Source organism: Pristis pectinata, chromosome 3 (assembly GCF_009764475.1).
Source record: "Pristis pectinata isolate sPriPec2 chromosome 3, sPriPec2.1.pri, whole genome shotgun sequence".
In the NCBI taxonomy this organism is placed as follows: Eukaryota; Metazoa; Chordata; class Chondrichthyes; order Rhinopristiformes; family Pristidae; genus Pristis; species Pristis pectinata.
In genome coordinates, this window is record NC_067407.1 from 53,857,025 (window position 1) to 53,929,113 (window position 72,089).

At 43.5% G+C, this 72,089-nt stretch overlaps 1 protein-coding gene across 3 annotated transcripts; it reads left to right on the plus strand.

Moving 5' to 3' along the window:
• Nucleotides 1-10,545: 10,545 nt before the first annotated feature.
• Nucleotides 10,546-51,548, plus strand: LOC127567897 (regulator of G-protein signaling 8-like). Of its 3 annotated transcripts, none has more exons than XM_052011076.1 (6): nucleotides 10,546-10,921; nucleotides 26,985-27,073; nucleotides 38,733-38,843; nucleotides 42,514-42,575; nucleotides 48,706-48,872; nucleotides 50,768-51,548. In XM_052011076.1, the coding sequence occupies exons 1-6, from the start codon at nucleotides 10,805-10,807 to the stop codon at nucleotides 50,966-50,968; spliced, it is 747 nt and encodes a 248-aa protein (XP_051867036.1). In that variant the 5' UTR covers nucleotides 10,546-10,804; the 3' UTR covers nucleotides 50,969-51,548. The 3 variants fall into 3 exon arrangements, with proteins under 3 accessions (XP_051867036.1, XP_051867037.1, XP_051867038.1); XM_052011077.1 differs by lacking the exon at nucleotides 10,546-10,921 and adding an exon at nucleotides 11,812-11,897 and having other exon boundaries at nucleotides 50,768-51,539; XM_052011078.1 differs by lacking the exon at nucleotides 10,546-10,921 and adding an exon at nucleotides 23,661-23,735 and having other exon boundaries at nucleotides 50,768-51,539.
• The last annotated feature ends 20,541 nt before the right edge of the window (nucleotides 51,549-72,089 follow it).

The following is a 72,089-nucleotide window of genomic DNA, read 5'->3' on the forward strand; positions in this document are numbered from 1 at the left end:
CTTTACAAGGGAGAACACAATTAGAACAAAAAATAGAAGTCTATGGTAGTTCAAAGTGCACTGGCTGCTTTATCTTTATGACAATTAAACAAAACGCTGGGATTCTTTTACTGATATAAGGCCTCTAACAGATTTTTCAGTCTATCATGTGGGATAATAAAATCATTTCTGAATTATCAATCAGACAGGTAGATTATTTTTACTGAAGCAATAAAAGTAAAAGCTTCTGTATCAGTGTCTTCCCTTAAGTCAGTCTTTGAGTAATTACAAGGATGGAAATGTACTCAGCAGCAATAGGTTTCACTACCAAGCCATCCATTCTGGTGGCAGGAGATATTGGACAGTGACCCATGATGCCTCTGCATTACTTTTCTGGCAGTAGATGAAGTATTTGACCTCCACAGAATGCCTCACTATAACAACAAAGCTGGGATGAGGAAAAATCCGTCTTCTGCAATTCATGTTACTTCACACACAGCATCAATTTAAATTTTGCTTCAAGGGACTAGTGTCATCCCATTGAGAATATCAGACATCCTGTCGATATTCCAAAGATCCATCTTTCAAAACACGTACATATTCCACATTGCAAGGCAAGTGCAACTAATATATTATACCACACAGTTCCTACTACAGTGCACAGAACAAGTGCCAGAAGGTGTTTAAAAAACAGAAAATGCTGGAGAAGTTCAGCAAGTCAGGTAGCATCTGTCGAAAGAGAAACAATCAACGTTTCAGGTCTGCAATCCTTTGTCAGATCTCAGAACTGGCAGAATGTGTTTATGCTAGCAGTTAGTGATTCAAAACAGCGGTATATTCAAAGTTGAATGATTATTTAGAGATTCGTTTAAATGCATCGTGATGGATTTTTTGCAGCACTATGCTGGAACCTTACAGATGAATGAACAAAGATTCATCCTCTGACATAATTAATACTTGAAAAGAGAAAAGTACAGAACTATACTACATACAAACATGTAAATTAGAAGCAGGCTAGGCCACTCAGTCCTCGAATCTGCCCAGCCATTCAGCAAGATCATAGCTGATCTGATTGTAACCTTGATTCTGAATTCCAGCCTACTCCCAGTGACCTTTCCCTCCCTTGTTTCTCAAAGATCTATCCAACCTGATCTTCAAAATATGCTAAGAGTCTCTGACCACAATCTGAAAAAGACCAGTTAAAAGCTTACAATCCTCTGAGAGAAATACTTTCACCCCCTCAGTGTCATAAATCCCCTCGTCTCTTAACAATGACCCCTTGTTCTAGATTCTCCAACAAGACATTCTCTCCACATCTGTCACCCTGTCAAGACCCTTCGGAATATCGCCAATGGACTAAGTATCATTTTAAAACATTGCATTGTCAGGATCAGGTACGAGGTGCAGGATTAACATAGAAATGACCGTATCTCTACATTATCTCTTGGGCAGCAGTCTGCCTGGCCCAGTGTTCAGGCTGTACAACTACTGATAGTTGCAACTGCACTTGCTGGCCCTTGCCTCTCCACACACAGGGATTTAACCTTGTTTTCCCAATGGGTGCAACTGTTAACTGTACGAGGTCAGCAGATCATACTGCATCAGCACCAGCTCTTCACTAGAGTGCTCCAAAATTAATTTGTTGACCTGCACTCTCTCCCAACAAAGCTTTGCATATTCTTCCATCCCAAACTTTCATCCTACACTCTCTTAACAGTGTGTCAATGACTCCTCATGGTGCGACATTCCCAACAACTTTGTGGGAACAAAATGTTCCCTAATCTCATGCTCCACACTCACAGCAGCAATTTTAACTTGGTTCCTGGCTTGAATTGGCTTAGCTTGGGGTTTTTAAGAGCATGGGTAAATAAAATGAAAATGAAACACTTTCCCATCTTTTGAACCCAGTGTCAATAACAAGCAGCTCTAAGACAGAACAACATGAATGATATCTATTAGAACATAGAACACTACAGCATAGTACAGGCCCTTCGGCCCACAATGTTGTGCTGACATCTTATCCTGCTCTAAGATCTATCTAATCCTTCCCTCCCACATAGCCCCCTATTTTTCTATCATTCGTGTGTGTATTTAAGAGATTCTACCCTGGATGTATTGGTGCTGGGTTCAAAACTCCCTTTGCTCAGCTAGATCAAGGGTTTGACCAGATCTTGCTACCCTAGCTGCTCAGAGGCTAATGGTGTTTGTTGCCTTTTATGTACAAACATTGTCGTGATGTCAAACAAGCTACTAATGCCTGGTTCACTGCAACTGTCCATGAGTTATTGAGTTGCCCCACCAATTACTTTGAAAAATTTAATGCCATGAGAGTAAAGATCTTTGGGACTATTTCAATAAATAGTTTTTGTTGAAACTGTCAAAGTTTCAACTGAACTGGGTTTTAATCTGCGGGGAAAGAGAGGAGGGGAGCAGAGGAAACAGAAAGAAAGATCTGTGAAAGGGTGGAAGGAGGAGAGATTTTCTGAAACCCTTGCCTTCTACCAACTAAAAGGATATTGGATGCATGGAGGTGCCGTTTCCCGCAGGTTCCCCTCCCAACCACTCTCAGAAATGTATTGTCGGTCCTTCTTCATCACTGGATCTAAATTGCAGGAGGTCTTCACCAGAAGGACTGCAACAATTCAAGAAGGTGTCTCACCTCCAGCTCCTCAGAGACTACTATGAATAGTCAATGAATGCTGGCCTTGTTAGTAATGGCCAGATCCCATTAGAGAATTAAAAAAAAGTTAACTGCAGCTAGACAACCTTTCTGACATTGAACATCAGCAATGACGAGTGGCAGGTCCCAATTTTTCAGGTTTTACTCAACATTCTAGATTTCAAAATGACCAATTTATTTCCTGAACTTGACCTTTCTGTTTATTTCTCTCTCCCTCTTAATCCAATCTTCCTTCTCTGTTTGTGCCTGATATGAGTGGAACTTCACCCCCTCCAGTCTGCGCCTCTGTCTCACTTCAAGCTCTATCATAATTCTTCATTCTGATTGATCAGTGAGATGCAGGATTGCTTACCCAGTTCATGGTAGACTGAACCCCTTTGTTGTAATACTATTGGCTTCACGTTCAAGAACTGAAAAACGTACAAGTCTATATGTGCAGGCCCATGCCTAACTAATGGCAGATTCATTGGCCCTGCTGCAGTGCATTATAGCCCTAGATGCTGAAACCACAACTTATAGTAAGGTTGAGACAAAAGAGACAGCAGATGCTGGAATCTGAAGCAAAAAACAAACTGCTGGAGGGACTCAACAGGTCAGGCAGCACCTTTGGAGGGAAATGGACAGTCGATGTTTGGGATTGAGACACTTCATCTGGACTGAAAGGTAGATGGGAGATAGCCAGTATAAAGAGGAGAGGGGAAGGGGAGAGCAGGAACTGGCAAGCGATAGATGGATCCAGTTGAGGAGGGGTGATGGGCAGATGGAAGGGGAAGAGTGGAAATAACAACAGAGGCTGGGAGGTGATAGGTGGAGGCAACAAAGGGCTGCAGATGATGGAATCACTTCCATTCTTCCCTCCTCCATCTGCCAGAGTCATAGGTGGTGAGAGAAGCTATGGGGTTCAATGCCAGAGTCGGGGTGAACTTGGTGCTGAGGACTGGGGAATCAGGGGTGAAACGTGTGGTGGGAAGTGGTTGAAGGAGACAAGGGAAGTAAGGAAATTAGCCAAGTGAGCTCCAAAAACCCCAGGCTGCAACCTGCTCTGGGAGCCACTTGTAGAAAACGCGGTGTCTAGAGAGCACCCAGTGGTCAAAACACCACAGAACAACATGACCTGAAGTCCTGAGCAATGCTGGGATTTTGCAAGGGGAACAACATAATTCCATATGCTTCTGAAGAGGAAGCTGTGTCATCAACAAGAGCACAATTCCCGATCTGAATGCCCAGTCAAATTTCTATAGGAGCAGGATTCAGTCCACTACTTGTGCTAATTGTAGTCCACTCCAGAAATAAGCCCTGAGTGATTGCAAGGAACTGACTATGCCTAGCTTGCAAGCAAGATGTTAGTCTAGCAGTGGAGGATATAACAATTCTCAGTGCAACAGATGCTGTTGCTCTTTCTCTTGAGGGCTGCAGGGGTATTTTTACGATCAAAAAATCTTGGACCTTGTGAATTGAGTTGGTTGTTAAGGTTCAATACACATGAACATCATTGTACTTAATTGCCAAATAACCTGGCTGCAAACCAGAAGAAAGGCAGAGTGAAATGAAGCTTTAATTTTTCCCAATTAGATTCACTCCTTCATGAATTATGGCCCAAGAGTTCTTATATTGTTAACATTGAGGCTGGTGCCCTGACCAATTGCCCCTCCCTCCCCACCCCCCCCCACCCCCCCCCAGCGAAGCACAAGAAGCAACATATGCAGAGTGACATCAGAGTGACATTATTCATGGATATTCATTTGAAAATAAAGCTTGTATTTCTGAAAGTTTTTTACTCATTTAGCACCAGCTCTGAGTGGTCTTTCCCCTCCCACTCAACGTTTTGGTAGCTTAACTTGACTGTTGGGAAAAAAAATCATGCCAATCTTGGATGTCAAAGATAACTAGGGAGTTTTTAAAATTTATTTATTCATATTTTTTCAAAATAAAATCTGTGGGACTGCTATAAATACTTGAAAACAAGCCAGGGTAGATCCTTATCCTAAAGTTCTTTGGTAGTATTTTACCGGATTGGAACAAAAAGGCACAAAACTATTTTTAGAGATACAATTTTTTTTTAGGTTTTGTGGAATGTATTCTAGTGAGGTTTAACTCTTCTCTCAGAACATGACCCTCCTGAGTTACAGAATAAGTTTACAGAATAAGTGCATCATATATATTATTCGTGGACAATACTGTACTTCAGAGTAGACTCCAAGCCACCTGATGCCCCAATAAACTGAAATAAAGCAAAAAGAAAATGCTGGGAACATATCAGCAGGTCAGGCAGCATCTTGCGCAGGGAGAAAAAGTTAACATTATATTAACTTGAAACTTTAACTCTGTTCCTATCTTTACAAATGCTGCCTGACCTGCTGAGTGTTTCCAGCATTTTATTTCAGACTTCCAGTGTCTACAGTATTTTGCTTTTGGACCCCAATAAGCTGAATATTTAATCTGAATAAATCCTACAGAAAATACACCAGATGGTCAGAATAGGGCACTTTTGGATACAATCCAAAAAGGTTAGTGTCCTTCTAAAATATGGATTATCATTTATGGGACATTAGAGGCAGACTAAAGATAAACTTGTTTAATACAGAGAGGGGCAGCAATGACTATCTTAGTTTGGGAAGATAAACATGATCTACTTTGCATATTGGCTTGGTATCAGTATTCCTGGGCACAGAAGTTTGAATGCTTTATGCCTTTTATGTGCGTGTCATTAAGGATTCAGGGCAAGAGCAACACTTGCAGCAGATAAGGTATCAGTGTGTTATACTTTTTGGCGTTAGCATTAGATATCCTGTTCAAAATGCCATTATTGGTTATCTCAATGAAGCTGTGAGGAGGAATACTGAGTATGGCTCTTCTGGATGCATTATACTCATTTAGGGCATCGTGGTATTACATATGGTGGAGGTCCTGCAGAAAAACTGTGGTCTAAAGAGCAGATGGCAGGCAAGAGGAGGACAGGAGATCCAGCAACTCACAAAAAAACAAGATGTGCAGTTCGCCAAGGCCAGCTACAGCCCAAGTACCCAGGGGCCTCACGCCACAAAGAGATGAGAACAGGGGGATGAACTTATCAAGATCTGAGAGCAGTAGGTACCAAATGTAGAAAGAATTCAAAGAAATCCTCAAGCCTAGTTCTGTCCTTGCCATTTCTCAACAAAGGCAGACATGAACGATGTCACCATGGCCTTCAATGTGCCAGTACAACCTTTGCTCATCTAAGGAAAAGAGTGTTTAAAGATCAAAACCTCAAACTCACCTCAAAGTCAGAGACCACTGGACAGAAGTGATCCCTGCCCTCCTGTACACTTCGAAGACATGGGCAGACAACAGCAGGCACTTCAAGGCACAGTAGAGATACCACCAACAGGATCCTCCAAATCCACTGGCAGGGTAAGCAAACTAATGTTAGCCTCCTCTCCCAGGCCATCATCCCCAGCACTGTAGCCCGAATTACATTCAGTCAGCTCTGATGGGTTGACCATGTTACTCGTATGCCTTGCACCAGACTCCCAAAACAGACATCCTATTCCAAGCTCTGCCGTGGTAACAGGTTACCAGATGGAAAAGTGAAGCAATTCAAGAATGCTCCCAAAGCTCCCTTGAAAACTGTTACATCCTCACCGACCTGTGGGAACCATGGTCCATGACCTCTCAAACTGGCAAAGCACATTCGGAATGGCATTGACAACCTTGAGTCTTCCATTGAAAGCACAGGGAAGTCCAATGCAAATGGTGCAAGGAGAGGACCACCTCACAAACTATCCATCTGCTCACCACATCATAGACCTACTACCCCACAATGACCTCATCAACCATCGCAGACCTCACAGAACTGCAGAAGACGCTAGCCATCCTCAATCTGGAGGGATGGACTCAGAGAGATATCTGGGAGTATTTAAACAATGTGCGGCATTCCACGATATATCCTGACACAGCTCTCCTCCTGATGATTCATCTGTAATTGTCCATAAACTAGATTAAGCAGTACAATCGTAAAACATAAAAATTACAGCTTAAAGGCAATTTGAATGAGGAAGTACAGACATGCCAGCCAACACTGGCGGTTATTTTTGGGCATATCAAATGTTTTCTTTTAGTTCACCAGCGCAGCTGCTGAATGTTGGAACTGGTCTTATCTGTAATATCAAGGGCATAATGTGACTTGTTTGGTTTCTCTGAGACTCCCGAGCTTTGCTCGGAGCAGAATACTCTCTAATGAATTTAGCAGAGTTGTAATTATCATAGTACAATAATATTTGTACTTATTGTTGAATTATAATTCTTATTTAATGAGAGTCAGTTAAATATGGAACATTATTATTGTAACTGGCCATGACCTTTGCATCCTGTTAGAAGTTAGACCCAGCATTTTTTTCAGCAACAACTGTGGGAAAGCATTTTCACTTTGCACATCTGGGCAAGTTTTCTTTCTGTAATGGTTTACAAGGTCATGAACCTGGAGGTCAAATCAAATGGTTTTTGTCATTAGTCTTGGAATCTTTGTCAGGGCCCATGAGTTATCCAATCTTTGCTGAAAGCAAATAAGATAAGATAAGATATCTTTATTAGTCACATGTACATCGAAACACATGGTGAAATGCATCTTTTGCATAGGGTGTTCTGTGGGCAGCCCACAAGTGTCGCCACGCTTCCGGCGCCAACATAGCATGCCCACAACTTCCACCCGTACGTCTTTGGAATGTGGGAGGAAACCGGAGCACCCGGAGGAAACCCACGCAGACACGGGAGAACGTACAAACTGTTTACAGACGTGGCCGGAATTGAACACGGGTCATTGGCACTGTAAAGCATTACACTAACTGCTACACTACTATGCCCAGAAAATCAATTACATAATGAAGGAGGGAAACTTGACCAGAGACCAGGGTATGAGTCAGCCTACTGCCCCTGACAGGACCGCTGTGTCAGGAGTGCACAGGTTCTCTAAACAAGGCTCCTTTTGGGGAACTTAGACTAAGTTATCCCAAGAGCAAAATTCATCTTCCCAAATCAAAACTGGACTGGAACCCCTGCCTGGTCAGTTCCTTCCTTATCTTTTATCCTTCTGCTTGTCCAAATAGTTCCTACTCCCTGTGTCACCCAAGTATCCCCACCAACCCTACAATGTCATTGGCAACCCCATCCTTCCAAGGCTTCTCTACTGCCTGCACAGTAAAATGAACGGTCCGTATCAAAGCTAAGTGGAACTGCTCTTGGATTGGAAAGCCCTGCACCAGATGGGACTGTTGGCAACCTCATGTTAGAGGGATGTAAAAGATCCCATGACATTATTGGATGAGCCGGTAGTGTTCCCAGAGTCTCGTGCCTTATATCTCAGCCCTGTCACCAGAGGTGTTTATCTGGTCATTATTATACTGCTGCTTTTTGTGGGACTTTGTTGACTGCAAATTAGCAGCTGGGTTTCCCACATTAGGACAGAGGCCTTGTTTCAGAAACTCTGGTAATCTGCCTATTCAGAAATCCCGACAATTTAGCATTTACTTCACCAGGTAACCTTTGCTGTGCTCTGTTTCAACTCACTAGGGTCCCTTTTCTCACACCCCCTTTAAATTTACAGTATTTACTGGAAGATTTATTATATTACTGCGTAACACCTGTGAAAAGGTGGAACAAAAATGTGTTTCAGTAAAAATAGGAGCAACATCCAATAATCCAGAAAATCTGCTATCCAGCACCATCAAATTCTCTACTGAGCCAGATTATCACAACTTTATTCTAATTAGTTAGCTGAAAAGCATTTCAACGTGTCCCAAAGTTGTGAAGGACACCACATAAGCAATGCAACACACAAAGCGCTGGAGGAACTCAACGGGTCAGGCAGCATCTATGGAGGAAAATGGACAGTCGACATTTCGGGTTGAGGCCCTTCATCTAGGCTGTCCAGATGTCCAAATGAAGGGTTTCAACTCCCATAATAATCCCCACCCCCATACCTACTCTACTCTTCTTTGCGCTTCCAAAATAAGCAAATGGAGAATGCAAACATGCATAGATTTTTAAAAAAGCATCCTGCAAATATTTTCCCCATGTGAGATTGTAATAATGAGATTAAAACTGAAAATGCTAGATATTCTCAGCAGGTTGGGCACAATTTCACTTATTAATTCAACCCTGGGGAATCCAGTGTCATTCTGGCACGTTTCTGCTTTATTCCTTCTAAGATCAATACATTCTCTCTAAGGTGTGGATCTCTGACTGCTTACAGGTATGGTCCAACAAGAATTTGGGGTGTTTGTGGTATAAATTTAATCCCTTGGTAAATCAGGCCTCAAACAACAAAGGCTTGTGATCCGTCACTATTTTGTATTATTTTCTACATCTGACTGTGATACTTTAATTAGTTTTGTTCATGGAATCCCAAGACACTTTGGGCACCACTATTCCTAACCAATGTCCTCAATGGATATAGTAAAATACATCTACCACACTCTTGCTCATTTCCACAACCTGTTAACCAATCTTCGTAACTGAATAATTCCATCTACACTTCATAAAATCTCATTATTATGCCACAGGCAAACTTGTATATATGTCTTTTTATCCCATTGTCCAAATCATTTATACATAATATGAATCACAACGGTCCCAAGACACATGTGTGTGATGTCACTAGACACTTCCTTCCAGTTAGACTACCTGTCTGTTAACCCACTCTCTGTCTCCTGTTGCTCTGCCAGTTTCTTAGCAATAATTTGCCTTCAATTCCACAATCGAAGGTGGCACAGTGGTGCAGCTAGTAGAGCTGCTGCCTCATCGCTCCAGTGACCCAGGTCTAATCTTGATCCTCAGTGCTGTCTGTGTGGAGTTTGCACATTATTCCTGTGATGATATGAGATTCCTTTGGTTCCCTCCCAAATCCCAAAAATGTGTGGGTTAGTAGGTTAATTGGCTGATTTAATGTGTAGGTCAGTGGTAGGATTTAGGGAAGTTAATGGGAAGGTGGGGAGGATAAAAACAGGATTAGTGTGGCTGTGTGTTCGATGGTTGATGCAGACTCAGTGTTTCCTTGCTGTGTGACTCTGAGATACAAACTTCAGTGTGAATTAACGGTCTCTAACTTTAACAAAAGCTTTCAGAAGTCCACATAAATAACATGCATTGAAATTCCCAGGGCTGCTAGTTTTGTCCTATCTTTCCCAAAGCCCTAATCACCTGCACTTTTACCTCCCAAGGGCTCAGAGGACTCCTTCATTGTTCTTTATTTCCCTCCCATTTACCCTGTCGCCATTTTCGTCAAACACGCTCGTCTCTAATTTTCTTCCAGTTCTGGGACTTCTTCTGTCCCTCTTCCCACAAATGCTGCCTGGTCTGTTGAGCTTTTCCAGCATTCCGTGTTTTAAATTCTCAGACTTCCAGTCTCCGAGATATTTCTCATGCAGTGTAGTACTGGGATTTGACTATGTATTTCTTAGCTGCAGTATTAGAAAACATAAGGGTAATTTTTGATCAAAGCAGTAACATTCAAGCCTCTGAGCTAATTCTTTGTTCAGGAAATAATAGTGTTAAGTGTCTAATAATAACAGCAGAAATAAAAATCAAAATCCCCTTCACTTTTTACTTAGTATACATTTTACTACACATATATACACATTTACATGTTTGCAGATTTTTAACACATTCTGATTAATTGCTCAAAACTCTTATTCTATCCAACACAATTCCTCAGAAAGCTGAAGCTGCCTGCCAATATGTTAAGAATGTGCATACTCCCACAAAAGAACCTTTCACTGCATTTCTCAGCAGGAGTCAGGGCTTTTATCTGCAGATTCCAAATGCTTAAAAGAAATGCTTTGAGCATAACCCATTTCAATTCTGGCTTCTCTTATCTCTCAGCTGCAAGTCAAACCACCTTAGCATAAGCAAAAAATCCTCCCTTTCTCATTCCTCCCCCCTCATCCTGACCCTCCTCCCACGCCAGATAAATTCTGTATGTATATTCGGGCTCTGAATGCATTACTGTCTCGAGTAAGGACACAGAAGGAGCTTGGTATAGGCTGTGCCCTCAGAGACTACAGAAGCCAACAATAGCTCTAGTTTGTTAGGATGCAAAACTGGCATTCGGACCATTTCCCCCAGTGAGACTTCAGCAGAAACAGAGCAAGAAATCTGGCTCCACACAAGCCGATGTACCAAGAGGTGCCCGACAGCTTCAGTCAAAGCATTCCTGCTCCATTGCAGACCACCAACTGCAAGAAAAGCCATTTTAGAGCCTCATTTACATTGTTTACAAGTGCCAGAAAGGTAAGGCTTCTGCATTGTTAACTGTCTTGTGGTCTGTAAGCTTGAACTGAAATGCTAGGTTTACATCAAAGGCATTCTTTTAACTGTGCAAATATGACAACAAAGCTTTGCGATTTTTGACTGCTCCTGCTTCACCTTGATTGCTGAGAGCAATTTTTATTTGTTTTTACATCTAACCTGGATGAACGGTGGAATGCTGATTTTACTCTTTTCCTAGCTTGTCGATTGATGTGCAGACTGTGCTGGATAAACGTTAACATTAGGAGCAAATTAAATGGACTTGGTTGGGTATGTTGAGCATATAAATAGCTTTTAAAAAAATCCAAATATTTGGTTAATAGCTGAATACTTAAATTTTTTGTATACAATCCCTGAGAAAAATCTTGGAGTTTTCAAGCCATGTATGGTTTACTATCAAATCTTTAAAACAAAATAGCATTGTAACGAAAGGCTACCGGAATACAAGTTGCTTACCAAATTTCAGAAGGTATAAGGATTATGCCAGCACCACATGGCAAAAAAACACCCAGAACTATTGAACCTTCCTACTGGCCTTCTGTAACAGCATGAAGGCATTCCATGATGAGAAGCACACCATGAAGTCACCAAGCATAAATCTCCAGGAAGGCAGCACCTGTCAGTAAACCGGGAATGAACAGCCAGACAATTCATGTAAAATGTCCTCATTGATGCTATTCTCGGGTTAAACAAGAACAAACATGGCTCACTGTGTGCCAAGATCGAGTTGAACACACAATGCAGCACTTGGGGTTGTCCACATCCACCTCGAATATGTTGAGGTCACTGAAGCACAAGTGGCACAGCTGGTAGAGCCGCTGCCTCCCAGTCCAGCAATCTGGTTCAATCCTGACTTCCGGTGCTGTCTGTGTGGAGTTTGCACATTCTCCCTGTGACCGCGTGCGTTTCCCCTGATGTTTTCAGATGCGCAGATGTGCAAATTGCCCCTAGTTTGTAGGTGAGTGGTAGAATATTGGTGGGGGGGGGGGTGGTGGTGGTGGTGGTGGTGGTGGTGGTGGAGGGCTGTGGTGATGGGAATGTGGGGAGAGTAAAACTGGATTAGTGTAAATGGAATGCTTGATGGTCAGTGGTGGGCCAAAGGTCGTGTTTCTGCATTGTATGACTCTTGACCTTGGCAGCAAGCACCCCTTTTACTCGTTTTTAACCAGGCACTTTGTAGCCGATTTTTTCACATACGTGTGCCTGTAAAAGACATGGTTCCTAGAGTATGAAGTCTTATATTTATACAACACCGTTAACAAATTCAGCAAGTCCTTAAATCCTTTTAAAGCATAGTCACTGTGGTAAAATGGACATTGTGGAAGCTAATTTGCACATAGCAAGGCCCTAGAACTGCAATGAAGTAAAATGGCCGGTTTGACGTGATATAGATTATCGGGCAAACCATAGGCCAACTCATGGGAGCAACTCCTGCTCTCCTTTAAAGGGGCTTGAGAGGGGTATGGGCCAAACACGGACAAATGGCATGAGCCTAGATGGGCATCTTGGTTGGCAAGGACGAGTTGGGCCAAAGGGCATGCTTCCATACTGTATTACTCTATGATTCAAGCTAACATTGGATCTATTGTCTTCAACTGGGAGGGCAAATGGTACTTTGGTTTAACATCTCTCTAAAAAAGGCAAACCCTGGGGACAGTGCAGCACCCCCTCAGTTCTGCACTCTCTGCTGCAAGACTCATGGGGGAGCATGCAATGGTTAGCTCAAGACTGGCACCTTGAAGGTGGAAATATGTAAAAACTGACAAAATACAGGTCCTCACATCTGTCAATCATACCAAGGATTCCCATCAAAAGACTTAAGCTCCACCCACCCTGGCATTTAATCCAAGAGCTGCTGCATCACATTCAATGTCCATTTGGACAGATGCCTGTTAATCTTACTTATTTATTACATAGGAGACTAGTTAGCCCATCGGGTCTATGCCGGCTCCCAGATAAGCAATCCAATCATCCCATATCCCCTTCCTTATTTCCCTGTAGTCCTACAATTTATTGTCTCACATCCATCAATTTTGATTCTTTTGCTATTTGCCAACCTTAAGAAGTAATTTACAGTAGCCAATTAACCTACTCTCTCTCAACGTCCCACCAAGGTTCATAAGAAAGATATATGAAAGGCCTTCATATTGATTAATTCAAAAAGAGTGCCTGATAAACAGCAACTTCTGGCAGGATTTATTGACAAAACAGTGTAGGGAAATAAATAAATTCCATCACGATTACAAAATTATTTGGAGCGATATTGCTGGCTCACACTAACAGCTCCAAGCAAGGTCACTGGCATTCACCCTTTCAAATAGCAGTAAACCCAGAGACACATCAGGATTCCTGATGCAGAGTCTCGGCCTGAAATGTTGACCACCCATTTTGCCTCCACAGATGCTGTTTGACCCACTAGGTTCTTCCAGGAGTTTGTTTTATTGGAAACAGTAAATCTGGGATCGCCCCGCACCCCGCTGTCAAGCAAGGAAATCTCAGACTTGGTAGGGTCTTATTCTGCTGCTGGATGTCAGGTGGATTCCAGTCGTGGGGCCTTGTCTTACATTCTGTTGGGGAAACTGGTGCCAAGCAACTGTAGGGCTTTGTTTAAGGAAGCAAAGGTGAAGTTATTTTTTTCCAAAGTAATTATCTTTAGTTTACTGTTTTTGGTTCAATATATTTTAGGACATTTTTATTAACTTTATTTTATTTTTTCAAGAAATGAAAATTTACAAATTTAAACCATTTAGGACATGGAATAAAGAACAGCACATCACAGGAACAGCCCTTTGGCCCATGATGTCTGTGCTGACCATGATGCCAATTTAAACTGCACATCAGCCTGCACATGGTCCATATCCCTCTGTTCCCTTCCATTTACTTCAACCTTAATTGGTCAAGACAATTAAAAACTACTAATCCAGGCCCTTCCCACCAGCAAAGCTGGTGACAAAAGGCTTTGCCAGCTGTGAAAGCCATCAGCAGCATTGCGGGGCAGGATTTCCTTTCGTCTGTGGGAGCCTCTGTTGGCACCCTGGTCACTCTCCGGGAGTCGGGAATGTTGAGGGCCAGGTAGGTTGGTCATCCAGCTCTGGATCCAGGTGAGTACTGTCTTGTGGAGATCATGAACAGTGATTACAGACAGGGGAGATGGGGCCTGCAAATTCTGGTCCATATACTTCCAATCCATCTGCCTCCAAGTAAAGAAGAGTTAACAATTGTTTCATGGCTGAAGTACCGTCGCTGTCCAAAGATAAGTTGCACTTGCAGGCAGTCCTTTGGCAGGACTGTCTGGACTGGAATAAATCCCCCTGCTGCAGCCCTAGGCATCTTCGCCTTCTTAGCCCCAGCCTGCTCAAAAGGAAAACAAATGGCTGACTGTCTGAGTGATGGACTATATCACTGCTCAGACAGCTGCACAGCATTTATCCTGCAGCATTTACAGAACCTTTTCAACCCAACTCTGATTACTATTGTTGTGCTTGGTCCACTGCCTACCCGATGTGCTCACTTGAAGCAAAACAAAATAGAGAAGCTTTCATTATCTTAAGAGGCTTTTAACACAAGAGCATTTCTGCTTCTCTTATGTGCCCTGCTACCTCTCGCAGAGCCTGGTTCCATCCTTCAAATGCTCAACTGCAGTTGCAATCCCTTCCATTATTTTTTTTTCAAATATCTTAATCTGCCAAAGCTTGAATTGAAGACAAAATGAAACCAAAACAACTGAATGTTTGTTTTTATTCACCTTCTCCCTTCTATGGCCTCCCTTCATCCTTTGGTCAGAATGACAGACAAGGTCTTCGTTGCTATCTTTCACCGGGTGGAAGTACTGCCCTTGAAGCTTACACCACACTTCATAGGTGACAGCCTCCCTGACATCTGCTCCCTCTTTATGTGGGATCTCTCTGCTGAACGCCTCACACGACAGGCATCAGGCACCTGGTTAGATAGGGAACTCATAAGAGTGAATGCCATGTGAGCCGTTAAAGGGGAGAAAAACAGACAAAAAGATATTAACTCGACATTAAGTTGTGCATGGGTCTTTTGGGTATTCCAATAACAGCACTGCCTTATCCTGCTGGATAGACCTTACACTGGTAAATTTTCCAATTCATGGGGTTACAAAAAATGCAATACTGCCCTGACTTCATTTATTAAAACTTAACAACAAATTGAATCTTCTCTGGTCAGTCAGTGAATCCTGATCCAGTCAGCGAATTAGACTCTATGACTACACAAAGTAATAAAGACCAAAGACTTCCTAAACCTAAGGACTTCTTTGGCTATCTCAGCTTCCAATGTATGTGAGATCAGATAAGATATCTTTATTAGTCACATGTGCATTGAAACACACAGTGAAGTACATCTTTTTGCGTAGAGTGTTCTGGGGCAGCCCGCAAGTGTCACCACGCTTCCAGCGTCAGAATGGCATGCCCACAACTTCCTAACCCGTATGTCTTTGGAATGTGGGAGGAAACCGGAGCACCTGGAGGAAATCCACGCATACATGGGAAGAATGTACAAACTCCTGACAGACAGTGGCCGGAATCGAACCCGGATCACTGGCTCTGTAATAGCGTTATGCTAACTGCTACACTACTGTGCCTGCCCAACTATGTATGTCTCCCCAACTAAGTCAGAAAGTACTGCAAACAAAGACGTGCATGAGTTTGTATGAAACTCATTTTTCTGATTTTGTAAGGGCTAACATTAAGAGGGTTAATACACAAATGCAAATGACAAATAGAATTTCACACAAACAGTTTATTAATATCACAAATTGCAATTTCAATCCTATCCATCAACAAGGATCAGTTCAGAACCCAATGACTACTGATTCTTTCTGATACCATTCATATCAAATGGGGTGGAAAGTACAAGTCAATCAATGTGTGGTCCCCTACATGAGCAAAATAAGTTTAATGCTAATGTAACATAGTCTGGTGAGCTTCAGTGAAACATTGAGCATAACAGGCTCATTTCTCAGAAGGTGCTGAGACACCATCATTGATTCAGAGAAAACAGACTCTTTGAACTGAAATATTATGCATGGGTCTCTTTGGTAAATGGACCTGGTTCAACACTACTTCAATGAACTACTGGATGTCATCCGATGATAGCTTTGCTAACAATGTTCCTGCTACAGAGTGAGAAATTCTCTAACTAAAAATAAGCAAGCAATTGAATCTCAGTGGTGATGATGGGAGAGAACCATGCAAGGCGATAATCTTGCTCAGTAAAGGTTATGCCAACCTTGTTAATGTTGGCGGTCCTTGGTTATAAACAATAGTTCTTGGTCTCATTGATCAGCAGTAGACTACACCAGTGTGAAGGTTTGTGGAAATGTTCCAGATTAATGAGATCACAAATTAGATCCTACTTCTCACAACTGGCAACTTCATGTTGCATAAAATCCATGGATGACCACTGATCAATATTAATACTTTGCTTGGTAATATAAACCTCTCTTCTGTCTCTTTTTCTCTCCATTTATTCAGACCAATGACTACATAGTCAGTGATGTGGAATAGGGTTAACGTCACATTCAAACAAAAAGCACACCAACAAATGTGGTCAGATTCGTGGAAAAATCCAATGGGAGTGATGACAAATGTCGTTCTAACTGCTGTTAATGAGAGGCCATCCGAAGTCCACGACCCTACGTGCACCTTCCCATTCCCCCTTTGCCTAATACCTTCTGACTCCAACTGTGTATTAAACAATGCTTCCATTTCAGAGTTCTCATGTATATTTTCAAATCTCTCCGTAATCCAGCCTTGTGATCCTCCAAATATTTTCACTCCTAATTCTGACCTCTGGATCATCCCAGAGTTTAAGTCACTTCATCACTTGTAGCTCAGCTTTGGCTCTGAAACTCTCTCACTTAAAACCACCTACCTCTCTATTCTAGTTCTTCCTTAAAGCCAGGCTTTAAAAATATGCCTCCCTGAGCATGGCTTCACTCTTCTGTCCTCAGATGGCTGTGATGGTCTTTGTTCTAATGCTCCCATGAAGCATTGTATAAGGCACTTTGTAAATGGCTTGTTTTGCTATTGTTGTCTTGGTCACTTACTCACATTTCTGTAGAAGCACAAGGAGAACAAAAGGAGCTAAAAATAGGAGGTACTTGAAATACTCAACAGGCAGAGAGCAGCTGTGGAGAGAGAAATAAGGGTCAACATCCAAGGTCGATAACCTTTCATCAGCTTTTCAATGAAAAAGGAGCTCTACTTATACCCGAGGGCTAAAAACTCATTTCACAGATCCCCAATAAAGTATCATAAGCCAGGCTTGTAAGATATCTTTATTAGTCACATGTACATCAAAACACACGGTGAAGTGTATCTATTGCGTAGAGTGTTCTGGGGCAACCCGCAAGTGTCGCCACGTTTCTGGCGCCAACATAGCACGCCCACAACTTCCTAACCTGTATGTCTTCGGAATGTGGAAGGAAACCGGAGCACCCAGAGGAAACCCACGCAGACAAAGGGAAAACGTACAAACTCCTTACAGACAGCGGCCGGAATTGAACCCAGGTTGCTGGCGCTGTAATAATGTTATGCTAACTGCTACACTACCGTGCCTGCCCTCTGATGTTGCCATAGAGTCATGAAACATGGAAACAGACCCTTCAGCCCACTAATCCATCCAACCATCAAGCACCCACTTACACTAATCCCATTTTTCTCCAGGTACCCACCAAGATTATACCACTCACCTACACAACTAACCTTTCTTCCTGCACATCTTTGGGTTATGGGAGGAAACCAGAGCACCAGGGGAATGCCAGGCAATCATAGAGAGAATGTGTAAACTCCACACAGACAGCACAGTAGGTCAGGATTGAACCCAGGTCACTGGAGCTGTACCAACCGTTCTGCTTAGGTTGTTTGACCTAGAATACTTCCTGTTATATGTACAGCTAACCATTGCTTGTTGAACCATGAAGTCAAAAGAAACAGCAGTGGTAAGCTATTCCGTCTCTCATGCCTATTTCCTCATTTATCTTTTACCTCAGTGTCACCATCTGGCACCAAACCCTTATCCCTTAATATCTAAAAATCTATCAATCACTTTCTTGACTATACCCAATGACTGAGACTCCATAGTCCTCCTGGATAGTAAATTCCAAAGATTCATTACCCTCTGATGAAGAAGAAATTTCTTCTCATCTCTGAATCACCAGCTCCTTATTTTGAAATGGTGTTCCCTGGTTCTTGGCATTCCAGGTAAAGGAAACATCGACTCCACATCTACCCTGTCAAGCTCCACAAGAGTCATGAATGTTTCACTTCTATTCCTCCGAACTTGAGTATGCACATAGAATTGTCAGTCTCTCCTCATACAACAAACCCACCATTCTAGGAATCAGTCTGATGAACCTCTGTTGCACTCCCTCCATCACAAGTGTATCTTTCTTTGGGTACGAAGACCAGACCCTTACACAATTTTCCAGACGCACTTTCACCAGGGCTCCAAGTAACTGGAGAAAGACATCTCCACTCTTGTACACAGGTCATCGAGGTTCCCAACATCATCAACAATCTCGTCACTAGCTTCTCATAGCATCCTGTGATAGATCCCATCAGGCCCTGGGGATTTATCCACCTTCCACCTTAATGTTTGCCAACATCTCTAACACTTCCTCCTTCCTGACATGAGTTGATGAGAACGTGTGGGTAATGAAAACATGTAGGATTAGTGTAAATGGGTCAGCACAGGCAGTGGGCTGAATGACCTGTTTCCCTGCTGTATCACTTTATGACTCTATAACTAAGCACGGTGATTGATTCATTCTAGATTCTCCTACAAGAGGAAACATTCTCTCCACATTGATCCCGTCAAGACCGCTCAGGATGTGACATATTTCAATAGTTTCCCTTCCTGAATCATGGAACAATTTCCTAGTATATTTCCTACCTGAGGATTCCTGCTTCTGCAAGTTCCTTCAAGTTGCATCTTCATAACAGTGAAGCAGGCCATGTGGCCCATTTGTTTAACAGGCCACTGCTTATTTTCCTCTGAAGCCTCCTCCCCCCACCCCCCCCCCCCTTTCCATCTCTTCCTATCAGCAGATCCTTCCAATCCTTTCTCCCATTTGTGTTTCCCTCCTATACATGCACCTCTCCCATCTGCCTCAATGTCATCAACTGGTTGTACTTTCCACATTCTTACCACCTTTTGAGTAAAACATCCCTCAAGTTCTCCACTGGATTTACCAGTGTTGACTAATGTGCCATCCAGAGTTGGACTCTGCAAACCTTGTTTCTCTGCTTCTATCCTAAGGAGCCTTTCATTATCTTAAATATTGTTGTCTGGAAATACGTCCCCAGTCAATGGCACCAAATGTGCTATATAGGAGCATCAGTGTATTGTTCTCTGTCTCTATTATTCCTTCCAAAAGAATGAATTATGGGGCAGACTACAATGTGTACCTGCTACGATAGAGCACATTAAATCATACTGATTGTGGTTGTATTTCTAAGCCTTTCTTTTTGAAAGAAAGGAGGCTAGACCTCTTGAGTATTTCCCAATAATTATTTGCTCTTAGCTCCGATGTGATTCTTGTGTTTTCTCTTCTTCCCTCTGCCCCCCCCACCACTCCCATGTCACTACATCCTTCTTGTTGTATGGAGACCACAACTGTGCACCATTCCCCTTCTGCACAAAAGGTCTCGCTTCCAAATGTCAGAGAACAGACGGTTGCGGTAGTCTTACTTGTCAACAGCTTGCAGTTATATGCAAAGAAAATGAACAGTGACAGAAAGAAGCAAGAAAAATAGCAAATATTTAATGCCTAATTTGAAATGCTCAGCAATTTAAATAAAAGGCATTAGAAAGCAACTTGCTGAAGCAAGGCATTTCACTTCTCTCCGTTACAGAAGGTTTGGGCCGTGGAGTTCCTGAGTGGAATAATTAGGAAACTGTTGGATGACTAACGACATGAATGGTTGGCATCCTTGTAAACACACTCCATGATTGACTGACCCATTCCACAAATCACTGCTTAATTCAGCTTCAGAGAATATGAATGATTTATATTGAGGGAAAGTCATTTGTCACTGCTCAGAAACTGCAATTGCTTCAGGGACCACATTTGCAGAAAATCACATTTGGTGTTGCTCCGCTTCTGATCATGGAAGCACGAAGGACCAGGGTAGGCAGCAACAAAATATCTTCAAAGGAAATCTGTCTACCAGTGCTCAGGGCATAATGAAAAGATGAGAACATGAAGGTGCCAGAACAGATTACCTGTGCATCATTAGAAATTCAGGCTTAATTGCTGAGATCATTACACTCTACTAACTTTCAAGTGGAAAATAAGGACTGTACAGTTATTTACACACTTGAAGCTAAATAGTACTGGTCTATAAATCTGACTGCTTATTAATAGGATGTTTGATCCTCAGAAACATTACATTGCAGAAAATCTCTCAAAGAGGTCCAGGGAAGAACTGTGGTCTGTTTTGTGTTGGTGTGTCAACTAAGATCTCACTGAATCTCCAACAAACATTAATAATAATTACCTCATCTAGGCAACACTACGCTGTGTAAATTCAGAGTTGGCTTTGTTAGGGTGGCACAGCTGCACACTGTACTTCTTCCCTCATGGGGAAATTTAATTAGCCGTGTTTGAAAATGTCCACATGTTCAGCTGCAAACTCTGACTTAAACCATGCTACAAGCAGAACTAAGTGGTTGGGGGCTGGGTGGGGGGGTGGGGAAGAGGATGTTTCTTCCTGTGGAAGGATCTAGAACTCAGTGCACTGTTTAAAAACAAGCGGTGGCCCATTTAGGACAGAGGTGAGGTGATTTTTTTCCCCCAGTAGGTTGTGAGTCGTTGGAACTCTCTTCCGTAAAGGACAAGTGAAAGCAGAGTCTTTGAGTATTTTTAAGGTGGAGGTGGATAGATAAGCAAGGGCTGAAAGGTTACTGTGTTGGGCAGGAATATGAAATTGAGGCTGCAGTCAGCTCAGCTGCAATTTTACTGAATGGCAGAGCAGGATCGAGGGGACAAATGGTCTCCTCTTGCTCCTAATTCAAAAAATTGTGTTCCGCCACCATAAGCACAATGACCATGGCATTTCTGATTACCTAGATTTAGTTTCAATTGCAAAAGTATAAAGAAATAAAATAGCTTATTTTGTCAGGATTAATCATTACAACATTCACAACGGTCACCCTGTATATGGCCCTGCTTAGAAAGTGTTTCCTTTTAACTCTTCTTTTAAAATGAACATAGAATTAGCTCTGTGTGTTATGAAGTGATTAGAGCTTGATATGTTTTAATCTTCAGGTTTCCTGCAAGTCCCACTTCCTCACAGTGGAAGTATTGACAACATTGGAGGAAGTAGGACCCACATTTGCTACTAAATGCAGCAGGGTGCAAGAACATGGGAGTAAAGGGCGAGGAACATCAGGGCAGACTGTGGATTGTAGTCTCAAAATTACAGCTAGGTCCTTCAAGACTAAATTTGGAGGGCAATTCATTGCAGAAATTTAGGTCTGCCTTCTGAAAAGTGGTGTGTTATTCATTTTACATCTGGGATGCAGGAACTCCTGTTAACCAAAGGCATTATGAGGTAACAGGAAGAAGCAGCCAAATGGAGTCATGAATAGTTGCCGGAGCTCAAGGGGGCTATATGGGCTGCTCCTGTTCTCTTCTTCCTAGAACAGATCCAAAAGAACTTATCGTCAGTGGAACCAGTGAAATCAGTATACCACAAATTGTATAAGGTTCAGCTACATCTCCAAAAGCATACCAGACCAGAAGGCTCGAATAAGTTAGTCTCCTTCTTATTTAGGCTTGCAGGCTGTGATATTAACCTACAGGTCTGCAGCATGTGCGGGATAAGATTTACAAAGAACCAGTATGTACTGTAACAACCATGTACTGGAAATTTGACATGCCTGCGATAATGCAGCAAGACATTTGAACCCAACACAATGCAAAGAAATGAAATCTTGGCATTTCCACATGAGGAGAGCCAGTTTGCCTCTCCTGTTAAACACAGAGCAAGGGCGGATAGTAAATTTCCTTCCTGCCATTTATATAGAAACAATAAGAAAGAGAATTCTCATTATTTGGCCTTTAAGTGCCCAAAACAATAAATAAAAGCAAAGGGTATAAATAAACGAATGTCTATGGTCTCAAACGTCTTTGACCAACCTTTTTATAATCAGGAATTCCATCTTGTTACTGGATTATTCAATGCACAATAAAATAGCTTATTTTGTCAGGATTAATCGTTACAACATTCACAACGGTCACCCTGTATATGGCCCTGCTTAAAAAGTGTTTCCTTTTCACTCTTTTGTCTGAGGCACAGTGTTGTGTTAGGGCACCAGTTTGGCAGCATTCCTCCCCTTCTCCAACAGTGAGCAATTTACGCAGTGGATGGTAGTGGCTAATTCTGTGATTGGAACCATAAGGAAAAGCATGCACATTCACTGAACTTTCAGTCATGTCCAGCGGTCATGGATTTCATCATCAGTGCCTCTAAAAATATCTAAATGCTTCAACCAATTCCATGCAGAATAAAGAGTGACTAGTCAGCACGTGCAGAATTGCTGTTTCAATACAGACTGAATGGTTTATTTAAAATATTCCCCTGACAGAGTTCCGTGGGTATCTGCAGTCCTTGGGTTCCTTACCCAAGTGGTCATTCTTCCAGTAGGAGCTGAGTTGGTTCAGCGGAGATGTCTAGTCCCCTCTCTTGACATGTATCCTCTTTCACCCGAGGCCATCCTTTTGGGGTCAAGGATGACTTGCTCCCTCTCGAGCTTTGTGAGTTCTGAGGTGGTTGGTGAGACCGAGACAGGACCTGCAGACAGTGCCACAGGTTTGGCAGGAGCAAGTGGGAGGGTAGTTTGGGCTACATTTACGCTGGGCTTCTGCGTGCTCCCAATGGACAAACTCGATGTTCCCAACATCATCCCCAACACTCCTTCACTGTCTTAAGTGGTCATGGACTGGGGGTTTCTGAAAGTTAATGGGAATGTTACATTGCTGCAAGGAGGTTTGGAACGTTGTAGAACCATTTCCTCCAACAACACTTCCCATGTTAGAGCTGGGAACAGAGTGTCTGTTTCGGAGTCTGGGGTCAGACATATGATAATAAGACCAGCTCAAGTGAGCCAATTGGACGCAATAGGAAGCCCAACACTGGGGATATTGTCCTGGAAGAGGGGACTGACATTGATTCACTTATCCTACCAGTAGACTTGGAGGGTTTTGCAGGGGTAACAGTGCTGGGATCTCTCCAGTGCTTTGAGGTCTATGCCATAGGTGGTCTGAGTCCTAAAAGCACACAGAAGGGCAGAGATCACTGCTGCCTGGTAGACAATAAGCTCTGTGCCAGGTGTGAGGTATTGATGTTCAAACACTTTTTCTTCCCAATGGCCAAAGGCTGTGGTTGTGCACTGAAGGTGATGGTTAATTTCATCAGTGATCTCCGCCTTCAGTGAGAAGTGCCTCCTGGGAACTGGGAAATTATCGATGCACCATAGAAAGCATCCTATCTGTAGTACGGCAACTGCTCTGCTCAAGACCACAAGAAACTGCAGAGAGTTGTGGACACAGCCCTGCGTGTCACAGAAACCAGCCTCCCCTCCTTGGACTCTGTCTATACCTCTCGCTGCCTTGGTGAAGCAGTCAGCATAATCAAAGACCCCACTCACTCGGGTCATTCTCCTTTCTCTCCTCTTCCATCAGGTGGAGGATACAGGAGCCTGAGGGCACGTACCACCAGGCTTAAGGACAGCTCCTATCCCACTGTGATAAGACTATTGAACGGTTGGTTCCCTTATACGATAAGATGGACTCTTTGCTCTTTATTGTCTACCTGCACTGCACTTTCTCTGTAGCTGTGACACTTTGTACTGTTATTATTTTTACCTGTACTACCTCAATGCACTCTGTACCAACTCAATGTAACTGCACTGTGTAATGAACTGTGTACGATCGGTATGCAAGACAAGTTTTTCACTGTATCTCGGTACAAGTGACAATAATAAACAAATACCAATACCAATACAATATCCAGAGTCACTTGGATAAGGAACTGCAGATATCCATAGAACTATGTAGGGGGGATATTTTAAATAAAACATTCAATCTGAATTGAAACAGTAATTCTGTACATGCTGACCAATCACTCTTTAATCTGCATAAAATTCGTTGAAGAGTTTAGATATTGTTGGGTGGGGTAGGGCGTGGTGTTCGACCTTGGGAGAAGATGGGTAGAGGACCTTAGTTCTGTGCATATTTAATGTATGCTTTCTGTGAATGAGTCAATGATAACTTGGAGCTCAGCCTCTGAGCATTCAAACACTGCAGCTCAGTGACTGACGTTGGATTCACCCTGGTTCTGGAGTGGAGACGATGTGGATTGAACAGCTTCCCATTTGTCCGGTAGATTAGCTTCACTCTGGCACGAAGCCTGTTGGAGGTCAGGTACAGAACCACAGCAGAAAGATTAATGGGAAGTGAGGGTGAAGATGCAGCCTTGCTTGGCATTAGTCTGCACTGACATTGGGTCTGCTGTGGACCTGTTGGTTAGGATCAAAATGTAGCAGTCATAAAATGGAGATTTAATTTCTGTGAGTATGCAATTTGAGGATAGCATTCCACAGTAGCTCTTGATTGACAAGAGTCAAAGGCTTTTTAGGAAGGTCAAAAAAGGTTTAAGCTGCTACCTACATTTCTTTTGGAGTTGTTGCATGGTAAAGATTGTGCTCATTGTGGCTTTAGATAAATCCACCCAAAACAATAAAAACTTGCATACACGTAACCCCCTTCCGAACCTTGGGTGGTCCCTAGCAAACAGGTTGATATTTATGCATTCTTCATATGTGCTACAGAGGACAATTGCTTTGCGTTGCCAAGACATGCCAGCTCATCATTGAAAGTAGCTCTAAATCTTATTAATCAATGACTCAATATAATATTATAACAGGCACTAAACATTAAGAAAGAAGAGGTACTTGGATTTGTTCCCCAGAGCAAGGGCTGAGGCCAGCCTTGGTGTTTGAAGAAAGGGGTCCAAGTGTCCCAATCCATTGCCATGGAGTCACCACCATCCTTCTTTTTCCAGGTTGATCCTGGTTTAAGCAGTAACCTCCCACCATTCCACAACACCACTTACAAAGCCTTCAGAAACTCACCAATGTGATGGACCCTTCAGATTCGCAATCCTGTCTGCGATTGCCAGCCCTCCAGCATCAGCCCTGCCTCCTTATCCTACCTGTAACTGACCTCCCCAAGTGCACAGTCCTGTCAGCGACTGGCCGACTCCAAGTCCCAAATCTACTGTCAACCCCCCCACACCTCCCAACAACCGGAGCTCCAGCGTCCAAGTCAATGATAACTTGGAGCTCAACCTCTGAGCATTCAAACACAGCAGCTCAGTGACTGAGGTTGGATTCACCTTGGCTCTGGAGTGGAGACTATGTGGGTTGAACAGCTTCCCATTTAGCAGATAAGCAGATGCCCGATGCTAAAAATTCACTCAACCATCTCCCACAATCCTCACACTATGCCCCCAGATTTCACAGTCTACAACCAACTTGGCTTCCTCCATTGGCTTGTCAATGGCAGAGATAATGAAGGGTAGGGTTCTGTGACCACAAAATGGGCGAAGTCTTCAATATCATGCTCGATGCCTTAAGACCGGTGAGCTGGAACACTCAACACAGCAACAATTTAATACCCTTTTGAGGCACTGAATAACTTCCAGCCCCCTGCTGGTAATTGTCCTAAGGCTCTTTATTCCTGGATTATCTCAAAATTTGACACCAGGTTACACTTGGGGATTTTAGAAAAGCAAGAAAACAGCTTGGTCAAAGGAGGTTTTAAGGACGGCCTTGAGAAAGGAAAGACCAGTGGAGTGGTTTAGGGGGAATTCTGGCCCTAGATGCCCAGGAATGACTGACAATAAAAATTCAGGAATGCATGAGAGGCCAGAACACACATCCACTTGAATAGTGATTCAGTGTCTCGGAGGCCTACACCCAGATCCCAGTTGCTACCACTCTCCATGTTTCTGAGTACTATCAGGCAGTTCACTCCTACAACTTGTCCATGTCGATCTCTCACTTTACAAATAGGTAGCCTGCCTCGTACTGGGGTCAGCATCATGTGAAATTAACTTGAAGCAGCAGTCTTATTAACAGTATTGCTTCCCTCAGCATGCAATATATCTCTTCATTGCTCAGTGGTAATAAACCCAACAGCTGCCTAGCGTCTTTCTATCCTGCAAATTCCCCAAGAGGCCATCGGCATTGCAAATTGCAAGTTATTTAGGACTGTGGCTGGTGCCCCCGAGTGTTTGCAGCAACCCATTTTCCACCACATTTTGTTTGTGTTATTTTCGCACCTCTCTCTAAAAATGTGCTTAGTCTATGGCCATGTTTAGCTGGTGTTTTTATCTCACTGCTTTGGCCTTCAGGGAACGATAATGTGAAGGTTGGCTTGTTCTTCATTAAGAATCCCTTTCCCATTGCTGCCGTTTCTTTTGCAAATGCAGTTATCTGTATCCCCGATAGAAACGGTAGCAAAAGGCACAATGCCCTCAAAGAGAAAGTGCTATAGTTTGTTTCTGATACAGGAGTGTTCTTGCTTTGCATCCTAACTAAAAATAAACCCTACTATTCTGGCCAGATTCAGCTGACTTCACATAATCCAGGGGGAAAACAAACTATTTGTCATTCATATTTAGTTGAATTCATTCTGAGCACAATAATCAAAACAAGTTATTCCTGTACAAACTGCCATCAGTAATTTTTGGAAATATGAGAGGCACACACTAAATAAAAGGCTAATATGTCCTAGCTGCTCAGAAGTAAAAGTAAGATGCACACGAGTTGTAGGTTTGGTTAATGGTGGGTGACAAATATTTTTGTGCTGAAGGCAATAGAGTGTCTTCCTTATGTCAGTTGATATTCCTAGTAATAAGAAAGCACTTAAAAAAATATTCTTAAGAATCTGTATTGATGAGCAAGTTGATAAAAAAAATCTTTCGGCCTGCTTTTCCTGTTTCCACAGCTCAGCTTGTCACAGCTTCCGACAGACAGCTTACCCGACTACGGAATTCACAAAGGAAAACCCACCAAGAAAAAGACCAGCACAACACAGTGAGTCTGTTTTATTTTCTTTCCCATTGGCTTTTCACGCTGTGACAGTCCAACTGGAATGCTGCTCATTCAGATCCACTGCCCGATTTTAATAGAGTCTACCCACGCCCGCAATGGGAACCTTACAGGGAGCTGGCTTGGGTTAGATTTGCGAAAGGCTATGCCAAATTCAACTGGGTTTCCGCTGGGCCACTGTGCCAGCATTAATCTGCTGTCAAAGATTCGCTGGGACCTGTGCTTTTCAAAGCTATCATTAGGCAGACGCTTTGTTGACTAATGTGCACAATTCAGTAACCCATGATCACTCACTGCTTTATTCAGAATAATAAAAAAGTCTATGTAGGTGCCAAGGTCAATTGAATTATTCAGCTCAGGGGTCCCAGTTTTGATCACCAGTTTGAGATGACTGGGGGTCAGTTAGATCAGCATACTGGGGGGCAAGAGAGGCTAACCACTTGGATCCTGCTCCCAACCATACTGGAATGAGCCAGACATGTTAACAAAAAATGGTAGAATAAGTTAATGATGCTTGGAAGAAATGTTGATGCTGAAATGCATAGGAACAGTGTGCACAATAGCATGACTGAACTATGAGGAATGACAACTTAAGAAGGGTATCAGATGATAGCTTATACTCCTGTTGAGATGAGACCCCACACAAGCCTAGAAAGTGATTTGTGCAACACCTGTTCTTTAGCGCTAATCCTCCAAAATGTAATTTTACCCTGGGTAGATACTGCTGGCAAACATTTCCAAATGAAGGTACAAAATTGGGCTGGGTTTGTGATCCATGTTAATTTGCTTATCAAAAACAGCATCAGTCATTATTCAGGTAACAACCAATTCCAACCACACGGACATAATTGGAGCTCAGATCGCCAATGATGATCATTGTTATGCAATCTCAGTAGAACTAAGAACATCATGCGTGTTTGAAGACAAAAGAGACCTCAGATGCTAGAATCAGGAACAAAGCAGAAAGCTGAAAGAACTCTGCAGTTTTTGTTGTTTTTCTTGCTATTTAATGGGAAACTCTGCTGACATCAGGAAAGTTGACTGGGCAATTTCAGAACTTGCTGCAAGCTGCTCAGATACCCTCCAAAGTGCATATATCATGCTCACATCTACAGAGCTGGCTATCTCCAACCTTTAGCTGCTCAGATGCTCATTCAATGGGCACCTCAGCAGTGACACCACTGGTAGTTCGACATTACTGGGGGTGTTGGTATGGCCACTCAGGATGGGGCTGGGACCTCAAGACAGGAGGCAAAGACATTGCCAGCAATGAATAGCCTAGTCCCACAGAATTTTGAGAGGCACCATATCCAACCTGCATTTCCCTGATCGATAACATATTCATGGATTCAGCTTTTCCAAGGATGTCATCACCAAGATATGCGACATACTGCCAGAATACAGTTGCCATGGTCTGGGACCCAAACTGATGTCTCTGTGGAGGTCAAGGTCATGTGGACTGTCACTTGCCTCCCCACACGATCTTTCAAAGTGGTCACAGCAAACCTCTGCCACATCTTGCTTCACCGCAGCATCAGAGAGACCTGCCATATCACTGTATTCACAAAGGAATGAATTCACCAGGTTTGACCTCAGTGGGGAACAGGTGGCATCTCGGGCACTGGGATGTTCCAGCATTGCTGGCTCCCCAAAAGCCCAGAGTTCCCACAATGAACCCAGACCCCTTCCCGAACAGGGAACCATTCCACTCCCTCAATGTGTACTTTTATATGGATCATGAGAAGGATTTCTTCATTCTGAATGCTATATTACTGAGGAGCACGGCTTACTCCTGAGGGACATCCTGAGGGAGTCCACACTCCTCGACACCTCGGAGTCACAGCGAGATACAGCACGGCAACGGACCTTTCACCCACCAACTTCTCGCCATCCATTCACACTAATCCTACATTATTCCCATTATTTATTCTTTCCACATTCTCATCAACTCCCCACGGATTCTGCCACACACCTATAAACTAAAAGCAATTTACAGTGGTCAATTAAGCTACCAACCCCCCCCCCCCCCCCCCCCCCCCCAGATCTTTGGGATGTGGGGAGGAAGCCAGAGCATCCAGAGGACATATAGTCACAGGGAGTTCGTGAAAACTCCACACAGACGGCACCCGAGGTCAGGATTGAACCTGGGTCCCCAGCGCTGTGAGGCAGTGGCTCTACTAGCTGCACCACTGTACCCTGAATTTTCTGCAGTCCACACTACCTGGGGCAGGTGGATCCTGTAGACAAGGGCACCCATGTACTTCCCTGGCTCCTCACACGACATCAGTGCACACTACAATCACAGCAGCTGAGTGCAGATACAATGAGAGCAATGTAAGAGCCAGGATAGAAGTGGAAAATGCCATGGGCCTTCTTGGGATGAGATGTTATTACCTGCATCAGTGCAGTGTTGCCCTGCTGTATATGCCAAAGATAACAAGACTTCGTTACACGGCAAACCAAAGTTCTACAAGTGCAAGGTGTAGAAAATGAAAAATGGTTCCTTGGCTTAGAATCATTGGTAGTGTAGCAGTTAGCGTAACGCTATTAAAGCGCCAGTGATCCAGGTTCAATTCCCGCCACTGTCTGTAAGGAATTTGTATGTTCTCCCCGTGTCTACATGGGTTTCCTCCGGGTGCTCGGTTTCCTCCCACATTCCAAAGATGTACGGGTTAGGAAGTTGTGGGCATGCTATGTTGGTGCTGGAAGCGTGGTGACACTTGCGGGCTGCCCCCAGAACACTCTACGCAAAAGATGTATTTCACTGTGTGTTTCGATGTATATGTGACTAATAAAGATATATGATCTGATTTACATTGAAGGATAATGTGGCAGGGTACAGTGGTGACGGAGTGGTTAATTTACTGGGTCAGTAATGAAGAAATTCGACTTCAAATCCTGCCGCGATGGCTTTGGAATTTAAATTCACATAATATTTTGATTTAAGATAAACCCTAGACATGAGTAATGATGACCACAAAACTACCGAATTGTTGTTGCAACATTAGTTAGACTACAGCTGGAGTACTGTGTGCATTTCTGGTCACCACACTGTAGGAAGGACGTGATTGTACTGGAGAGAGTGCAGAAGGTACTCACTGGGGTTTTGCCAGGGTTGGAGAACTTAAGTCATAGGGAGAGAATGGATTGGTTTGTTTGTGCGCAGAGGAGGTCAAGGGGTGACCCAATAGAAATGTTCAAAATTATGGGGGGATAGATGGGGAAGATAGTAAGAATCTTTCTCCCTTGGCGAGGGTGCCTAAAACAAGAAGGCATAGGTATAAGGTGAGAGGCAGGAGATTTAGAGGGGATCTTAGGGGAATGTTTTTTCCCCACACAGAGAATCCTGTTTAACAAACTGTTAACAACATAATGTTTCACCATGCAAAACATTAAACGTACAGTCACAAATTAAAGTAAAATTAAAAAACATTCAAGTTAACTTAAGGAAAATTTTAAAAAACTCCTTGTTTTTCTCCTGGCAGCCGATTTCCCCCCTTTGTTTGAATGAGGAATCTTGTGCTTGTGCCCAGTTTATGCTCAGCAGGCAGGGTTCCCAGGCTGAGAGCACAAAGGTTGCAATCTAGAATACACTGCATTAGGAGGTGGTGGAAGCAGATACTCCTGTGACCTTTAAGAAGCATCCAGACAAGCATGTGAATCGCCAAGGCATAGAAGGCTACGAATCACATGCAGGTAAATGGGATTAGTGTAGTTGGCATGGGTATAATGGGCCGAAGGGCCTGTTTCTGCTTGGTACGAATCTATGACTCAATACTTCAAAGAAAAGCCATCTAGTTCGCTGACATCCTTCGACGAGAAAATCTGACCTCTTCACCCGGTCTAGAAAATGAAATAAATAATGGAAAAGAATCTGCAGCCCTGACACCTAGGTTCACCCTCAGAGTTTCCATGGGTATCTCTGGAGAAGTTCCATTTTGATTCTGATCCTGAAGCAAACCCCAATAAGAAATTTAAAAAAACTCCGCGAGCCTTTTACCCAATTTCCCCCACCAGCTTGTGCCCTGTCACCACCAGCTCCTGCGCTGCACCGGTGGGCTCCTCGTGGAGACCTACAATGCTTCCCAGCTCTCAGCCTGGGAACTGTGCCTGCTGAGTGTAAAATGGGCACTTGCCCAGGAATTCTCATTCAATCAAATAGGGGAAATTGGGTAAAAGGCACGCGGAGTTTTTTTAAATTTCTTATTGGGGTTTACTTCAGGATCAGAATCAAAATGAGAATCAAATTTATTATCACTGACTTGGATGACGTGAAATTTGTTGTTTTGTGGCAGCAGTACACTGCAAAGACATAAAATTACTATAAATTACAAAATGAATAAACAGTGCAAGACAAGGAATAATGAGGTAGCGCTCACGGGTTCACGGACTGTTCAGAAATCTGATGGCGGAGGGGAAGAAGCTACTTCTGAATTATTGACTGTAGGTCTTCAGGCTCCTGTACCTCCTCCCCGATGGTACTAATGAGAAGAGGGCATTTCCCAGGTGGTGAGGGTCCTTAGTGACGGATGCCGCCTTCTTGAGGCACCGCCTCTTGAATGTTCTTAAACTTGTCTTTAGTTTAATGAATGTTTATTTAGTGTGCCACATTTTAAAATGTAATATTATTAATGTTTTACTGAACAGGACCCATGTGTTGTTGTCTCTAAATGCAGTCAGCATTCCCAGTCTGTAGCACTGAGGCTCTGACAGCTGGCGAGCCTGGGGCTGGGTCCTCACCAGCTCTGAGCTGCTCTGTGAGTGCCTGCACTGAAAGAGTCCATGTGCTAGGTCAGGCCATGGCCAAAGTGCTGGGGGCTGGGTTTCCAACAGAAGACTGTGCCAGAGCCTTGCTGGAGCAAGCGAAGACTAAACAAACAAACAATAACATTCTGTTAGTTTTCCTAATTACTTGTTGTATCTGCAAATGTGCCTTATGTGGATTGTGCACTAGGACGTCCTGCTCCCTCTGTCTCAGAGCTCTGCAATCTCTCATCATTTAGATAATGTGCTTCTTTTCTGTCACGGCGGACAATTTCACAGTTTCCCACGTTATTCCCCATTTACCAAATCTTTGCCTGCTCTTTAACCAATTGATAAGCCTTTGTAGCCTCCTTGTGTCCTCTTCACAACTTACTTCCCCACCTCTCTTCCGCAACCACACCTTTGGTGCCTTCATCCAAGTCTTTTACATAAATAGTAATAAAATGGAGATTCTGGTGGTCGTGCCACAGAGTCAAGCAGCACAGAAACAGGCCCTTCAGCCTATTGAGACACAAGGGACTGCAGATGGTGGAACCTGGAGCAACAAACACAAAATGCTGGAGGAACTCAGCAGGTCAGGCAGCATCTATGGAGAGAAACTTTCTGGGACGAGACTCCTCATCTGGAATCCTGGTGAAGGGTCTAGGCCAGATGAAGGATCTCGACCCAAAATGCTGCCTCCAGCTCTTTGTGTTGCTTCAGCCCATCGAGTCTGTGCTGACCATCAAGCACCCATTTGCACGAATCCTACTTTATTCTCCCAACATCTTCATCAACTGCCCTCCAGATTTTACCACTCACCTGCATTACCAGGGGCAATTTACAGTGGCCAGTTACCTACCAACCCACACATTCTTGGGATGTGGGAAGAAATCAGGGCACGCGTAGGAATCCCATGCTGCTACTGGGAAAAGTGCAAACTCCACACAGACAGCACCCACGGTCAGGATTGAACCGGGATTGCTGGAGTTGGGAATCAGCACAGTTGCCCACAGTTTCCCTCACCCCTTTCTTCCTTGCTCAATATTTTACGTCATCACAATCTGGCAAAAAGCAAGGGTCAGATACAAACAGAGACATTGGCTGACTTCCCACATCTCGTACAACCCTACCCAAACTTCCCACAAGGACAATTGGCCCCAGTTCGGTGTGGGTCGGAGTAGGAGAGGCCGGGAGAGTCCACCTCAGAGCAGCTGAAGAGCAGTTAAACAATTCCAGGGAGGTTAATGGAATTGGGAGGCAGGCAACCATGGATTGAGTGGGGGTAGGATTTGATCTCCGGGCAACAAGCTGGAGAGATAGGGGGAAACATCCTGGGAGAAATTCTGACCCCTGGGTATCAGAGGACAGACAGCAGCTGTGATGGTGGTAGCTGTGTGATGGGAGGAAGGTACCCTTGGCCTACGAGCAATGCCTTCAGCTTCTAGCTGTATTGAGGCTTGGAAAGCCAGCCGGCCAGTATTAAAGCACCTTCCTTCCTTGTCATAATCTACAGCCCTCTGTCGTCTCCACCTACCAGCCTCTGTCGCTATTTCCACCCTACCTTCCCCCACCTGGTCCATCTGCCCATCAACCCCTCCTCATCTGGATCCACCTATCGCCAGCCTCACCCTTTTAATCTGGTTATCTCCCCTTTACACTCTCAGTCCTGATGCAGGGATCCTTTTGCCTCCAAAGATGCTGCCTAACCTGCTGAGTTCCTCCAGCTGCTTGTGTTTTTCTCCAGATCCCAGCATCTGCAGTACCTTGTGTCAGCCAGTATTAAATCTCTGCCAAATGGGAGGCTGTCAACTTAATGATTATATTCGGGTGGGTTGGGCAGCCCACCCCTTGTTCCGACCCATTAAACCTGGAAATAGGCAGTCTGAGGTCAGAGACAACATCCTATTTGTTTCAAACGTTACTCCCAAGGAATATGGAGAATATTTTGCCTCGGGATCATTTCAAATTCCCCAGATCCTCTCTTTGACCTCACCTCTCCAATTGTGCCCCCTTCCCCCTCACAACCCTCACTCTCGCCTTGATCCACTGTCCCCCACCAAAGTCCACCAAAACAATTACATTTCTTTCTCTATCTGTGGGAAACACAATTGATATTCCTCATGTAAGGCCTATTCTACTGGCATTGCCAACACTACCCTGTTGAACACAATGTCAGTGGGAAATATCGCCAAACCTCGTCTTCCCCAGAAGTGACCTGAGTAGGGGCTAGAGGGGGAGGGTTGGTGGGGTGGGAAGGGGAAGCAGAAACACTGGTGGGGGTGGGGGCGAGACATCAATTAGGGAGTGGGGAGGTGGGTAGAGATTTGGAGGTGAGAGGAGGAAGGAAAGAAAACAGATTGAGTGAACTCAGCCTTTTCTCCTTGGAGCGACGGAGGATGAGAGGTGACCTGATAGAGGTGTATAAGATGATAAGAGGCATTGATCATGTGGATAGTCAGAGGCTTTTTCCCAGGGCTGAAATGGTTGCCACAAGAGGACACAGGTTTAAGGTGCTGGGGAGTAGGTACAGAGGAGATGTCAGGAGTAAGTTTTTTACTCAGAGAGTGGTGAGTGCGTGGAATGAGCTGCCGGCAACGGTGGTGGAGGCTGATACGATAGGGTCTTTTAAGAGACTTTTGGATAGGTACATGGAGCTGAGAAAAATAGAGGGCTATGTGTGAGCCAAGTAATTTATAAGGTAAGGACATGTTCGGCAGAACTTTGTGGGCCGAAGGGCCTGAATTGTGCTGTAGGTTTTCTATATTTCTATGTTTCTAAAACGTGGGCAATTGGGCTAAGGGGATATGAGGGTGAGGGAGAGGGGAGAGAAGGAGGGAGGGGAACTGTGAGAGGCATAAAAAGGAAGTCTGAAGGAGGGAGGGGTAAGTAGGATGGGTTTGTGGGAGGAAAGTGGCGACGGAGAGGGCAGCGGCACAGGTTATGGGCAAAAATGTGTATGCTGTATACACGTTTGTATGTGTGGATAGAAAGCACATGTGCAGGTAGAGACCACATGGATAGAGGTTGTGTAAGTGTGCGCTTGCTGAGAGCACGCATGTGCATCTGCGCATGCATGTGCCTGCGTCTGCACATGTGCATTTACATGCACGTGGATAGATTGTGTAAGTGTGCGCCTGCCAAGAGCACGTGCCTGCGTATGCACATGTGTATTTACATGCACGGCCACCTCACGTTAGAAGAAATCACACACAGGCAACTTCCAAGTCACCCTCAATCCCGAGAGACTGCCAGGAAGTCCAGGGCTGTGTTATCTAAAAAGATGAGCAGAAGGGTGGGAGCTTATTGATCGGAACGTGTGTTTGGGAATGATGAAGGGGGAAGGGAGGGGAAAGAGGTTAAAAAGGGGAAAGCTGGGTAGAGAGGCAATGGTGTCTGATTAAGTGCTCTCAGCATCCATTGCCCTACTGCGGGTCAGCATGGAGTATTAAGGCAGTGTTTCTAAACCGTGAAGAGGAAATGATACGTTACATAATGGGTGACAGGATGCACACAACATGAAATACGATAATGAAAGAGGACTTTGGCCAACAAATGTCAAGTAGTCCAAGAAAGGGAATGCAAACTGAATTCAGTCTGTGCCATGAACGCGGAGTTTCATTGTTCAGCTGCCTTCAGTAACTCTGAGGAGGTTTGTTTTTCGGTAATTTCAACAAGCTCAGTGATTTTTTTTATTTTCTATTTGAATGCTTGACCCGGGGCAGAGCTGAGGAAGATATACAGAGTTCATGGTGGGCCATTTTATATCAGTCATAAAGTAATCTAAACAGGCATATGAATCCCAAGTTCTTGTTCCCTTCATATTGCACCTCTCCCAGATTTTGAAGAAGGCACCAACTTGATGTAAATGCATCTCCTACCCACGTTATTGCTCCATTAACACTTCAACATACAACTAAATTAACTTGTTCTTTAATTTTCCATTTTCCTTACAATATTGAAGGGACCCACTTCAGCCCATCAGGTCTAAATTGGCTCACAGTGCAATCCCATTCCCCCACTATGATTCCCAGTTACCTATTCTCCCCATATTCCCATCAACAGATGGTCAATGAGCCAAAGGGTCTGTTTCTGTGCTGTATCTCTCTGTGACTCTCTAACTCCTCCCAGATCGTACCAGTCACATACACACCATGGGTAATGTACAGTAGCCAATTAACCTACCAACCCATACCTCTTTGGGATGTGGGAGGAATCCTACACAGTCACAAGGAGAATGTGCAAACTCTGCACAGACAGCACCGGATGTCAGATTGAACCTGGTTCGCTGAAGCTGCAAGGTAGTGGCCTTACCAGTCGGGCCACTGTGCTGCCCCAGTTTCCCTCATGCACTTGATTAATGTGCATGTTTCTGATCCACCTCTGTAATCTAGTCAGACTGCTAAAGCATCTTCCTTTTCCTTTATCACATTGCCCCAGATCAAATTTCCAAAAGTGCTCAGCGCACAATTAAAAAGTATATTCTCAAATCTACGTCGACTCAAACATAAGGAAATAAAATCCTTTTGATTTCTTTCGATATGCATTCACCCATCTGACTGGGTGATTTTCATTGTTTCCCTGCCGACCATCTGCTCCGATTACAATCACCTCAGGAAAGGTGTCGTGAACAGAGACCAAACTAATGGATTCAGTGGGCGGAGCAAGCTGCTGTTGAATTCAATGGGGGTCAGTGTTATGCCGAACTGTACAACTTAGCCTGAGGCCTTTGCCATTCTGAGTCTCATTTGCACGGATTTGTTCCAGTCAGGTCAGGAGGTGCAGTCTACTCATGGGCAGGTTGTAACTGTGATTCTGCAGCGGATATGTTGACCCTTTGGTGTCTTAAAATGAAGCAGTGAACATCCACAGTTTGAACCATTCTTTCTATGCATATCACCGCCTATCATAATGGGGAACATGCATTTCTTATCTTCTTGGTTCACTAAAGTCCTCACAACTACATTTCTTTGTAATGCACGTGTGGGCATTTAAGATAAGATAAAATATCTATATTAGTCACATGTACATCGAAACACACAGTGAAATGCATCTTTTGCGTAGAGTGTTCTGGGGCAGACCGCAAGTGTCGCCATGCTTCCAGCGCCAACATAGCATGCCCACAACTTCCTAATCCGTACGTCTTTGGAATGTGGGAGGAAACCCACGCAGACACGGGGAGAACAAACAGCGGCCAAAATTGAACTCAGGTCGCTGGCACTGTAATAGCATTGCACTAACCACTACACTACCGTGCCTGCTTACAATACAACTGAATTTGTATTCCCAACACCAAAAGGACTGATGTCGAAATCAACCTTGCTCCTACTTATAATGTAGCATGAAGCTTCTGTGCCTTCTTTCAAAAGAAATTTGAATAAAATCATGAATATTCATCATTCAACTGAGTAACAGAACATCAGATTGTGAACGCAGTAGAATTCAATTAAAGATATTTGCAAAGAGAACACAATAAGATGGGTACAGGTCACTACATTGGTGAGCTTTACAAGGACCAGACCACTGAATAATTATCACATTGATTTTACATTATTACTGTATGATTATTACAGTGGCTCTCATTGATATCCTGTATCTGGTCAGTGAAGACAATTTAGAGAGAGATGCACTTCCATCGAGTGAATTAAGTAAACAAAAAGGAAAATACTGCTGGAATTCAAAATTGAAACAGAAAATACCTAGATCGAGCAACAGCTGTGGAGAAAGAAACAGGGTTAGTATTTTAGTTTGACGATCTTTCATTGGAACTCTATTAGAAACAAAAGGGTCCCAATGAAAGGTCATCAACCTGAAATGTTAACCCTGCCCATCTCCAAAGATGTGACCCGATCCGCTGAGGATTTCCTGCTTCTGTTTTATTTCATATTTCCAGTACCTGCAACATTTTGCTTTTCCTTGTTACCGATGTCCTCAGTCCCTCTCACCCCCACAGTCCTATTCTTAGTCTCTCCAATCATTTCTCTGATTGAAATCCCCAGATCCTCTCTTTGACCTCACCTCTCCAATTGTGCCCCCTTTTCTCCCACAACCCTCACTCTCATCTTGATCCACTGTCCCCCACCAAAGTCTTACAATTACATTTCTTTGTCTATCTGTGGGAAACACAATTGATGTTCTTCATTCAAGGCCTATTCTACTGGCATTGCCAACACTACCCCGTTGAACACGATGCCAGCATTTATGCAAAAGTTGGCTGCCCTATATGATGCTGGTACAGACACCTGAAGTCCCATGTGATCTCCCTGACACAGCCACCTGTCCTTCAGGGATCAAGTTCAAACCAGTCTTGAGCTGAATAATTCCCAGGCAATATTTGGCGGTCACCAACAGATACAACTATCAATATTCTGGGGTCAGAGGCCCAGAAAATTGACCTTGGAGTGATTGTCCCAATGGGACCTTCTGGGAACCACCAAAATCCTACCAGGAATGGCAGAACACACCCCACCCAGTCAAAGTACTCCTCCCAAACTGTCCCTAATTCTTGAAATCAACATTGACAACTCAAGGGTTGGCCCTTCTGCAATGCTTCAGTGTATCTTTTCACATTCCTGCCAGTCCCTAGGCCCCTAGTGTACATAAAAGTGTAATGGCAAGTGGGCATCCTGTTTTATGTCTCTCCCCACTTTTATTCTAGCTGCAGTCAGTGGAACAGAATAATCAGGAGTTAAAGCCGTAAAACGATGAGGCTACTCATGATCTCATCTCAATCTACCCTAGCCTATCTGTGACTTGCTGTTATTTTAGGATCAGTGCTGATGTTTTGAAGAGATCATTTGTGATCCTTGCAGTGCCTATTTCCCTCAATAAGTTTTTCATTGTACAGCACCAGGAAGCAGGGATTCCTTTCAAAAACTGGGATTGTTGTGTGTTCTCGCAGGGCCAGAGCAATGAAGACCCGACTGGGCTGCTTATCACAGAAATCCGACTCCTACAGTGACTTCAGCGCTTTTCTCCCCAATAAACACGAGAAGCCGATCAGATGCTTGAAGTAAGTAATTGTTACTGGGACTGGGGGGGGGGGGGGGGGGGAAGAAATAAATAATTGGTTCTAACTTCTTAAGGCATTCAAGAAAAATTCCTTGTCAAACTGCAGAAAGAAACAGACACCATTTATACTGCAAGATCATGTACCAGCCAGGTGAAATATCTGTAATACAGTGTACGTCATTGCACTGTTTGTTTGTAAACAGAACAGGAAAGGGCTTGGCAGATACTAAGACCGTGCCTCTTTAGAAGTGACTCAAATCTCAGTAATTTATAGTTGTTCATTAGCCACTTGTAATTTATTACAGGAAAGCTGATCACTTCAGTTAAATGCCGATCATTTGTCATTAGCTTAAAGTAGCCGGAAGTATTAAGCTCGTTTCCCTATGGAGGCTGTGGACAGTGCTGGGTTCTGCTGGGTTAGGTACCGAGCAATGTGGTTGCAAGATGGTTAAGTGGACTTAAGGTCCAGGTCAGCTATGAGTTGGCGAAATGATAACACGAGACCAGAGAGGCTGGGGGAGTGAGACAACACACAGGCAAGCTTGGACTTGAAGTGCAGAGCAGTTCTTATTTTTAAAAAGACTTTTCTAGTGGGGATAGGGTCAGTGGCAGATAGAGGATGAACTATCAATAAAATCAATCAAAACACAGGGAAACAAATTTTGGAAAAGGTTAAAATGAGATTTTCCAGATTGTATCTTTACTGCTTCATCTGTCATTTTTATGCTGAAAGGCAGATTGATTCAAAGATGAGCAAATTAGGTCTCATTTCTTTTCTTTCAGCAGGCAGCAGATGTGCAGACAGCAATAACATATAGCAATTCACAGTCATTAGCCCTTTCAGAAAATGAAGCGCATCTCCATCTGGCAGACCACACACATAACAACATATTTTGGGACAATGGGATAAAGCTGATTCTTGGTTTTAGTGGGACAGTGCATTAAGACACTAGCAGCAGCCAGGCAAGCACAACTCCTCACTCCCTCAACCTTCATCAATGCAGGGTTTGTGGGAGAGACAAGTACTAAAATTGGACGAGGTGATACCATTGGGGGTACCACCATCCGTTAATCATGTAATGCACTTCCTTGTAGCTGTGACACTTTACTCTGTATTCCGTTATTGTTTTTACCCTGTACTACCTTAATGCACTGTGTAATGAATTGATCTGTACGATCGATATGCAAGACAAATTTTTCGCTGTACCTCGGTACAAGTGACAATAATAAACCAATACCAATACCAGTTAAAGCCCTCCGAGTTAACAAGCTCAGGCCCTAGGCAAGGCTGCGAAGGGGCAACACTGTCACCCATTCCTGATAGAATGTCCACTTGTATGAAAAGTTTGCAGAGAAATAAACACACACACACACACACACACACACACACACACACACACACACACACACACACACACACACACACACACATCGTTTACAGCTGAAGGAAGCCCCTGTGGCTTGAGTGTAACCTGGTCTTCCCAGCAGAAAGCCCTTTCCGTGACTGGGGGTTGATGAATAGTGCTCTCCAATACCTACTGCAGGGCTTACTCCGTGACCTATGCAGAGGACTTATGGAGGAAGCACCCCCTCTGAACCTCTTTTGTAGACAATAAACAATTTGTAACCTTTTGAATGTAAATCTATCAGCCTAGGTATTCAGTGGTGTGGGGTAAATGTGTTAAATAGTCGTCATGCCATGTACCAATGGATATTTTGGACAAAGACTCGCTGCAGCAAACTTCAGTAACATCTGAGGCCCAAGGCATTTTGCATCAACAGACAGCCCATGAACCTGTCCCTCCGTGTACTGCACCAAGGAATGTCTCAAGTAATCCAGGGCCTGGGCCACAGTCTGGGTGTCACAAGGGAGAAAGGGCTGACAGAAGGTCAGACAATGAGTCGGGACTGGAGTTGGGGCGGCTCGGTACCAGAGTCGTGAAGTCAGATTCAGGGTTCAATCACCGAGGTTGAGGATGGGAGGGGTGCAATCAGGCATTAAGGGGAGGGATGGAGATCCATGAGCAGAGGAGATGGCCAGTACTGTGAGTGTAAACAAGACAAGTTAAGGAAGAGAATCAGTGTGGAATTCCTCCTGGCTCAGTGAGCAACACTGTAAAACGTCAACAAGTGCTCCTCAGAACAAGATGACCTAATTTACTGGGCAACATTGCAAAGGAAAAATGATGCAACTCCACTTACATCTGATGCAGAAATCCTGGTGTTTGTGCAAGTGTAAATGCCCGGTCAAATTTCTGGAGTGGTTCCGTTTGGTCTGGAAAGTATTGCAATCCTTTTCTGCTCAGGAAATAATCGATATTTGTCTGCACGACTCTGGCCAAAATAGTGCATCATGTGTGTGAATTTCGAGGCCTTTCAGATTGTGTCTTTGCATAAACTGTATGTACAAATTTTCTCTGACATTTTCTGCAAAATCAAATATCCAATTTTGTTAAAAGAAAGGTTGAATGAAAGATTGAAATATATAAGATCCTGAGGGGGTCTTGACAGTATGGATGTGGAGGGAATGTTTCCTCTTGTGGGAGAATCTAGAACTAGGGGCCACTGTTTAACAATAAAAGGTTGCCCATTTACAACAGAGGTGAGGTGAATTTTTTTCTCTCAGAGGGTTGTGAGTCTTTGGAACTCTTTTCCTCAAAGGGCATCGGAAGGAATGTCTTTGAATACGTTTAAGGAATATGTAGCTTCTTGAAAAGCATGGGGCTGAGAGGTTATCATGGGTAGATAGGAATGTGGAGTCATGATGTTTGTGAATGGTGGAGCATGCTCAAGGGGCTGAGAGGTCTACTCCTGCTTCTAATACATATGTTCAGATCAATTAAGAGCTGCAGAAATGGCCTAGTGTAAAATAAAATTGCGAGTAGGATACAAATGGGGAGAAGGAGCTGGAGACATACTCTGATGGGATGGAATGTCCTTTACCTTGACAGAAACACACTCATCCAAGGCTACAAAGCTCCAAGCTCTCAGTAGAGAGTGGACAGATCAAAGTCAAAACAAAGTTGAGCTCATTGTCATGTGTACGTGTATGCATAGGTGCAATAAAAAACTTACTTTCAGCAGCATCACAGGCACATAGCATCATATGAGCAGCATTCACAAGATAAATATAAATTATACACAAGTTATACACAATTATACGGGTTATAACAGGAGAAGGAGTTGGCCAAATCAGCCCATTGGATCCATTCCATTCAATAGGAGCTTGGTTCATCTCCTATTTCAGAGTCCCAGACCATTCCCATACCTTTGAATTATTAATAATAGGAGACCATTGTCAATAAATACTATTAGTAGCAGCAAAGTAATGTATGTATTCCACACATTAATGTATTAAGATACGGCAATCAATGGCAAGCTGGGGAAATGCCTAAGGGAGAGTGGAATGAAAATGAGAGATGATGAGGTGACACATGATGGGAGGAGGTTCACGTGGAGCATTGGTCTGTTTCTGTACTGATGAGCTCAGTGTAGCCTATAGGTTGATGAGATGATACCTTTGGATATAGGTAGAAAATTACAGGACCTATTGAGATGTGTATATATATGAAAACAAATCAGTTCTCAGCCAAGCTTGGAAGTTACATATATATAGGACTGGGATGATTTGTCAGGATAGTAATTGTTATTCTTTGCTGGGTTTTCAAAAGGTTGTCCACAGAGGAAGCTGTGCAATGGACAGAATCATTCCGTGTACTTCTGGATCATAAGTGTAAGTGCACTTAAACTTTTGGGTTATCTATTGAGACAGTGTGTACAATGACAGCAGTGATTAGTGAATTAACCACCCAAAACTGATGATATAAAAAATCATAATGTTCAAGATATAATGTTATAATTAATTGAACATTTTTCTGGTAAAACTAACACTAAAAAGTTTTAGGTTTTTTTCTTAGTTTTTTTAAACTGTTCTATAGTCAATCCCTTTTGGATGTCAAGAGTGACTGCTGGAATGTTACCCTTCAGAGTGAGCAGGAGTGGGTAGGAGAGCATTAAGTTCTTAGAAAGATGCAACCAAACCTCAACACGAAAAGCACACCCATTCCCAGCGTAATTCAGGCAAGCGAGGTGTGCTTCCAAGGCAGGTTGGAAATTATATCAAGTTAATGAGGGCATGCTTCAGATCTTAGCAGCTGACTGGCTTTAATGGCGGAGAAGGGGCATTGCAGGGCTTGGGAATACCGACAGCTGAAGGGAAACAATAGCAGCTGGGTCCTTCGGGTAAGTGCTTTTGCAGCAGTCGGAGTGCTGCCACACACACCCAACCCCAAAATTGATGCATCCTTCCCTCCCATCCCCCTTGCACCCTTACCCTCTCGCACATTATTTCCAAGTCAAATCTGCATTGTCTTCCAGCACAGAGGAAATTATAAATTAAAAACATTTGGACCATTAAGTGATTAAACAGGGACGAAAGTAGGGAAGCAGATTCTGGAAATAACTATTATGTGGTTCAACCTTAAGATAAAACTACAGAGCCTGTCTTTGGCTCAATATGAGTTCCTGATGCTTTTGAACTGGTACTGACACTCTCGATAGGTGGTAAAAATTGCACCTAGTTCTCCTGATCAAATATATTTGCATAATTATTCGCATTTTATAGACAGTTACTCTCCCAGATTAGTACCAGCATTAAGAGGGTAGAAATGATCATTTTAAGAGAAAGGATGGGGCCATTAAGGAGGGTCCAAGATTACTGGAGAGTCTGAAGAGGCCTCTCAATCCCCCGTTTAAGAGATAACTGAAAGATGGGTTGTTAACAGCTGGTGAATCAGAACAAAGGGGAGGGCCAAGGTCTGCTAACCAGTGATGGAGCTGCCCAAACCCAGGAGCACCTACCCAAATCTGATGACTGCAGCAACCAGGGTGGCTCCAGGAGCAGCTTATCAATAGGCACGCTTGCCGGGTCCCATTCTGGGATCCATGGGTGGGCATAGCGCCATGTCTACTGGAAGATGCAGGCAACCACCAAGGACCCAATTATCCATTCTTCTCAGGCAGTCCCTCCAGGTTGAGGATGACTTCTGACCACAGGGTGGAACTTGCCCACATGCAATTTTTTTCAAACATGGGATGGCCGTTACACACTGGCTGCCACATAAGGGAGGACTTGATAAACTGGCATGGATGTCCAAGGCAATTGAAGCCGAGGCTCTGCTGCTTGGACTTAATGCACACACGTTCAGGAACACCATTGTAGCCCTATACTTGTGCGTGTCTGTGCTACAGGGTATCAATCACTGTAAGGATGGCTGCACTACAGTCATTCTTACAGTGATTGATGAAAAACACAATGATGCTGGAGCAACTCAACAGGCCAGGCTGCATCCGTGGAGAAAAGCAGGTGGTCAACGCTTTGGGTCAGGACCCTTCTTCAGGACTGAAGATAGGAAAAAGGGAAGCTCAGTATATTGGAGGGAAAAGCAGAGCAGTGATAGGTGGACACAAGAGGGGAGGCAGGGTGGACACAAGGTGATGATAGATAGATACAGTTAAGTGAGTACAGTGAGTGATACTGTTTAGCTTTCAACAAACCTGAAAGGAAGGTGGTATGGGGTTGGGTTAGATGGTAAATTACTGGACTTGGTGCAAATCCAGGGCTGGGGTGATGGAAAACACATGCAAAGCTTGGCACAACTATGTGTAGTTAATTGGTATAAATACCCATTCACTGTGCCCACCTTTGTTCCCCAAGCTTACAGTGGGTTGTACAGGCAGTATTGCTGAAAAGACACAAACAGGAGATTCTCTGGTCTGCTCTTCCATCCCCACTCACCTACCAGCGGCACCTTCCCTTGAAACCAGAGGAGATGCAACACCTGTCCAATCACCTCTTCCCCTCCCACCATCCAGGGCCACAAAAAAATCATTCCAGGTGAAGTGTGTGGGAATAAGTCCCAGGCACTTGGGCAGAAAATCCAGACAGACATCCCAGCACAATGCCAAAGGAGCGCTGCACTGTCAGAGGGCCTGTGCTTCAGATGAAATATAAAGGAACATGAACTTTTCTTTTTTAATATATCTAATTATTAATTAGATTAATCTGATAATTAATTATTAATTTAACTAATTAATTAGACATTAATTAAAACAATTTTTTAATTTAAAAAATAATTAATTCAATTTTTTAAAATAATTAATTGGCCAGTGATTGATTAATAATTAATTGATAATAAATAATTAATCTAATAAATTCCCTTCTTCAAGGAAGGAAAACAAATAAAACTGCAGATGCTGGAATCTGTAAAAAAAAGTTTTTTTTAAATTTTATTTACAGCGTGGTAACAGGCCCTTCCGGCCCAATGAGTCCACACCACCCATTTTAAACCCAAATTAACCTACCTGTATGTCTTTGCAATGTGGGAGGAAACCGAAGCACCCGGAGGAAACCCACGCAGACACGGGAGAACGTACAAACTCCTTACAGACAGCGACGGGAATCGAACCCCGATCACTGGCGCTGTAACAGCGTTGCGCTAACCGCTACGTTACCATGCCGTTTCTTTCACCTCACTCGTTCCCCCCAGCTCTGTTTTGAAAACTGTAAACCCTTCACTCTTCCCTAATTTAAGAAAAGATCACTAACCCAAATCATTGGCTGTTTTCTCTTTCCACTGATGCCGCTTGACTGGCTGGGTTCTTCCAGCAATTACTGTTTTAGTTTCAGATTCCAGCATCTGCTGTTTTATTGGTTTTCCCTCCTTGAAATAATGTCCGTCATATGTTCCTTTATACTTCATCTGAAAGACCTCAGACAGTGCAGCGCTCCTTTGGCATTGTGCAGGGATATTTGTCTAGATTTTCTGCTCACATGCCTGGGACATTCCCACAATCTTTTAACAAGGCGATGAGGTGCCAACGTGATCATCCCCAATCCCCCGTGCTTGGTTGGGATGCCACCATGGTTGACGTGCCTATCGAGTGCTGAGGAATCAGACTCATGTATAAGTAACAAGATAAGAAAGGAGAAGCTTATCAGCACACAAAGGATCACCCCCACCCCTCAAAAGAGAACATTCAGTTCTTTATTTCTACTCTGGCTATCACATTCATCTTGTTCCTTCCCCATAACCCTGCAATATTTAACCAATTATCCCCTGTCCTGTTGAAAGCTGCATTACCGCCTCTCATCGCCTTTCCCCCAGTTATTTGAAAATTAATTTCACACTGGGTTATCTTATTCCTTCTTGGCTAGTTGAAGCTGTAATTCCCTTTCTAAATATGGCAACACACCTACAGAGTAGAGAGAAGATGGCTCTTAAATAGTTGTAATACTTTGGAGAATATGTCTTTAACTCACTTTATCCCTTTCAAATTGCAGACAGCAATTTTTTTCTAATGTTGGCTTGTAGGGACAGAGTGTACTTTAAGTCATGGCATCTTGAAATAATGTAACATAAAGGGTGAAGAAGAAATATATATACAACCTTTTTTGCATTCCTGAATAAGAGATTTTTTTTCATGAAGAAATATCAGTCTTCAACAGGAGATTTATGTTTCTTCATGAAAAAAATAGATTTTACTTCAAAACCGAATCCTCAAAAAATTACTGGAGTTTAAAGTAACATGTGAAAGTTTGTCACAGTTAGGATCATATCATGATCCCAAAAGATAAAAGATAACTAATCACTTACTGTCGAAAATCTTAAGGCCCAAATGTCACAGTGGTAGACACAGGCATGCCCTCAAAAATGCTCCTGTTCATTTCCAAACATCTCAAATCCAGCTGGATTTTGTAAACAGAGGCGGAGTTGATGCATTTTTGAGAAAAACGTTAAGTCATTGTGGCCCATCCCATTGCTCTGGTATCCCAGAGAAGCTCAAAAACAGGGTCAAACTGGGGTTACATTACCAGGAGCATGGGAAAAGACCTCTAATCATGTGCCCAGTTACATTTCTCACGAATGCATCTTCTCAGGCATCATAAATGGTTGCCATGTGATGATTATTTGGGTACTCAAGAGTTGATATTCAAACAGACCCATTCACAAGATATATCAGACTTCAAAGTGGACATTTTCTGTGCATACACAGGCCCTTTCAATGTCATTACAAGCAGAAGTTAGTGGTGTAAAGCTATGGGCTTAGAAATTCAACAGTGTAGCACCTAGGGTCAATCAGGGTCTTATGGTTCCAATAGAACAGTCAGGGAAAACAGGCTCAATGTGGGCTGGGATTGAATTTGGTAAAGGTGAAAAGATGTGTGTGTGGTGCTGAGATTTGAAAAGAGGATGATTATTGTGGTGGAGGCTGTGTGTTTAAGGCTCCTTGGAAAGTGGCTGCATCTATATTTGATTTACCTCAAGTAAGGTCAGACATGACCAAACTGAAGGTGTGTTCCTCCTCATTTCAGAGAACGTGTCTACTACTAATTAGCACTCCACTATTGATTGTTGGCATTAACCCCACGGTTCCACTGCCTCCCAGTTACTTTCCAAACTGAGTGCCCGCCTGCTCCTGACACTCCCTCCTGCTCTAGTTGCTGATTCGATGGGAAGGGCACCTCCAACCTCCAAGGGTGTTGTTTCCAAAAATTCCTCCCATCTGCTCTCACACATTTTTCTACATTTACCTATTTAAACCAATTTTAAAGAAAAAATATTCGAGGATTCAAATGTAAATGAAGCAATTGCAGGTGCAAAAGTTCCGATTCATAGATGCCTTGGTTTTGCCCTGGCTATAATATAGATTAACCTAAATTTAAAAAGAAAAATTGAGGGACAATCTCATTTGGAAAGGAGATGATTGATCACCTATTGAACTCAGGGACAAAAGGCAAAGTTTCCCTTTTTTGACACAACTAATAGTATCACAAATAATAATGTAACAAAACCAGAAATGTTGGGGATACTTCTGTAATTACCACTCTGTATCTCTGTGTTTACCATTCCGTACAGCTGACCCTTCAGCCCATTGAGTCTGTGCTGGCTCACAGGGTAATCCTGATCCTCCACTAACTTTTCTCTGTAATATATTAACATAGAAAACATAGAACAGTACAGCACAATACAGGCTCTTCAGCCCACAATGTTGTGCCGACCTTTAAACCTCGCCTAAGACTACATAACCCCTTCCTCCCACATATCCCTCTATTTTCTCCCTACATTCCCATCAACTCCCCACAGATCCTACCACTCACCTACAAACTAGGGACAATTTACAGTGGCCAATTAGCCTACTAATTGGTGATACTCAGCTGGTCAGGCAGTAACTATTGAGATAGAAACAGAATTAAAGTTTCCGGTAAATGGCCCTTCATCAATCACAATTAAAGTTGCAGAGGTGGGAAGCAGTGGAGAGAACAAAGGGAATGATCACGATGGAGTGGAGACTATGGTCAGGTGAAGCAACTGCATTCAGTGCCATCAAACAGAAGGAACTGATCTGTCAGGAGGAGTGGAAATTGAGGCAAAGTCTCAGAGCAGAGAAGAGCAAATGGCATTTGTCAACAAGTTCAGGGCCATTAGTGAAGTGGCAGGTTGGTCACAAGTCTAAATTGGAAACAAAATTCCTGCCACTTGCTCTGTAAACTGATTATTATTTTGGCAGGGCTATACATACCTGCAGAAGCAGATCACATGCCTAGCTGTGTTGCCAAGATATGAACAGTCTCAGGCTGGCATCTATTTCCAGATGCTCCTGCAGAGGTTAGGCAAGCGAGCTGGAGATTCTGGACAAAACTGTCCCCTCTAAAATGGTGCTGTGCACAGAAGTTATATTTCAGGTTATTTCCTTTTTCTGATGTTGAACCATTTAGATAATACTGATTTCTTACAACAGAAGCAACAGAGCAAAACAACATTTAAGCTGTGGTAACCACTAGCATCTTTGCCCCCCACCAGATGGTTTGGCTGCCTTCAGAGCTTTCCTTTGCTCTGAATACAGCGAAGAGAACATCGAGTTCTGGCTGGCCTGTGAGGACTACAAGAAAACCAAATCGCCCGCAAAACTGACTTCAAAGGCGAAGAAGATCTACTCAGAATTTATAGATGTTCAAGCTCCAAGGGAGGCAAGAGCTGGATTATTTGAAAAAACATACAATTTGGACTGCAGCGACTGACACTGTTTTATTCAACTAAAGATGAGATTGCACCTAATTTGTGTTGAATTGCAAAACATGCCCAAAGAATGCATAACCCTGAACCTGTTAGGTTGACATCATAAGCTTGTCACTCAAGAGCTTAAAAATAATATTTGCTTGCTTACACTTGAAAGGCATCCTTTTTTAAAAAAAAATAGCCAGTTTGCTAGGAGGTTTTGATGTAGAATTTTAAATGAAAACTTTAATCACTTGGAAAGTCATGGTAACAAACCCTACACAGAAAGAATTGCTTTTATATAATGTCTTTTACCACCTCAGGATATCTCAAGTAGTTTACAGCCAAATACATATATAGCCTGGAAATTAGGTTGTGTGGCGTTGTTGGGACTCACTTGAAAATAGACCTGTGCTGAGTGAAAAATAAAAGTGACCATTTCAGTGGTTTTTTTCCCTGTTGCTCCCAACGCTTTAGGGCACTGCCAGGGAAATTAGACCATGTTTCCAGGGAGTTAGTATTACTGGAAAAACTCATTCTTCTGAGCACAGCACCAAATTGGCACAGTGCTGAGGTAAGTCATGGACTTACCTTTTATGTTTTGGGTTCCCCCATTCATCGACCTCACCACCCCTCAGAGTCAGAGTCTCAGAGTCATACAACACAGAAGCAGGCCCTTCAGCCCACCACAATCATACCAATTTTTTTGTCCATCTACAGCAGTCCCATTTACTCCCCCCCCCCCCCCCCCCCCATCAGGACCATATCTTTCTATATCTTCCCTTCTTGTGTCTATCTAAATACCTCTTAAATATGATAATTGTATCTGATTCAACCACCTCCTCTGGCAGTGGGTTCTCAATATCAACCACTCTCTATGTGATAAATCATCCTTCAGATCCCCTTTAAATAACCTCTCTCTCACTCACCTTAAACCCCTTTTTTGATACCCCTTCCATGGGAAAAAGATTCTGACTATCTGCTCTATATAACCTTATATATATATTTCTCTCAGGTGATCTTCGCTCTCTGGAAAACAAGCCCAGCATATCCAATCTTTCCCCATCACTAAAGTCCTTCAATCCAGGCAACGTCTTAGTGAATCTCCTCTGCTCTCTCTCCAGCACAATCATATCCCAATCAGCCCAGATCCCCACCCTCCAATATTCTCCACCTCAGAAGACCAAGCCCCCAGCCATCTCCACCAACCAAATTCACCCTCTCAGTCAGCCCAGGGCCCAATTTCTCTGTCCACTAATCTCACCCATGACTGACCCCCATCCCACACCTTCTGATTAGTCCAGGTACCAATGTCCCTCATCACCCGATCTCTTTCCCCACTCCTGTGGTTGGCCCAGAGCCCAACCTTCCCCGACTCACTCATTCCCTCCCTCTGACCAAAATCTCCCTTATCAGGAATTTGCTCTTCCTCACGATCTCCCCCTCCACCCCCAACACTAATCCTCCAAGGCTTTCAAATCAGTGATGCTTATTGTCTCAATTTTCTGCAGGCTGACTGCACCCACTCCTTACTTCTTCCCAACCCAACCCCTGGCCCCAGCCATTCACCTGACCTCTGACTTGGATCAGGCCTACAAGTGACAGATCTCTCTCTCTCTCTCTCTCTCTCTTTCCACCACTACTCGAGCCACTCTCAGAGAGGTGTGCAACAGCCATCCTCTGACTGAAACACACAATGACCATAAAGCAGACCCACTGGGCATCACTAGAACTTATAAGCCATAGATCCCTTCTGAAAAAGAATAGCGAGGACTAAACTCATCTCTGGGCAAAATCCCCTTCTTCCCCCAGTGCCTGTACACTTCTGCAGACAGCAGTGTAACCATGAGATGGTTCTCTTTCTCAGGTAAACATCGACTTTCAGACACGCGAGCTCACCAAGAAGAACCTGCTGGAGCCTGACCACGCCTGCTTTAACGATGCCCAAAAGAGAGTCTACAGCCTAATGGAGAGGGACTCGTACCCCAGGTTCCTGAGGTCAAAGGTCTACTTGGATGTGTTAAACCAGACCCACAGTAACAGTCAAACACAAAGGAGATTCAGCTGAGGAAGACAGCACAAAGCCAAGCTTGCGTGCTCAGTTCACTCTTGCCCCACCATCTGCACCTTCCAAGTCATGAGTTTCACTCTGCTGTTGTAAATTATTGTTGCAGTGAAGATTGGAAAACTTCCCTTACGGTGCTCCCTCTGCTCCTGATTTCCAGCCATTACATGGAATGCAGTTTTGTTCAACAGCAATCCTTACCCAATGGACTTACCCTCAGTGCCAGTCTCCTGTCTCCAACTTGCCCTTGCCATCAAGTTATTTAAAACTGTTTCTTAACCATCAAAAAAGCATGTTGAAACAAGCTTTGCCTGTCCTTAAAATCTCCAAACTGTAATGGCGATAGAAGATCAAATATACAGGATTTTAGTGCGCATATACTTAAGTGTTCAAAGTGAAAGCAATAGTTTTAAATCAATGCGTTAGTATTTATGATACAATGTACATTTGTTGGCTAAACACTCTGTAAGTGAAAAAGACACATTTTTATTAAGTGCATTTCCCTGTGTTTATTTATCAGCCCAGCCCCCTTTAGTCTGAGTATATTTATTAAATGAGACAAGAATAAAATGTGTTTGTGAGGAATAATGTGAGTCTTTAATGGGAGATCTTTATTTCTAAGACGTGCGTACACTGTACTTTACTGTATATACAGGAAACATTCCAATTAGAGGGCTGCAGGGCCTGATGCATTACACCCCAGGTTATTGAGAGAGACAAGAGATGAGATTGCTGGGGCCTTGCCCAAGATCTTTGTGTCCTCTCTAGCCACAGGCAAGGTCCTGGAGACTGGCAAGTAACTAATGTTTTTCCATTGTTCAAGAAGGGAAACGGGTAATCTTGGAAACTACAGACCAGTGAGTCTCACATTAGGGGTAGGGAAGCTATTGGAGAGGATTCTTAGGGAAAGGATTTATGAGCATTTGGAAGAACATGGCCTAATTAGGGACAATGAACACTGCTTTGTGCGGGGCAAGTCATGTCTTATTAACTTAATTGAGTTTTTCAAGTGGGTGACGAAGGTGATTGATGAAGGTAGAGCTGTGGATGTTGTTTACGTGGATTTTAGTAAGGCGTTTGACAAGGTCCCTCATAGTGGGGTCATCCAGAAGATTTAGATGCATGGGATCCACTGAGACTTGGCCATTTGGATTCATAGAAGACAGAGGATAGTGGTCAATGGGACTTATTCTGGCTGGAGGTCCGTGACTAGTTGTGTTTCGTAGCGATCCATACTAGATCCTGTGCTGTTTGTGATATATATAAATGACTTGGATGGGTGGGTTAGTAAGTTCGCAGACATGCATTGGGGATAGTGCAGAAGATTGCCTAAGGGTGCAGTGGGATATAGATCAGTTGCAGATATGAGAATAGAAATGGCAGATCAAGTTTAATCTGGCCAAGAGTGAGGTGTGCACTTTGGGAGGTCAAATGTAAAGGGAGAGTTCATGGTTAATAGCAAGACTCTTAACAGTGTTGATGTACAGAGGGATCTTAGGGTCTAAGTCCATAGCTCCCTGAAAGTAACTGCACAGGTTGATAGGGTGATCTAGAAAGCATGTGGCATTCTTGCCTTTATTAGTGGAGGCATTGAGTTCAAGCGTCAGGAAGTTATGCTGCAGCTTTATAAAACTCTGGTTAGGCCGCATCTGGAGCATCGCATTCAATTCTTGTCACCCCATTATAGGAAGGACGTGGAGGCTTTGGAGAGGATGCAGAAGAGGTTTACCAGGATGCTGCCTGGAATAGAGGGCATGAGCTATAAGGAGAGGTTGGACAAACTTAGGTTGTTTCCTCTGGAGTGGTGGAAGCAGAGGGAAGACCTGATAGAAGTTTATTAAGATTATGAAAGGCATAGATAGAGTAGAAGCTGGTATCCTTTTCCCAGGGTCGAAATGTCTATTACTAGAAGGTGAGAGGGAAAAGGCGGGAAATTCAAAGGAAATGAGCGGGGCAAGTTTTTTTTCCCCACAGAGCATGGTGGGTGCCTGGAATGCATTACCAGAGGTGGTGGTGGAGGCAAATACGATAGAGATCTTAAGAGGCTCTTAGACAGGCTCGTGAATATGCAAATAAAAGAGGGATATGGACAACGTGTGGGCAGAAAAGATTAATTTAGTTAGGCGTTTAATTACTAGTTTAATTAGTTCAGCACAACATCGTGGGCTGAAGGGCCTGTTCCGGTGCTGTACTGTTCTATGTTCTAAGTGCTACTAATTTCAATGATTCAAGACTGAACAATAAAAACACATTGAACAGTACTTTAATACATTTGATATCGAGAGGACATCAGACACTCATTATCTGAACGCCTATATTTCCTCATACCAGAAGAAGGCATTTCAGCCTATCAAATTGCTAACAACAGAGCAATCCCATTTCCCACTAATTTTCACTGTAACATATTCTTTCTCACCTTCCCATGGACTCCTGAGATTCTACCACTCACCCACACATCAGGGACAATTTACAGTAGTCAGTTCACCTACCAACCTGAATGTGGGAGGAAACCAGAGCACTCAGAGGAGACCCACTCAGTCACAGGGAGAACGTGTAAACTCCGCTCTGACAGCGCCCGAGGTCAGGATTGAACCCAGGTGGCTGGAGCTGTGAGGCAGCAGTGTTAACGGTTGTATCATTGGCTGACTATTCATTTGGAGGCTGTGATTCTAACAGTGTAAAACTGTACTGTGGAGCGAAATGGACAGTCGACACTTTGGGTCGAGACCCTTCATCCGGATATCCAGATAAAGCATCTCAACCTAAAACATCGACTGTTGATTTCCCTCCACAGATGCTGTTCCTCCAGCATCTTGTGTGTTGCTCCGTGTTTCAGCATCTGCAGTGTCCCTAAAGCTGTATTGTGTCTACTTCCAAAAGATGTTTGATAATCCGCCAAAAAATAGGCTTGTCTTCAAGGTCAAAGCACATGGAGTTGTAGCAGCATGGATAGAAAACTGGCAACAAGCAACAACGCTAATGAAAGCTTGATTTTTGACTGGAGAAAAGCAGTGTTCCCCAAGGGTTGGTGCTAGGACCACTGCTTTTCTTAACATTTGTCAATTTCATGCACTTGGGTGTAGAAAGGGCAATTTCCAAATCTGCAGAGAATTCAAAATCTGGAAGTGCAGTGAACTGCAAGGATAGTGACAGACATTGAGGAGATATAGACATCCTGGTGCAATGGGTGGATAGGTGCCAGATTAAATTTAACGCTGAGAAACATGAAGTGTTACATTAGGGAAAATAAGGGGCAGCAATATTCAGTGGAGGCCTGAATCCTACAAGGGTCGTTCAAGGTTCAAGTTTAAGCGTAGACACAAAAAGTTCTGCAGATGCTGGAATCTGGAGCAATACACAAAAAGTGCTGGAGGAACTCAGCAGGTCAGGCAGCATCCATGGAGAGAAAAAAACAGTCGACATTTTGGGCCGAGACCCTTCATCAAGTTAAAGTGTATTGTCATAGGCATATATACCCAGGGTATAAATGCCATGAAAATTAGCTTTTTGCAGCAGCATTACAAACATGACATATCAAAGTTTACAAAGGTATTAGAACTGATCTGGGAGCGTATGTACAAAGATAATAGAAAGACAAGACAATGTTGAGAAAGTGGTTCAAGCAACTTACAGGATCCCAGGTTTAATAAAGAGAAGTACAGGATAAAAAGGGCAGGAATGTTATGATGATCTTTTATAAATCAACGGTTTGACCACAACTGGAGAACTGCATCACACTTTAGAAAGGCTTTAACAGAGATGTTAAGTGTGGAGAAGAGAGTTGCCAAAATAATCCTGTATAGACCAAACATGCTGGGGTGGTTGTTCTTGATACAGGCAAGTTTGCAATAGATATTTCAAATCATGAAGGTATACAAAGAGAGAAAAACTATTCATTTTGTCTGAAAGCTCCAGAACCAGGGGAAATAAAATTAAAATGACAATTAAAAGAACAAAAACTGACTTTTTAAAAAATATATACTCTTTTAAAAAAGCAGGATTTGGAGAGCACATTTTACCACCTCCTCTGCCACCCTTGAAGTTTTAACATACAAGTGGTTCCCCAGTTTTTTGAGCAGCCCCGTCAGCTCAGGCAAGGAATAATTTCCCACATCAGTAAACCCAGCTGCCAGGGATTCCACAGAGAGGCCTGATCGTTCCTCACACAACTGACAGACTTTCCACGAGCAATGACTGGGCGGGATCTAGACTGCAAACATTTCCAGTCTCTCTCCCCCTCTCTAGCCCATTAGCCCCAAGGCCAATCGCAACAACTCCCTTCTGCAATCCTGGCTGAGAACAGTTTCTCAAGCAATTGACAATGGTGCCCCACTGGTCTCTCTCTCTTCACACAAACCTGCATATGTTAACAAACCAACCAAATGAATATCACCGACACATGTTTAGTATTTGATCATATTTCAAGAAAAACCTTCTGTCTTATTATTACTCCACAGGATTCCATTTCTTTCTCTGATTATTGCCAGAAGCCTTCGTCCACATTGTATTCACAGGACGTTTCCTCTTTCAATAACACCACCCTATCGGGAAATAAATCTTCCATTACAGTTGGACCTCTCAGAGTCCAGCTGTTCAGCGTCACAAAAAAAGGCAAGGGAGGATGCCCAGGGTCCGGGATGTTTCAGATCACGTCCAAGATATCCTGAAGGGGGAGGGAGAACAGCCAGAGGTCGTGGTACATACTGGTGCCAACGACATAGGTAGGGAAAGGAATGAGGTCCTGAAAAAAGACTGCAGAGAATTAGGAAGGAAGTTGAGAAGCAGGACCTCAAAGGTAATGATTTCCGGATTACTGCCTGTGCTAAGAGACAGTGGGTTTAGCAACAGAATGAGGAGGTTAAATGCGTGGCTGAGGGATTGGAGTAAGGAGCAGGGATTCAGATTTCTGGATCATTGGAGCCTCTTTTGGGGCAGATATGACCTGTTCAAAGAGGACGGGTTGCACTTGACTCCCAGGGGGACCAATATCCTGGCAGGGAGGTTTGCTAAGGCTACTGGGGAGGGTTTAAACTAGAATTGTCGGGGGGTGGGATCCGAACTGGAGAGAATGGGGAAGAGGTGTTTGGCTCTCAAATAAAGAAAGCTTGTAGTAGGTATGATAAGCAGGTGATAGAGAAGGAACGTGCTCAGACAGGTTTAAGATGTGTCTATTTTAACGCAAAGAGTATTGTGAACAAGGCAGATGAGCTTAGAGCTTGGATCAATACTTGGAGATATGATGTGGTGGCCATTACGGAGCCTTGGATGGCTCAGGGTCTGGAATGGTTGCTTCAAGTGCTGGGTTTTAGATGTTTCAGAAAGGACAGGGAGGGAGGTAAAAGAGGTGGGAGAGTGGCACTGTTGATCAGAGATAGTGTCACGGCTGCGGAAAAGGTGGATGTCGTGGAGGGACTGTCTATTGAGTCTCTGTGGGTGGAGGTTAGGAACAGGAAGTGAGAATAACAGAGTTGTTGTGATGGGGGATTTTAATTTCCCAAATATCGATTGGCATCTCCATACAATGAGGGGTTTAGATGGGGAGGAGTTTGTTAAGTGTGTTCAGGAAGGATTCTTGACACAATATGTAGATAGGCCTACAAGAGGAGAGGCTGTGCTTGATTTGGTATTGGGAAAAACCTGGTCAGGTGTCAGATCTCTCAGTGGGTGAACATTTTGGTGATAGTGATCATAATCCTATCTCCTTTATGTTAGTACTGGAGAGAAATAGGAACAGACAGACTAGAAAGGCGTTTACTTGGAGTAAAGGGAATTATGAGGCTCTCAGGCAGGAAATTGGAAGATTAAATTGGGAACAGATGTTCTCAGGGAAAAGTAAGGAAGAAATGTGGCAGATATTCAGGGGATATTTGTGTGGTGTTCTGCATAGGCATGTTCCAATGAGACAGGGGAGTCACGAGAGGATACAAGAACCATGGTGTACAAAGGCTATACTTAATCTATTCAAAAGGAAAAGAAAAGCTTACAAAAGGTACAGAGAGCTAAGTAATGTTAGAGATCTGTAAGAGTATAAGGCTAATAGGAAGGAGCTTAAGAAGGAGATTAGGAGAGCCAGAAGGGGGCATGAGAAGGCCTTGGCGGGTAGGATTAAGGAAAACCCCAAGACATTCTACAGGTATGTGAAGAGCAAGAGGATAAGATGTGAAAGAATAGGGCCTATCAAGTGCAGCAGTGAGAAAGTATGTATGGATCTGGAAGAAATGGCGGAGGTACTTAATGAATACTTAACATCATTACTCACTACAGAAAAAGATCTGGGGGATTGTAGTGGGGACTTGCAGTGGACCGAAAAGCTTAGCGTGTAGATATTAGGAAAGAGGAGGTGCTGAAACTTTTGGAAAGCATCAAGTTGGATAAGTCGCCGGGACTGGATGAGATGTACCCCAGGCTGCTGTGGGAGGTGACGGAAGATATTGCAGAGCCTCTGATGATGATGTTTGCATCGTTGATGGAGATGGGAGAGGTTCCGGAAGATTGGAGGGTTGCGGATGTTGTTCCCTTATTCAAGAAAGAGAATGGGGATAGCCCAGAGAATTATAGACCGGTGAGTCTTACCTCAGTGGTTGGTAAGCTAATGGAGAAGATCCTGAGAGGCAGGATTTATGAACATTTGGAGAGGTAAAATATGATTAGGAATAGTCAGCATGGCTTTGTTAAGGGCAGGTCCTGCCTTACGAGCCTGATTGAATTTTTTGAGGATGTGACAAAACACATCGATGAAGGGAGATTAGTAGATGTAGTGTATATGGATTTCAGCAAAGCGTTTGATAAGGTACCCTGTGCAAGGTTTATTGAGAAAGTAAGGAGGCATGGGATCCAAGGGGACATTGCAGTGTGGATCCAGAACTGGCTGGCCCACAGAAGGCAAAGAGTGGTTGTTGAAGGGTCGTATTCTTCATGGAGGTCAGTGACCAGTGGTATACCTCAGGGATCTGTTCTGGGACCCTTACTCTTTGTGATTTTTATAAACGACCTGGATGAGAAAGTGGAGGGGTGCGTTAGTAAGTTTGCGATGACACAAAGGTTGGGGGTGTTGTGGATAGTTTGGAGGGCTGTCAGAGGTTACAGAGGGACATAGATAGGATGCAGAATTGGGCTGAGAAGTGGCAGACGCAGTTCAACCCAGATAAGTGTGAAGTGGTTCATTTTGGTAGGTCAAATATGATGGCAGAATATAGTATTAATGGTAGGACTCTTGGCAGTGTGGAGGATCAGAGGGATATTGGGGTCCGAGTCCATAGGATGCTCAAAGCGGCTGCGCAGGTTGACTCTGTGGTTAAAAAGACATATGGTGTATTGTCCTTCATCAGTCGGGGAATTGAATTTAGGAGCCGAGAGGTATTGTTGCAGCTATATAGGACCCTGTTCAGACCCCACTTGGAGTACTGTGCTCAGTTCTGGTCACCTCACTACAAGAAGGATGTGGAAGCCATAGAAAGGGTGCAGAGGAGATTTACTAGGATGCTGCCTAGAATGCGGAGCATGCCTTACGAAAGCAGGTTGAGGGAACTTGGCCTTTTCTCCTTGGTGCGACTGAGGATGAGGGGGGACCTGATAGAGGTATATAAGATGATGAGAGGTATTGAGCGGGTAGATAGTCAGAGGCTTTTCCTCAGGGCTGAAATGGTGGCCACAAGTGGACATAGGTTTAAGGTGCTGGGAAGTAGGTATAGAGGAGATGTCAGAGGTAAGTTTTTGACTCAGAGAGTGGTGAGTGCATGGAATGGGCTGCCAGCAACGGTGGTGAAGGCGGATACGATAGGGTCTTTTAAGAGACTGTTGGATAGGTACATGGAGCTGAGAAAAATAGAGGGCTATGGGTAAGCCTAGTAATTTCTAGGGTCGGGACATGTTCGGCACAGCTTTGCGGGCCGAAGGGCCTGAATTGTACTGTAGTTTTTCTATGTTTCTATGTCTAACATCTGGTACGCAATCTCCCAGACAACAAGTTCTGTTTTCCTTGATGTATGGTTTCCCTCAGTATCCTTTTCTCTCCTCCCACAAGGCTATAACGCTCTGACCCCCTGTCCAAGGACACTGCCACTGTCCATCATTGGATGATACTTTGTTTACTAATGCTGCAGTTTAGCAGAGATGTTGCTTAGTTTAACATTTGACGAAAGTTGCACTCATTCATGCTTGACCCCCACACCCACAACTCAGACCCATTAATGAGCCACTGCCCCTGCAAAGTACGCAGGTCAAAAAGCACCTACCATTTGATCATCTAAGTTATCAATTACATAAGCACTAATTACATTGTATAAAGCAGGTAGACCACTGTAAAACTCTAATAATCCAGCATCCTCAAGTTTGATGGTGCCAGACTGACAGATTTTCCAGACTATTGGACGTTACTCCTATTAATGCACCAAGACACTTGTAATTTACTTAAGATGTTGCACGGTAGGGGAGCATGGGGAACAGGGCTTCAGTAAGTTTAACGGCAGTTTACAGCGATAAATGGATCAATCCATAGAGCATGGAGTACCATGTTATCTAACTGTTCTGGGTGAGCCTCAACAAAGCCCACTGCAGCCCTTTTCAGACCTCCTTGGTAAACGCAGAGGCAGATGGACGATGGCCTCATCTGCACTACAGCCTGACATGGAGGGCACTTACCACCAGCAGTCAAGCAAGGACTTGGTGCTTCTTTGAATGTTCTGCTGGTGCGGTATTGTGCCAGTCTGCCCAGGGAACTTGCCAACAGCATCCATCATCTCCTTTTCATGGAGGCCCTCAACAATTTTCTAAACAGATGATTGCCCAATTGATATGTGGACAAAGGGGTTTTGCTAAATTTTTTTTTATTCCAAAACTATACTTTATAAGGTAAGGTATCTTTATTAGTCACATGTATATTGAAACACACAGTGAGATGCATTTTTTGCATAGAGTGTTCTGGGGGCAGCCCACAAGTGTCGCCACACTTCCAGCACCAACATAGCATGCCCACAACTTCCTAACCTGTACGTCTTTTGGAATGTGGGAGGAAACCAGAGCACCCAGAGGAAACCCATGCAGACACGGGGAGAATATATAAACTCCTTACAGACAGGGCCGGAATTGAACCCGGGTCACTGACGCTGTAAAGCATTACGCGAACCGCTACACTACCATGCCTGCACTTTATCCATAATATACACACTAAATTTAAACAGGACACACCTTTCTCTAATTATATCAGTAATTCAATACATTTTCTGATAATGAATCACTGCTACTCACATTTCCTCCTTAAACAATGCTTCTGTGAAGTGTTTGAGAGCCTGTTACACAGGGCCCAGCCCTTCAGTATCTCGTGGTGACGGGACCCTAGACTGTGATCCTTCCCCACAGAGCCTTTGTGGTGCCTGCACTGAGCTTCAGCACGTAGTCCCACACTTTGGAATGTGCCAGTCAGCAGCATTGGCTTGTGGACATCACCTTACACTGGAAGGCCAACAAGTTTCCAACAGACCAAAGTACGTCTTTCACCGAGTTAACTATCTTCCAGCAGCAGTTGATATTTGTGTCAATTTGCGTCCCCTGGACCCAAAAGATCACAGTCATCTATTATGTAGCTGTTTGGGACAAACCTCGACTAGGCCCACTGCATCTTTTTCCAGCCCTTCTTGGCATGAGAATCAGAATCATTATCATTGACTTATATGACATAACATTTGTTATTTTGCAGCAGCAGTACAGTGCAAAGACATAAAATTACAATAAATTTCAAAAATAAATAAGTAGTACAAAGGAATAACGAGATAGTGTTCATGGACTGTTCAGAAATCTGATGGCGGAGGGGAAGAAGCTGCTTCTGAATCATTGAGTGTGGGTCTTCAGGCTCCTGTACCTCCTCCCCAACAGTGGTAATGAGAAGGGGGCATGTCCCGGAATGGTGAGGGTTTTTAATGATAGATGCTGCGTTCTTAAGGCGCCACCTCTTGAAGATGTCCGCAATGGTGGGGAGAGTTGATGGATCTGGCTGAGTCTACAGCCCTTGCGATCCTGTGCATTGGAGCCTCCATACAAAGCTGAGATGCAACCAGTGGGAATGCTCTCCACCGTACATCTATAGAGATTTGTAAGAGTCTTTGGTGACATACCAAATCTCCTCAAACCCCTAACAAAGTAGATCCACTGGCATGCCATTGTCAAACTCATGGTCCGCAAGGGCAGAGTGCAGTGGGATTAAGGATGAGGATCTGAAGGGGAGTTGGGTGGGTGGGCCTTACACTGCCAGCCAAGTAAGGTTGTAAATTCTGGTGATGAGGTCTTCTGCCAAACGTCTTTGACAGTCTGCTTGGGGAACCAATCTGCACGATCCACCATCTCCTTCTCCCTCAAGGCATTTTACGCTGACCACCGACTGATGGTCGAACAGTGTTTTTCCTCAGACACTTGAATAAAGGACAGGTAGTGCAGCAAGGTCTGATGGAACATTGCACAGCCACAAGGCCAACCCCATCCTGCACAACACTGGGGACAGGTACAACCTCAGCACGCAATGAGTCTTGGCGTTTGCACACTCCAGCTCTACACACAGTTTGTTGCAACCACACACAGAGGTCACCACTCACCATGAGGGATGTAAGCAACAGCAACTTCTGCAGGACATTGGGGAGCCACACAGCTGTTATGTATGACACAGGTGTTGGCCATTCAGCCCATCAGGTCCATGACAGTTCCCAATATAGCAACCACGTCAGATCCATTATCCCTCTCCTCACTTCCCCAGAGAACTGTAACTTATTCCCTGTCTCGCTGCCTGTTGTGACTACTGAACTGAGCCACACAGAAGCTGTAGCTGGGCGATATAAAAGATCTTTATTCAATGCAGCAGATCTTCTGGAGAAGATACTTCTCCTCTCCCCACATAATATTTTATACTTTTTACGCACAAAGATAACAATAAATGATTAATTACCATTTCAATGGCTATAATTACCTTCTTAACTTTAACATTTTGAATGTAGACAGGTAATTTTGCAGAATTACAATTGGGATTACAATTACAATTTGCAGATTTACAATCCCAATTTACATTCCAATTGACAGAACACTTTTGAATATTCAAATAATGGTGGCTGGTCTGAGAGCTTCTGAGCACAAAGTCCAGACACCCAAAATATAGAGACACAAAAAATTCTGCAGATGCTGGAATCTGGAGCAATACACAGACAAAAAGTGCTGGAGGAACTCAGCAGGTCAGGCAGCATCCATGGAGAGAAATAAACAGTCGACGCTTCGGGCCGAGACCCTTCATCAGAACTGGGAAGGAAGAAGGCAGAAGCCAGAAGCCTGCATTGATGACCTGCCCATCTCCTCTCCTCCCTTCCCCCATCCTTTATTTCATTGTCCACTGCCCTCTCTGACCGGATTCCTCCTTCTTCAACCCTTTGCCTCTTCTACCTATCACCTCTCAGCTTATTACATCTTCCCCCCCCCTCCCCCACCCACCTACCTTCCCCCTCTCACCTGGACTCACCTATCACCTGAGCTCACCTATCACCTACCTGCGTGTGCTCCTCTCCCTCCCCCCCACCCCCCACCCCAACCTTCTTATTCTGGCTTCTGCCCTCCTAAGTGGTGGGGGTATGCCTTTAAGAATGTGTTAAAACAGGAGATGGCCACTTAATGGCTTCCCCGATCTCATCGTGAAAGGTTCAATGTGCACCAATTAACACGAACATTCATCTATTCTCTTCCCCTGTGTAGTTACAATGGTACAGAATAAGAATGTCCCACACCCAGTGATTGGTGCTAATGGCCTTTAAGTATCAGTGGAAGTTGAATTGTGAACAGGTTTTATTTCCTGAAGAAAGGTTTAACACCTGTTGTCCATATAATTTCATAACTCTGGAAAAATCCTTAACATTGCCTACCTACTTAATTATACCAAGGGGCAATTTACAGCAGCCCTATCTTTGGGACATGGGAGGAAACCGGAGCACCTGGAAGAAACCAACACAGTCACGGAGTGACTGCGCAAACCCCACACAGAGCATCAGAGGTCAGGATCAAACCCAAGTCCTCAGGACTGCAAGGCAGCAGTTCTATTAACTGCACCACTGTGGCTGGTGTGACTGCGGAGACTAGCATGGAGCATATCCAAGGTATTGGTATTAGTATTGGTTTATTATTGTCACTTGTACAAGGTACAGTGAAAAACTTGTCTTGCATATCGTTCGTACAGATCAGATACAATGAGTTAGTACAGAGTGCATTGAGGTAGTACAGGTAAAAACAATAACAGAGTACAGAGTAAAGTGTCACAGCTACAGGGAAGTGTATTGCAGGTAGACAATAAAGTGCAAGGTGAGCTGTGTAGAATTGAATTGGGACCACTTTCCAGATGAATGACCTTTCATCAGCACTGTCACGTAATTCTGTTATATTCTTCCTTGTTCTCCAGAACATCAGCATGTTTTTTTACAATAGGGAGATCAGAACCATTCACTGTACTGCAACAAAATCCCAACTGCAGCCTTAAGGTAACATCTGAATTTATAATTTTCTTTGGAAATACTTTTTGATTTTTTTTAAATGTCCTTATCTACCAGTATTGCTACTTTTTTACGATTTTTGGAACTGTTCACCCAGATACCCTTTCCTATTCTTACATTGTTGACAGCTTGAGTATCAGGTGCTCTCAAACACCAAGATCCTGCATGAAATGGCATTGTACATTTTGTTGTTATAAATGTTCTACACGGGATTAAGGATGGTCGGAGGGGTGGGGTGGGGGGGTTGTGGGAGCAAAAGCCACCAGCATTAGGTCAACGATCAGGGCCTGAGTTAGTTAAGCAAGAAAGATTAGGAGCCAGAAGGGAGTTGTTGTTAGAGATCAGGGCTTCCATGATGTGCTTGAAAAAAAGTACAAAAGGAGTAATTTGTCTCCACAGATGCTGCTTGATCCATTAAGTTCTTCCAGGGTTGTTTTGTGTTCCAGGTTGCAGCATCTGCAACCTCTTTCATCTTCAAAAATGGAATAAAGGTCATTTTTGAGTTGGCAGGCTCAGATGTGTGGGGTGCTGTAGGGACTGGTATTTGGAATCAAACTGTTCATAACCTGCATTAATCAATTGAATGAGGGGATCATACGCAATATATCCAAGTTTGTTAATGATATGAAGCTGGGTGGCAGTATGGGTTGCGAAAAAGATGCAGCAAGGCTTATAAACAATATAAGTGAATGGGAAAGGGCATGGAAGGAAGATTGTGGAAAAAATACAAGGTCATTTGCATCGGTTAAAAAAAAAGAAAGGTGGATTAATTTTTAAATTATGAAAATATCAAAAGTGCTGTTGTTGTCCTTGTATCTAATGACTAAAAGATTTAGCACATAGTTAAAGAGACATGCAATATGTTGACCTTTATTGCAAGAAGAAATGAATACAAAAGAAGTGACATCTTGCTGGTGAACGTGGAGTGAACATAGACTGCTGGTGAAGCCTCACCTTGAATATTATATACAGATTTTGTCTCCCTACACAAGGAAGAATACGCTTGCAAATGAGGGAGTGAACTGAAGATTGATTCTAGGGATGGCAAGCATGTTGCTAAAGAGGATACCCAGACTGGGCTATATACTCTAGAGTTTAGCAGAATTGAGCGCTGATCTCATTGAAATATAGTAAATTCATACGGCACTTGAAGGGGTGTTGCTTTAGACATGCCCAGGTTCTATGCCCAGTCACATGGCCAGGTTAGAACATAGAACATAGAACAATTACTGCACAATTCAGGCCCTTCGGCCCACAAAGCTGTGCCGAACATGTCCCTACCCTAGAAATTACTAGGCTTACCCATAGCCCTCTATTTTACCTGGCTCCATGTACCTATCTAACAGTCTCTTGAAAGACCCTATCGTATCAGCCTCCACCACCGTTTCCGGCAGCCCATTCCACGCACTCACCACTCTCTGAGACCCTGGGCATCTAGAACCAGGGTCACAGCCTCAAAATAAAGGGCCAGACATTCAGAGCAGAGATGAGAAGACACTTCACCCAAAGGGAGGCAAATCTTTGGAATTCTGTCCAAGGGGCTATGGAGGCTCCATCTCTGTGAATACTCAGAGATCAATGAATTTTTAGATATTAAGCAAATTGTGGGATATTCCGTTAATACAAGAATGTGGGTAAAAGATCAGTCATGATCATATTGAATGGCAGAGCAGGTAAAGGGGAGCGAATGGCCTGTTTCTCCTGCTTCTTTGTCTTCTGTTCTAACCAGTATCCAAGAACGGGTTGTTCAGGGTACAACTTAGTCTAATTTCCCAAGAATGATACAAAAGGAGAGTTGCAGCTGGCATGGTGTCAAACAGTGCATGACTGATATGGAAATCACCTCAGCTTTGACTCAGCACAGGAAGTGCTTGTCTAAATTTCTAGAATGATGCCAAATTACCCAGTGACAAGTACCATTGTATTGCACGTCAGATAAAGTCAATTTTCAATGTGACTGAAAACAAAATTGACGAAATTATTGAATTTCTCGGTTCAAGATTCCTACTCTCCCAGATGTATGTGTCTTGCTTTCTCTTCCTACCAAAACGCATCAGATTTAGTTGGGTTGAAGTTAATTTGCCTATTCTGCAGGTTCAATAATGTCTTCTTGTATTTTGTCATTTTGTTAATTACAGTAGCCACCAGGGGGCATAGTTTCAGAATACAGGCCGTCCCTGGGTTACAAACACCCGACTTAAGGACACCCCCACGTATGAACAAGCTCCCATAAATATTATTAAATTCAAAAGTCCATTATAGGTAATACATCCGTTCCTACAAGCAGCAGACGCATGAAATGCATTTCCTGACCTTGGGCCAGTCCTGATGAAGGGTCTCGGCCCAAATTGTCAACTGTTCATTTCCCTCCATAGATACTACCTGACCTGCTGAGTTCCTCCAGATTTCCAGATTTCCGGCATCTGCAGTCTCTCTTGTGTTATAAACAGCAGAACTAGTTTCCTCTCTCTCTGTTCTTTCTCATCAGAATGTGCTTAATCGACACCATTCGTTACAATACTGTAGAAGTATAGTTACCATATAGAGAGTGATTTTGCACATTTTCTGACTAATGTACAAAATTGACTATAGACTTCTGTAAAAGTGGAACCCACTCGTAACGCAGGCACAGTCTTTGAGGGGTTAACCGTTTAAGATGAGAGGAACTTCTTCTCTTAGGGCAGTGAATCTCTGGAATTCTCTGCCCCAGAGAGCTAGTGAGGCAGAGTCATTGAATGTGTTCAAGGCAAAGATAGGCAGATCTTCAGGTGTCAAAGGTTTTATGGGGAACAGGCATGAAAGGGGAGCCAGAGCCAAAATCTTATTGAATAGCAGAGGAGGTTTAAAGGGCCTTATAGTCTAGTTCTGCTGCTGTTCTTTAGGTTCTTCTCAGGGAGTGCAACATACTTATGTCATTAATATGTCAGTTAGTATCTCTGTAGAAACCAAGCACTCGCAGGTGTAAGTTGATGTACTTGCACATTTGAAAAACTGCATATCAAATAGAGTCAATCCCCACCCAAGACTCCTCTTGAAACATTGCAAGGTGTATTTAACCATGTGCCCTGCCTCATTTCCACCAGTTGTTCACAGGTCTGAGCCCCAGTCTTTAGAGATGGCTCACTTGCTAAGCAGGCAGTATGGTTTTCTCTGATCTGTGTTTGGATCATGAAGGCTCATTTATTTTTGAGCTGGGACTTCTTATGATGTACAAGGCCAGAAAAGTAATATATATTTTTTTAAAAAAACAGCCTGGAATATTTTGCCAATGGTTCAAAAGAGACCTGCTGCTGAGCTGTGAACCATACTTTTACATCCGTGAATTGCAGTGGGGAAGTATGGAAGCTGCTGCAGGTCACTGCCTGATTCCTGACCCGAGGGCAAGATTGGACCCGGGTCTCTAGTGCCATGATAAGACAAGATGTCTTTATTCGTCACATGTACATCGAAACACACAGTGAAATGCATCTTTGCGTAGAGTGTTCTGGGGGCATCCCGCAAGTGTCGCCACGCTTCCAGTGCCAACATAGCATGCCCGCAACTTCCTAACCCATACGTCTTTAGAACATGGGAGGAAACCAGAGCAACCAGAGGAAACCCACGCAGACACGGGGAGAACATACAAACTCCTTACAGTTGCTGGCACTGTAATAATGTTACGCTAACCGCTACGCTACCGTGCCATACAGCAGCTCTACTAGTGGCGCCACCCTATTGAATGCTGAATGCGATAACGTGCAAAGATAACACAGCAGATGAACACCTCAACAGTTGCAGCCAGTATTGCCATCCTACTGCTGAAGCATCAGGATACATCCCTGGGGTTGATCCCACGCAAAGCAATTGGTTTATTGTTATTATTGTCACATGAGATACAGTGAAAAACTTAGTTTTGCAAGCAATCCATACAGATTATTTCAAAACATAAGTACTTTGAGGTAGTACAAGGGAAAAGTAATAACAGAATGCAGAATGTAGTGTTACAATTACAGAAAAAGTGCAGTGCAGGTGGACAATAATGTGCAAGGGCCATGGCAAGATAGATTGTGAGGTCAAGTGTTACATAGAACAGTACAGCACAGAACAGGCCCTTCAGCCCACAATGTTGTGCCGACATAGCTAATCCCTCCTACCTACAGATTGCCCATATCCCTCCATTTTCCTCTCATTCACGTGCCCATGTTAGGTCTCATTTTAACATTCTTAGCTTCTCTATTTTCTCATTAACCTACAGGATCAACTAGGTAAACCTCGCCTGTACCCTATGCAAAACCTTGACGCCCTTCCTTAAACATTGTTCCCAAAAACAAGTACAGAACTATCTAGATCATATGAACTAGCAGCAGCATTGGGTCATTCAGTCTGTTGTACCTACTTCACCATTCTGTAAGACCATGGCCATTGATCTTTTATGAGGACATTATTCCTCTAAATGTTGATTTGATCTCATTTAAAATGCTGTATCCAATTTTAGTCCTCCTACATGTTAAGTGATGGGGATATGCTTGGAAAGATGCAGAGGAACGTTGCTATATTGAGACTTGGTCTAAAATTTCACACAGTTACAAACTAGACTTAGGACAGAGTGATTTTTACCCTAGAACTGAACTGACTGAAGAGAATTGATTGAGCTTTTTAAAATAATAGGAAAAAAATCAGTTGGATAGACTAATTAGAATGGTCAGGGGAAGACAGTGGAACACAACAAATTATATAAACATGGGGTTGGGCAAGAAATCAAACTGCTTACAGTATTTAATAGGCCAGTGCAAAAGTAAGTTGTATGTTGAGCATCAAGTCCAGGTTTACAGAAACAACTGAAAGAGACAGGAACGTGGGAGAATGAAAAATAATGGAATTAATGTAAATGATAATCGGCATGGATCCAGGGCTGTGGGCAAAGAAGAGACCTGTGTTTGTACTGTACAACTATGAGATCTGGTAGAGTTCCTGGATGTAGATTATATCACAGCATAACAATAAATTAGGTGAGGTACTTAATGATTACAATGGCCCCTTTGCTCACCTCACCTATGAATAGTGCAGGAGAATTTCATGTGTGTTTCTGCCAAATTAGTCTGTGAAAATAATTTTGGTTTCTTCCCTAGTGGTGGCATGGCTGCTTCTGAGACAGTGGTGATGCGATGAGCAGGAGAGGGATACGCAGTGAAGTGACAGTGATCCTGATGATACGGACACAGGCTTACTGGTCCACCTAGATTTTCCCAGACCATTTTCACACATGAACATTAGTGTACATTTTGAAACACAGAGGCCAAAAGAACCTTTTTGCTATTTTTGTCCTTTCAGAAATGTAGATTTTTGTAACAGCTGCAAATCTCAATAACTGAAAGTGGAGTAATATTGTGTCCATTTCTGGATGTCTTAGGGTCTATTGGCAAATTCCATTTCTGACCGGCATTTCACAGCTTTAATATTTCCCATTTTTTTCTCTCTCTCTGGAGTCATAGAATCATAGAGCAGCACAATACAGATACAGGCCCTTTTGCCCAACAATCCCATGCCAATCACAATGCCCACCCAGCCAGTCCCAGTTGCCCACCCCTCCATGTACCTATCCAAGTGCTTCTTAAATGACACTATTGTACTATCGTAACACTTGTTCTGGTGACTCGTTCCATATACTCACCACCCTCAGCATGAAAATGTTGCCCCTCAGGCCCCTTTTAAATCTTTTCCCTCTCACCCTAAATCTATGCCCACTAGAGTTGGACTCCCCTAACCCTGGGAAAAAGACTGCTACCATCCACCTTATCTTTGCCTCTCATAATTTTAAACATTTCTATAAGTTTACCCCTCATTCTCCTACGTTCGAAGGAATAAAGACCTAGCCTGGCCAACCTCTCCCCATAACTCAGGCCCTCTAGTCCTGGTAACATCCTCGTAAATCTTTTCTGCACTCTTTCCAGTTTAACCATGTCTTTCCTATAACACGGTGACCAAAACTGTACACAGTAATCCAAGTGCAGCATTACCAACGACTTATAAGACTGCAACATAATTTCCCAACTCCTATACTCAATGCCCTGACTGATGAAGGCTAAACACCACTTTCACCACCCTGTCTACCTGTGTTGCCACTTTCAACGAACTATGCACTTGTACTCCTGGGTCCCTCTGTTCCATTACACTCCCTGGTGCCCTACCATTAAAAGCATAAGTCCTACACTGGTTTGACTTTCCAAAATGCATCACCTCACACTTATCTGTATTGAAATCCATTTGCCACTCATCAGCCCACTTCCCGAACTGATCAATATCCCCCTGTAATCTATGATAACCTACTTCACCATCAACAGCACCTCCTAGTTTCATGTCATCTGCAAGCTTACTGATCAAGCCTTGTGCATTCACATCCAAATCATTTATATAAATAACGAGGAACAAGGGTCCCAACACCGACCCCTGCGGCACACCACAAGTCACCGGCGTCCATTCCGAGAAACAACCTTCAACCACCACCCTCTGTTTCCTACTTCCGAGCCAATTTTGAATCCACCTAACTAACTCTCCCTGGATTCCATGGGACCTAACCTTCCAGACCAGTCTGCCATGCGGGACCTTGTCGAAGGCCTTGCTAAAGTCTAAGGAGACAACATCCACTGCCCTACCCTCATCTACCTTTTTGGTTACCTCTTCAAAAAACTCTGAAAGCTTCATCAAGCACGACTTTCCACGCACAAAGCCATGCTGACTGCTCCTAATCAGACTCTGTCCATCCAAATGCTGGTAGATCCTGTCTCTCAGAATTCCCTCCAGTAACTTCCCCACTATTGATGTCAGGTTGACCAGCCTGTAGTTCCCTGGCTTGTCCTTGCTACCCTTCTTAAACAACAGAACAACCTTAGCCACCTTCTAGTCTTCAGGAACTTCACCAGTAGCTAATGATGAAGCAAGTATCTCCGCAAGGGCCTCCAAAATTTCTTCTCTAGCCTAACTGCCTTCTAACTACCTTCATTAATCCACTAATTAGCTAGGTCTACAAAAAGCATATCGCCTCAGTAACCTTGTGATTTCCTTTTATCCTATTGGTCCAGCTCCCACCCTCTCCACAACCAAAAACTTTTATCACTTGCCCAGTTACTGATGACCTTCAACCTGAAACATCAACTTTGCTCTTCTTTCCACAGCTGCTACCTACCCTGCAGAAGACCCCAAACATTTTCTGCTTTTATTTTGGATTTCCAGTATCTGCAGTTCTCTCAGTTTCAAGGAGAGGAGGATTTACCTACTTCCCTTCAGCTCCATAGCTCCTTTGCACAAAGAACAGACCTCCTGCAGGGACTGTTATTCATTAACCAACCAAGTTCTTCTGGAAGTAATTTCCAAATCCTTTCTTATCATTCTACTATCCAATTATTACGCAGCAACACATCCAAATAGCTGGTAAAGTGTTGCTTGTTTTGCGGTGTGTTTCTTTAAAGACCAGCAGCTGAGGTCACAGCTGCTAGACTAAGTGCTAGAAGCTGCAAGAAATGCTATAAATTATAGCAATAGCGCATGCTGAAAATAACACAACCGAGCTTTACACAGGAAAGAGAAACAGCAATACTGCTCTGGGAACCTCACAAGATCATGCTGTTTACAGAACTTTTAAAATAGCATTAGGATAAACTCTAACATTGTTTCATGCCATCAATATAAAGCATTTTAATGTATCTTTATTAGTCACATGTACATCGAAACAAACAGTGAAATGCGTCTTTTTGCGCAGCGTGTTCTGGGGGCAGTCCACAAGTGTCGCCATGCTTCCGGCACCTACACAGCATGCCCACAACTTCCTAACCCATACGTCTTCGGAATGTGGGAGGAAACCAGAGCACCCGGAGAAAACCCACGCAGACACACGGGGAGAACGTACAAACTCCTTACAGACAGCGGCTGGAATTGAACCCGGGTCACTGGCACTGTAATAGCGTTACGCTAACCACTACCATTGCCAATTCTCAAGAAGTGTCGTGAAATCACAGCTTTCTTGAAAAGAGAACAGTAGGAATTAATCCCAACGTCGAATTTGAGATAATTGGGGGGTAAAAAAAGTGAAAGATGAAATATAAATTAACATGATTTTTTGAGAGTTGGAATAAAGTTTGGCCAAGACATCCAAGGAACTTTCCTTCTTTTTCCTGAGGAAATACAGTGGAATCTCTCAAATCCATTTGAACAGATGGACAGAGTCTCAAGTAACATCCAGTCTGAATGGGCAGCTCAAACACACAATGCAGCACTTCTTCAATATGGGACTGGAAAGACAACCTTGAGTTCAGTTTGAATCCATTGCCTCAGCTGCCAGGTCGCTGTAAGCGAGCCAGTGCAAACCCTTTGAAAGCACCAAATTACAATGAATACCTTTTCAAAGATTAAGGCAAGAAAACAAATTGCTTCTTCAGTAAAATAATCACTTCAGAAACAATGAGACCTTTCATTTTTGATGTGTATCCTCAGCATCAGTACTGTGTTCCTGACTAGCATCCAACCTATTGTGACGAAGGCCATGGAAATTTCCACAACTATTGGGAAGAAGGTGGCAACCAGACATCAGTTAGCAAACAGTGAACTGTTAAAACTGAAAGTCAGCAGCTTCTCTGTGACAC

Excerpts from the sequence above, each read along its gene's own strand:
- LOC127567897 (XM_052011076.1), top strand. The coding sequence starts at position 10,805 with ATGTACCAAGAGGTGCCCGACAGCTTCAGTCAAAGCATTCCTGCTCCA. Across the intron at positions 38,844-42,513 it reads AAGCCGATCAGATGCTTGAA|GTTGTCCACAGAGGAAGCTG; the intron begins GTAAGTAATTGT and ends GGTTTTCAAAAG. Across the intron at positions 42,576-48,705 it reads TGTACTTCTGGATCATAAGT|ATGGTTTGGCTGCCTTCAGA; the intron begins GTAAGTGCACTT and ends GCCCCCCACCAG.